The following is a 72089-nucleotide window of genomic DNA, read 5'->3' as shown; positions in this document are numbered from 1 at the left end:
GGGAGAAGTGGTGATCTGTAATGATAGGGGATTTGTTAGTTAGGGAAAATGAAAGGAAGTTCTGTGGACAAGAACGAGATTCCTGAATGGTATGTTGCCTCCCGGGTGCCAAGGTCTGGGACATCTCAGATAGAGTCCTCAGCATTCTTAAGTGGGATGGTGAACAGCCAGAGGTTGTGGTCTATGTGGGAACCAATGACATAGACAGGAAGAGGGAATTAAGTGCTAAGTTAAAGGGGCAGAAACTCCAAAGTTGTGATCTCAGGATTGTTACCTATGCCACGTACTAGTGAAGCCAGAAATAGGAAGATTATACAGTTTAACATGTGGCTAAGGCATTGGTGTAGCAGAGAGAGCATAAAATTTTTGGATCATTGTGCTCTATTACAGGAATGGTGGGACTTGTACAGAAGAGACAGTTTGTACGTGAACAGGAGGAGGACTAATATCCTAGTGGGAAGGTTTGCTAATACTGCACTAGTCTTGCAGGGGGTTGGGAACCTGAGTGCCAGAGGTAGGAGATAGGTTTTGTTCAGACCACAGAGAAATTCAGGATCCAAAAGGTTGAGAGTGGTGCAACTAATGCCCTGAGCGCATATACTTCAATGCAAGAAGTATTGTAAGAAAGGTAGATGAGCATCTGGAATTATGATATTATAGCCATTAATGAGACTTGTTTGCAGGAGGGGCAGGACTGCAGCTCAGTATTGCAGGGTTCCATTGTTTTAGACTTTCCAATCCAGGAGGGATTAAATGAGGAGGAGTGGTATTAGTAGTCAGGGAAAATGTCATAGCTATGCTCACTCAGGACAGTCTGGAGAACTTGTCTAGTGAGGCATTATGGGTGGAACTGAGAAATAAGAAAGATGTGATCACATTAATGGACTATATTACAGACCACCTTACAGTCTTGAGGGACTTAGAGGGACAAATTTGCAGCAAGATTGCAGACGGTTGCGTGAAACACAAAGTTGTTACAGCACGTGGTTTTAGCTTTCCTCAATTTGATTGGGACTCCCATACTGCTAAAGGACTAGATTGGATAGAGTTTGTCAAATGTATTCAGAAAAGTTCCCTTTATTGGTACATAGCAGTCACAATGAGAGAGTGTGTAATACTTTATCTGCTATTAGGGAATAAGACAGGGCAGGTGACTGGAGTTTATGTATGGGAACTCCCTTCCATCTAGTGATAGGTCTCTAACAAAAAGGATTTTGCAAAAACATATGTCTAGTCCACAGGGTGAGATACTAAATTGGAGAAAGGCCGATTTTGATGACATCAGAAAGATTTGACAAATGTCGAATGGGTAAGGCAGTTTTCTGGCAAAATGTACTTTGTAAGTGGAAGGCTTTCAAAAATGAAATATTAGAAGTATAAAGTTTGTATGCGCCTTTCAGAATAAAAGGTAAAGATAAGAATTGTAGGGAACCTTGGTTTTCATGCGATAGTGAGACCCTGGTTAAGAAAAAAAATGAGCATAGGAGGTATAGACAAGTAGGAACAACTGAGGTCTTTATGGAGTATAAGAAATGCAAGAGAACACTTAAGAAAGGAATTGGGGGGCTAAAAGTAGACAAGAGGTTTCCCGAACAGACAAGGTGAAGGAGAATCCTAAAGGATTCTATAAATATGTTAAGAGCAGAAGGATTGCAAGGGACAAAATTGATCAGAATGGTAATCCATGTGTGGAACCAAAAGAGATCTTAAATAATTTTTTTTTGTATCTGCATTTACGAAGGAAATGGACACAAAATCTATAGAAGTGAGGCAAAGCAACATCAACTTCAGAGAAGGAAATGCTTGTTGTCCTGGGGCAAATGAGGGTAGATAAATCTCCAGGGGTGTTCCCTTGGACTCTGTGGGAGGCAAGCACAGAAATTGCCAGGGCCCCAACAGAGATGCTTAAATCATCCTTAGCAACAGGCAAGGCACCAGAGGATAGTCAATGTTATTCCACTGTTCAAGAAAGGCTCTAAAAATAAACCAGGAAATCATATGCTGGTGAGCCTGACATCAATAATGGGAAAGTTATTGGAAGGATTTCTGAGGGATTCGATAGTTAGCTTGGCTTCGTTCATGGTAGGTCATGACTAACCAACCTTATAGAGTCTTTTGAGGAAGTTACTTGGAAAGCTGATAAAGGCAATGCAGTGGATGTTGCCTACATGTACTTTAGTAAAGCACTTGACAAGTCTCGCATGTGAGGTTGGTCAAGAAAATCCAGTCGTTCGGCATTCACGATGAGGTGGTAAATCGGATTAGACATTGGCTTTGTGGGAGAAAAGAGAGAGTTGTAGTAGATGGTTGCCTCTCTGATTGGAGGTCTATGACTAGTGGAGTGCCACAGGGATCGGTGCTGGGTTCATTGTTGTGTGTCATCTCTATCAACAATATGGATGCTAATGTGGTAAACTGGATGTCACCAAGATTAAGGGTGTAGTGGTTGTCAAGGAAGGCTATCATGGCTTGCAGTGGCATCTGGACCAGCTGGAAAAATGACAAATGGAATTTAATGCAGAAAAGTGTGAAGTGTTGCACTTCAGTAGGACCACATAGGGTAAGCCCTACACAGTGAATGGTAGGGCACTGAAGAGTTTGGTAGAACAAATGGATCTGGGAATACACGCCTACAGTTCGTTGAAAGTGGCATCACAGGTAGATAGTCATAAAGAAAGTTTTTGGCGCATTGGCCTTCATAAACCAAAGCATTGAGTACAGGAGATGTGATGTTATGTTGAATAACATAAGATATCGGTGAAGCCTAATTTGGGGTATTGTGTGCAGTTTTGGTCACCTACCTACAGGAAAGATGTAAATAAGGTTGAAAGAGTACAGAGAAAATTGACAAGGATGTTGCTGGGTCTGGAGTACAGTACCTGAGTTAAAAAGAAAAATTAAATAGATTAGCACTTTATTCCTTGGAACGTAAAAGATTGAGAGGAGACTTAATAGAGGCATACAAAGTTATGAGGGATATAGATAGGGTAAATGCAAGCAGGCTTTTTCCACCAAGGTTGAGCAGGACTGCAACCAAATGTCATGGGTAAAGTATGAAAGGTGAATACAGAGCAAAATGTGAAAGGAATGACATGAAGTTCTACAGAAATAAGTGAAAAAGTGACACCTTCCTCGTTAAGAAGTGGATAAACAGCACTGGTGCAGGTACCTATGAGAAGACTGGAACCCACAGGACCTGTGGAAAGGTTAAATCTGTAAATAATGCAAATACCTGAACCATTCCTTCCTTTCAAATTGGGAAGAGCAACATTGATAAGTAAATCTATGTTCTCTCTCTCTCTCTCTCTCTCTCTCTCTCTCTCTTTCTCTTTATCTCTCTCTTTGTTGTTGCTCATGATCAAAGTATAGATCATACTAATATATACTAAAGTTTACAGTTTCATCTAGATGATGTCCAAAATTGAGTGTAAGGCATTGAGATAGGGGAAAGTGGTGAAATTCAAGTATTGTTCCTATCATCTGTTGATGTTCGACAAATGTCCTTAATTTTACTTTCTAGAAGGTTTGTTGAAAACAATAGGTGATTCAATCTGAAATATCAATTCTCTTTCTCTCTCCATAGATGTTCTCTGGTCTGTTAAATAACTTCAGCATTTTCTCCTCTGTTAAGTGGTTCATTAATTGTCTGAATAAGTCTCATTTAGATAAATTCAGAAAAGGATGAACCATTCTCAAAAACAAAATTAGGACATCCAATAGTACAGCAGACCTGTTGGTTCACAATATTGTGCCAAACTAAATAAACTAATAATGAAATATTTCAACTTCAAAGTTCAAAGTAAATTTAATATCATAGTAAATATATGTCACCATATACAACCCATTTTTTGTGGGCATCCACAGTAAATAAAAAAATCACAATAGAATTAATGAAAAATGACCCCAAGAGGCCAGACAACAACCAATGTGCAAAAAGTAAAGTCTTTTAACATCTTTGGACTATTTTTACCGTGCCCATGGTCTGTTTTTTTTAATCAATTATGGTATTGTTTGCACTGTTGTAACTATATGTTGTAGCTATGTGGTCTTGTAGCTTTAGTTTTTGGTCTTGTTTTGTCTGGTAGATTTGGTGCTCCTTTCTGGGGGACGTGCTAAGACGGTAGCGCAATATTAATACGCAGCAGCCTCTCTGGACTCTGGATTGGGGATTGCCAAACATTATGTAGATTTTCTGGTGTAGTCTGTTTTGTCATGTGCTATTGTGATATCATTCTGGAGGAACGTTGTCTTATTTTTTTTAACTGCATTGCATTTGTGGTTTTTAAATGACAATAAACTGAATCTGAATCTGAATCTGAACAAACTGTGCAAATACAAAAAGAAAGAAAAAAAGAAATAATAATAGCAAATATTGAGAATATGAGCTGAAGGGGCCTTGAAAGTGACTCCATAAGTTGTGGAACACTTCAGTGTGAAGTTATCCCCTCTGGTTCAAGCGTCTGATAGTTGAGAGCTAATAACTGCTCCTGAAGCTAGTGATGTCGGTCCTAAGGCTCCCGTGCCTTCTTCGTGCCCAACTAAATTAATCCCTTCTGCCTACTCAATGTCTATATCTTTGCATTTCCAGCACATTCATGTACCTATCTAAGAGTTTCTTGAGTACCCCTAATGAATTTGCTCCATTACCACCCCAGACATTGCATTCCAGGCTCCTGCCACTTTCTGTGTAAAGATCTTGCCCTGCATATCTCCTTTGAATGTACCCTCTCCCAGCTTAAATTCATGCCCTCTGGTATTAGACATTTCAAAACTGGGAAAAAGATACTTCCTCATAATATTATAAACTTCTATCTGATCTTCCTTCATACTCCAATACTACAGATAAAACAACCCTATTTATCGGACCTCTCCTTGTAGCACATGCCTTCTAATCTGGGAAGAACTCTGGTAAACTTCTTCTGCACCCTTTCTGAAGTTTCCACATCCTTCCCATAATGGGCTGACCAGAACTGAATGCAATACTCCAGATTCAGCCTAACCAGAGTTTAATAAAATGGCAACATATCTTATTTACTTGTGAATGCAGTTTCTTGATTAATAAAGACAAGTATGCTATACACCTTCTTTACCACTCTATCAACTTGTGTGGCCACTTTTCAGAGAGCTGTGGACTTAATCCTTCTGCAAATCAGGACTGAAAATTTTTGCCAAAAAACAATATATTGTCTGTTTACATTTCATCTCCCAAAGCGCAACATTTCACATTTGTAATTTCTCCGCTGATATCTTCAACTGATCTATATCACACTGTCCCATTTATCAGTCTTCCACACTATCCACAATACCACCAATATTCATATTGGATGCCAACTTACTAACCCACCCATCTACAATTTCATCCAAGTCATTTATATATCACGAATAGTAGAAATCCATACTTGCTGGAATTCAGAAGGATGAGGGCGGATCTCATTAAAACCTTTCAAATGTTGAAAGGCCTAGACAGAGTAGATGTGGAAAGGATGTTCCCCATAGTGGGAGAGTCTAGGACAAGAGGACACAACCTCAGGATAGAAGAGTGCCCTTTCAAAACAGAGATGCAGAGAAATTTCTTTAGCCAAAGGGTGGTGAATTTGTGGAATTTGTTGCCACATGCTAGGTCGTTGGGTGAATTTAAGGCAGAGATTGATAGGTTCTTGATAAGACAGGACATCAAAGGTTACAGGGAGAAGGGTGGAAACTGGGATTGAGGAGGAGAGGGAGAAAACAGTCAGCCATGATTGAATGATGGAGCAGACTCTGTGGGCCAGATGGCCTAATTCTGCTCCTATGTCTTATTTTCTTATGGCTTTATGATCCCGGTATGGAGCTCTGCAGAACACCATTTTTCATGGACGTCCAGCTAGAATAAGTCCCATCAACCACTACACTTGATCTTCTATGGGAAATCCAATTCTGGATGCAAATGGCTAATTCACACCTTAATCTTCTGGATAAGACTGCTATAAGGGATCTTGTCCATTTAAATTAAATCCACAGACTTACCTTCACCAAGCACTTTCATCAACTTCTCAAAACACTCAATCAAGTTAGCAGATCATGATTCACCCCACACAAAGCCTTGCTGACTGTCCATAATTAGGCCATGGTATTCTACATTCTTATAAATTCCATCCCTAAGAATCTTCCACAGTAACTTGCCTACCACCAATGTAAGATTCACTGATCTATAGTTTCTCTACTTGAATAATAGAACAAGATGAGCTGACCAGCAGTCCTCCAGGACTTTAGAGATGGTTAGAGAGGACAAAGATATGTTTGGTCAAAAGCCCAGCATTCTCATCTCTTGCCTCTGTCAATAACTTGGCCTATATCCCATCAGGCCCTAGGGACTTACCCATCTTAATGATTTTTGACAAACAAAACTCTACTTCCTTCTTTATCTCAAAATGGTCTAGTATGCTCCCCACTGATCTGCCTATCATCCATGTCCTTCTCCTTAGATAAATACTCCTGCAAAGTACCCATTTAGGAGCTCAAACACATCTTTCACCTCCAAGAACATGTTCCCATTTTATCCTTGAGTGGTGCTACTCACACCCTAGATCCTCATGCTCTTAATGTATTTTCAGAATGCCTGAGATTCTCATTAATCCTACTTGCCTGAGACTTTTCATTGCCCCTCCTGGCATTCCTAATTTCATTCTTGAGTTCTTTTCTCACATCTTTATAATCATCAAGGGCTCTGTTCGATTTTAACTTCCTAAACCTGACATATGTTTCCTTTTACTTCAAGATGAGAGTTTTAATATTTATAGAAACCCATTGTCATTTAGTGCAAAGAGAACTAAGTGATATTCTCTCATCATCCTCTACATTAAGTGATAATAACAGACTGTATGGTTGCATTACTTGTTCTAATGTCTGCAGGAAAGGAATGATGTGAAGGTAAACATTGTGAGTTAAAATAACATTGCAATAATAATATAAATGTTTTCTTTCACTTCCTGCCCAGAATGTTAATGGGCTGTCAAAATACAGGAATGAAATCTCAATAGTGGGAAGCTGGATTAGAGATACTTAAGAATGATTTGCAGTAATCCGAATGGAAGTGCAAACTGCAGGTTAGACTTTATGTGATGATTTTTAGCAATTATAGTGCAGGCTGCAAATCACGGATGGTGGGTTCTGTATATTTATTATTTCAGTAATATTTGAGTAAGATTGTAAATATATTGAATTCTTTATTTGTTTAAATAACTAATTTTGGGTTATATATAAAATATATGATTGGATCTGTTATGATGCTCCTACATGATGTGTGCCCCTCATTTAAATTAAAAAAATGAACTAAGACTCGCATCTCTTGGCTGCCTTGGTTTCCTTTCAATTCATTTTTATGTTTTGGAATTACAAAACATAACAGTGGTGATGACATTTTTTAAACAAATCCAAGACAAATACAATCTGTTGAAGGGCAGCGAGACAGTCGAGTTAAAAAAAAATGTAACAAGATGTTTGAGTTTAAAAAAAGCGCAGTGATAAATGGTCAAGTTAAAAAATGTGCAGCAAGTACTCTTGAGAAAAGGAAACAGACACTGAAAACTTTTTTAAAAAAGGAAAGGAATTCTTGATTACATCGGAAACATTGGTCAGATAAATTTGAGTTTAATCTATTTATTTTTTGTGGTGTAATATATAATTGATGTAAAAAAATTGTATTGTACTAATCTAAGTCGGACATTTATTGTATTTGTCATACTATCAAGACATAGTCTTGACCAATTTTTTCATCAATTTTAATATTCAAATCAGTTTCCCATTTCTGTCTTGACATGAAATATATAGCTGCATTCCACTTGAAAAAATTACTTATAATTTAAGAAATGAATAAGATATATTGAAAATTTGTCACCCTTATTTACAAAAGATAGGATTAAATATATAGGTCCTTTGAAGATAAAATTATTAGTTATTTGGGGGAAAAAATAAAGATAAATACTTAAGTTATTTTGAACTCCATGGAGCATGTGGGGATTCTCTGATATCCAAGCAATCTTTCTTTCTTTCTTCTTTCTTTCTTTTTTTTTCTTTTTTCTTTTTTTTTGGACAGGGATATTAAGGGGGGAAGGGTTATGGGGAGGGGAGGGGAGGGAATATTAATTTTCATTACTCTATTATTCTGTTCATTCTATGTAATTCTCTTAAAAATTCAATTATATATATATAAGGAAAGGAACAGAAGAATTCCTAAGTTCATAAGAAATGAGTACTTGGTGATACTAATCATAAAAAAGAGCAGAAATGACTGGTGACATTGGAAAGATTGATGTATTCGATTACACAGCAGATAACTGGATATTGAGCATGGAGCAAATTGAGCAGCATTTTAAAGTAAATAAAATAGCTGATGAGAAGCAAATTTTGCTGAGTGCATTGGATTTAAAGGCATACAGATTGCTTAGAAATTAGACTGCTCTAACCAAACCAGCCAAAATGAGCTTTGCTGACTTTGTGAAAGTCATACAGTAACATTTAGAACAAAAACTATGGTTGATTGCAGAACACTTTAGGTTTCATAAGTGCAATGAAAATGAAGAGGATAGAGGATATCTTTGCAAACCTTTCTTCAGAAAAATAATTCAGCAAAGGGGACTTAACTGGATGACGTTTCCACATATATGGCTGAATTGAAGAGATTGTCTGAGAATTGTCAGTTCAGTAGTGGGCTTAATGATGCACTGAGAGATTGTTTAATTTGTGGAATCTTACAAGAAAGTAATCAAATACAGCTTCCAACTGAGTAGTTGAAATAACTGTGTCAATGGAAACAGCAGATGGAGACACAGTTGAGCTACAGTCATGAATGAAAGTGAGTTTGAACAAAACTGAAAAGTCTATGCAGAAACCCTTCTGGCCAAACAAACTGGGTTACTGTTGTGTCAGGAGGTCGCATACACCAGACAAATGCAGATTTAAAGATGAGGCTTGCAGAAAATGCAACAAGTTAGGACACATACGAAGAACCTATTGGGCAGACAAAAATAAATGGACTGTACTGGGAAGAGATAAAGGTAAAAAACAAATTACCATTGCAAAAAGAGCATTAATCTGCATGCTATTGATCAAAAATCTGATAACAATGACAATGGTACAGAACTGAGTAGCCTTGAGATTTAAAATATGAAAACTAACAATAGACAAGCAATTTGGCTTATACCAGAAGTGAGCAGCAAATTAATTAGAATGGAATTGAACACTGGCTTGGTTGCTTCAGTCATTCCACAAAATGAGTTTGAACGGCATTTCAAAGGTACCAAACTGAAAGGATTCTTTTCAAGACTGAGTGTAGCTCATGGGCAATGCCAGTGGTCTCAGTAGCCAAGAAGAATAGGTCCGTCAGGGTCTGTGGTGAATTTAAGGTCAATGCCCTCTTCCCAGGATAGAGGATATCTTTGCAAACCTTTCTGCAGAAAAACAATTTAGCAAAGCGGACTTAGCTGAAGCCTACCTGCAGATGGAGATGGGAAAAGAGCCCAAAGTGTTTCTCACCATAAACACTCACAAGGGGCTTTATCATTATATTAGGCTTATTGCTGCAAAAGCATCCTCCCCCGCACTCTGGCGGAAAGCTGTGGGCCAGATGCTGCAAGGCTGCCCACAAGCTCACAGTTAACTGGATGACATCTTTGTTATCAGTAAGGCTGACAAGGAATATCTCCAAAATCTCAAGACAGTGTTTAAAAGATAAGAAGATTATGGGCTCAGAGAAAGACACGTGTGAATTCTTTAAACCAAGAATCACCTATTGTGGTCACACTATTGATGCACAAGATTTATAAAAGTCTGCTGAGAAAATTCAAGCAATGTGGAATGCCCCAAAGCCAATGGATGAGTCCCAAGTGCAGTCCTTTTCAGAATTTGTCATTATAACATATTATAACAGATTTCTGCCAAGCCTGGCGACTGTGCTCTATCCCTTGAACTCATTGCTACCAATCAGGGAGAAATGGCAACAGTGTGAGGTGGCTTTCCAAAGCAAAGAAAATGGTGACATCAGACACTGTATTCACAGATCCAGAAGAAAGGTCCCCAAATCCACTTCCTGCAGTTCCAGAGTCCACTTCTACAACCACCACAGAGAAGGCCCCAGAACATGAGATTGTTTCACAGCTACAAGACTCTCATGCCAAGCAGAGCAACCACCACATCCCACCCTCAACCTTTAGGAAAGACATTATCCCATAAGAGTAAGAAATCCTCCACAGCAATCAAATCAGCAACAACCTTGTACTCAATGTCTCTAAGACAAAAGAGCTGATTGCGGACTTCAGGAAGAATAAAACAAAGGAACACAAACCCTAATAGAGGGATTAGAAGTGGAGAGTGTGAGCAATTCCAAGATTCCAAGCTGCTGAGTGTCTGAGGATTTAACCTGGTACCAACGTATCGATGCAGCTATAAAGAAAGAAAGACAGCAGCTATATTTTTTATGAGTTTGAAGAAGTTCTGTTTGTCACCTAAAACACTCGAAAACTTCTATAGATGTACCATGAGAGGATTCTGACAGAGTGCATCACTGTCTGGGATGGAGGGCTAGTGCATAGGACTGAAAGAAGCTACAGAAAGTTGAAAATTAGTCAGCTTCATCTTGGGTCATAGCCTTCATAATATCCAAGACATTTTCAAGGAGCAGTGCCTCAGAAAGGCGGCATCCATTATTGGGGACCCCAGCACTCAGGACATGCCCTCTTCTCATTATTACCATCAGGAAGAAAGTACAGAAGCCTGAAGCCACACAGTCAGTGGTTCAGTAACAGCTTCATCTCCTCTGCCATCTGATTCTTAAATGGACATTGAACCCTAAAAATAGTGCAAAGAAATAATATTACAAAAGGTGAGGTACTGCTATATAGAGAGGAGGCCATAGATAGACATATGGGGATGGGAAATGGAAATAAAGTGGGTGGCCACTGGGGGATCCGCTTTTTTTGGTGGATGGAGCATAGACATTCGGTGAAGCAGTCTCCCAATCTACATCGGATCTCACCGATTTACAGGAGTCCAAATGGAACACCGGGCATTGTATATGGCCCCAACAGACTCACAGGTGAAACCTCACCTGGAAAGACTGTTTGGGGCCCTGAATGGTAGTGAGGGAGGAGCTGTATGGTGCTGGTGTAGCACTTGCTCTGCAAGGATAAGTATCAGAAAGGAGATCATTGAGGAGGGGCGAATGGACAAGGGAGTTGTGAAGGGAGCAATCCCTGCAGAAAACAGAAAGTGGGGGTGAGGGAGGGAAAGATGTGTTTGGTGGTGGGATCCGGCTAGAGATGGTGGAAGTTGTGGAGAATTATGTGCTGGATATGGAGGCTGGTGGGTGGTAGGTGAGGACAAGAGGAACTCTATCCCTGGTAGGATGGTGGGAGAATGGGTTGAGAGCAGATGCACATGAAATGGAAAAGATGCAGTTGAGGGCAACATTGATGGTGGAGGAAGGGAAGCCCCTTTCTTTGAAGAAGGAAGGCATCTGCTTCATTCTGGAATGAAAAGCCTCATCCTGAGAGAAGATGCAGTGGAGATGAAGGAATTCAAAGAAGAGAATGGCATTTTTACACCATGAAGGGGAGACCGCTTCGCCAAGCACCTATGCTCCATCCGCCAGATAAAGCGGGATATACCAGTGGCCACCCATTTTAGTTACACTTCCCATTCCTTTTCAGACATGTCTTTCCATGGCCTCCTCTACTGTTGTGATGAGGCCACACTTAGGTTGGAGGAACAATATCTTATATTCCATTTGTGTAGCCTCCAACCTGATGGCATGAACATCGATTTCTCAAACTCCTAGTAATGCCCGCCCCCGGCCCCCAACCTTTCCCCATCCCCTTTTACCTCTCTCACCTTATTTCCTTGCCCACCTATCACCTCCTTCTAGTACTCCTCCCCTCTTTTCTTTCTTCCATGGCCTTCTGTCCTCTTCCATGAGACTCCCCCTTCTCCATCCCCAGATCTCTTTCACCAACAACTTCCCTGTTCTTTACTTCATCCCTCCCCCTTTATCTTGTGTTTCTCTCTCCCTTCCCCCTGCCCCCCCCCCAGTTTTTAAATCAGCTTCTCAGCTTTTTTTCTGCAGTCCTGCCAAAGGATTTTAGCCCAAAACATCGACTCTACTTTTTTCCATCCATACTGCCTGGCCTGCTGAGGTTCTTCAGCATTTTGTGTGTGTTGCTTGGACTTCCAGCATATGGTGATTTTTTTCTAGTTAGTGATTGGATTAACATCAAGAGCCAGAGAACCCAGCATATAAAAGTGACTACCTCCTCAACATGGCATGATCAGTGTTGGATTTGATTTAAATTCTGGAAGGAACGAATTAGCAGTGTGATCAGGCCTGGATCTACCAGCTGTCACCAGTAAATTAGTCTCATGTTTGACAATATTATTGATAGTTTCCTAATTTTTCAATAATAGAATTTTCCAATCTCTGAGCCAAGGAGTTTTCCAAAAGGAACCATCATTGCAAAGTGATCAGAAATACAATACAATATTTGTTCATTGTTGCTCATAACATGAAACATTGGAAACTATAGTTATTCCACCCATGAAGAAAAAATTCTTCAGTTAATTGTTTTCTTTTTCACCTATTGAAGAAAAGCAGCAGTGCTCCCAGTTTTATCCTTACTGTATTTTATAACTGTTTCATTATTCAATTATATTTTACATCAGTTTTTGCTAATACTTATTCTCAATTAGATGTAATCATTTTTAACCAGGCTTATGAAAATCTATCGTTCTTAAATATTTAAATAGCAACCCCTTTAACAGCTGAATGTGTCTCTTAATTAGTGAATTGTGCAACATGGGTTTTTAAAGTATTGCAGCTGTTCCAAACCATAATGGCTTTCTGCAGAGAAAAATGAGTTGCCATGGGAACATGACAATTTCCTAACTTTTCAGTTTGTGCTGACTTGCAGATTTTGTAAAGAGCTTGAGGCAAAATAATATGTAAACAGTGGAGAGTTCTTGCTTCTCTGTTTCTTACCATGGCCCCCTCTCTGAGTGTTAGTGGGACATTAAAATTAAATCCAAGGAGCAAAGATAGTCAGGAAGCAAATATACAAAGCAAGCAATTTCAATTTGTTATTTAGGTCATACCTTTATTACTTCATGAGATTTTATGATTTGGTCCCATCATATACATTCTTTGTATAATACTGATAGCCTGCACAACTGCAAAAGACTGACAGCTTCAGAAGGCTGACACATTCACAAAAACATCTTAGCGTGTTGAAAACAAAGTAAATCAGTAAAATGGATGTAATTTAAGGACCAGGTATCAAGGCAGCTGAATAAGTTGAACTCCTTTTCACTACAGTGGAGTTCAGGAATTTTACTTGTGTTGCCAGAATGCATGCTATAATTCAGTTGGCTTTTTAGTGAAACTTTAAATCCAATTGCCTTGGGTAAAATCAAGTAGTTATAAAGGAAGTGCAGTGAGAAATTAATACGGTTTGTCTTAAGACCACATCTTCATCTAATATTCTATCTTTTGCATTTTAACTAAAAACATACTTAAGTCCACAAAATATTTTTTTTGCAATGTGGCTTGAGATATACGTGATGAACTAGCAGTTCTTTCATTCTTTTTCAATCTTTTTATTAATATTAACATGATAAGATTAATACAGTTATTGTGATTACAAAATTAAAATGAACATAAAAGGATACACAAGCAATAAGTACAATATAGTTAAGTCTTCCCAAATCCTGAATGATACAACTATCATACAAATGAAACAACAACAAAAAACTAGGTATATCATGTTGAGAAAATAAAAAGAAAAGAGAAAAAGAGAAAAAAAATTATTGCCCCAAGAAAAACTAATCTAACAAACTAACCACTAACTAATAAAGAGAAAAAAAGGAAAAAAGTGAATAATAAATAAATAAATAATGGGCTGTTTATAGTATCTATAAAAAGACAAAGAATCATCAGTGTCCCCAACTCTGATCCTCTCAACATACATATAATCAAAACCAGAAAAACAAATAGGATTGGAACAGAGTTGAATTACATCATGTGAAAATATTGAATAAATGGCCTCCAAGTCTTTTCAAATTTAATAGAAGGGTCATATATGACACTTCTAAAATTTTCCACATTTAGACATAACATAGTTTGAGAAAATCAATGAAATATGGTAGTGGGATTAATTTCGTTCCAATTCAACAAAATAGATCTTCTAGCCAATAATGTAAGGAATGCAATCATCTGACAAGCAGAAGAAGATAAATGAATTGACTCTATCATTGGTAAACCAAAGATTACAGTAATAGGATGAGTTGTAAATCAATGTTCAATACCGTGGAAATAATATCAAAAATGTCTTTCCAATATTTTTTTCAAAAGCGGACATGACCAAAACATATGAGTTAAAGAAGCTATCTCTGAATGACATCTGTCACATATAGGATTTATGTGGGAATAAAAACGAGCTAATTTATCCTTGGACATATGAGCCCTGTGCACTACTTACTGTACCCTGTATCAATGAATGTTTAGAGGATAAATATAGAGGATAAATTAACTAATTGAGGAATTTTATCCCAATTCTCAATAGGGATAGTAAGGTTAAGATCTCTTTCCCAATCATTTTTAATCTTATAAAAGGCCCCTGAACTTATTTTCATAATTATATTGTAAACATTCGATATTACACCTTTCTGAAAAGGATTTAGTTCTAACAATTTCTCCAAAATACCCAAAGAAACAAGATTTGGAAAGGTAGGAAGTACCATGTTTAAAAAATTCCTAACCCGTAAATATCTAAAAAAAATAAGATCTAAGCAAATTATATTTATTAGATAATTGTTTAAAAGACATAAAACAATTATCCAAAAATAAATCAGAAAATCGTAGTATACCTTTAGTCTTTCAAGTTGAATAAGCTTGGTCCATAATAGAGGGATGTAAAAAGAAATTGGATACAATAGGAATTGCTAAAACAAACTGATTCAACCCAAAAAATTTCAGAAATTGAAACCATATACGTAAAGTGTACTTAACTACCAGATTGTCAATTAATTTATGCAATTTAGAAAGAGCAAAAGGAAGAGAAGTCCCTAAAATAGAACCTAAAGAAAATCCTTAGTTTCCAGATTTACCCAATGAGGGCTAGGAGATAAATCCAGAACCCTTAACCAACAATTCAGATATTGAATATTAATTGCCCAATAATAAAATCTAAAATTAGGCAATGCCAATCCACCTTCCTTCTTTGACTTCTGTAAATATCTTCTACCCAATCTAGGATTTTTATTCTGCCATATATATGAGGAAATTTTTGAATCGTCAAAAAAGGATTTTGGAATAAAAATTGGTACCGCTTGAAATATATATAAGAACTTGGGTAAAATAATCATCTTAATAGCATTAATCTGACCTATCAGAGATAAAGACAATGGTGACCATTTAGTAAACAAACATTTAATCTGATCAATTAAGGGTAAAAATTAACCTTGAATAACTCCTTATGATTTTTTTGTAATTTTAATCCCTAAGTATATAAAAAAGTCATTAACTAATTTAAAAGGTAAATTTCTATCAACTGGAACCTGTCTATTTAAGGGGAACAATTCACTCTCAATTAGATTCAATTTATACCTGGAAAAATTACTAAACTGAGCCAATAATAATATAACTTCAGGAATGGATTTCTCAGGATCAGAAATGTGTAATAACAGATCATCCGCATATAATGATAACTTATGTATATCTATCCCTTGAGTAATGCCAAAAACATTAGGTGATTCTCTAATAGCAATTGCCAAAGGTTCCAGAGCAATATCAAATAATAATGGACTAAGAGGACAGCCTTGCCTGGTACCCCAAAATAAACAAAAAAGGGAGATCTTTGATTATTTGTAAAAACTGAGGCTAGTATGATATATCAATTTAATCCAGGATGTAAATGCCAGACTAAAATTAAACTTCTCAAGAACAGTAAGTAAATATGGCCATTTAACTCTATCAAATACTTTCTCCGCATCTAATGAAATGACACATTCTGAGGTACTGCGTGAAGGAGTATAAACAATATTCAATAATCTCTTAATATTGAAAAAAGAATAATGATTTTTAATAAAACTAGTTTGATCCTCTGAGATAATTTGAGGTAATACCTTCTCCAGCCTGGTTGCCAATAACTTGGAAAAGATCTTGGAATCTACATTCAATAGAGGTATTGGTCTATATGATGCACAGTCAGTAGGGTCTTTATCTTTTTTCAATATTAAAGAAATGGAAGCTCTATAAAAAGATTGTGGTAGTTTACCTCATCTAATTGCTTCTTCAAAAACCCTGTATAACCAAGGAGAAAGAGTAAAGGAAAAAAACTTTAAAAATTCCACTGCATACCCACCTGGAGCTGGTGCTTTCCCGGAATTCATAGAGGAAATAACACCTTTAATTTCTGCATCTGTAATAGGAGTTTCTAATATTAAAAGTTCTTCAGATGATAATTTTGGAAAATTCAATTTCCCTAAAAAATCATGCATGGTATTATGATCATGAGAAAATTCAGAATGATACAGGGAGGTATAAAAATCTTGAAAAGATTTATTTATCTCATCATGATTAACTATCAGTTCACCATTCTGTTGGCGAATCTTAATAATTTGACATGTAACCGAAGCATTCTTCAATTGGTAAACTAACCGGTTACCCAATTTATCACAATGTATATAAAAATCACTTCTGGTTTTCATTAATTGAGTTTCAATCGAAGATGTGAGTAACAAACTGTGTTCCATTTGAAGCTCAACCCTTTGATTGTAAAGCTCCTTACTAGGAGCAATCGAATATTTCTTGTCAATTTCTTTAATCTTAACAACCAATACAAGAGTTTTCTTCTTAATACGTTTTCTCAAACCAACAGAATAGGAGATAATCTGTCCACGTATATATGCTTTAAAAGTGTCCCAAAGTGTTCCGCAGGAGATTTCATTCATGGAATTAGTTGAAAAGAAGAAATCAATCTGTTCCTTTCTAAATTTAATGAAATCCAGATCTTATAGTAAGGTAGAATCAAATCGCCATTGCTTAGTACTAGGAGATGTGTCCATTAATTTAATAGAAAGTTTCATTGGAGCATGATCAGAGATAGCTATAACGTCATAATTACAACCAATTACAGATGGAATAAAACAAGAGTCAATGAAAAAATAGTCAATTCTCGAGTAAGAATGATAGACATGTGAGAAAAATGAAAACTGTTTGTCCTTAGGATGTAGAAATCAAATATTGAAAATTCCAGTATCAGTCAAAAAAGAATTGATATAAGTGGCCAACTTATTTGGTAAAGTCTGAATGGATATAGATCTATCCAGCAAAGGATTTAATCAACAATTGAAGTCACCACCCATTATTAACATATATTCATTTAGATTAGGTAGAGAAGTAAATAAAGTCATAAAGAAATCAGGATAATCCACGTTTAGAGCATAAACATTAACCATAGCAACCTTCTTATTAAAAAGTAACCCAGTAATTAACAAAAATCTACCATTCAGATCCGAAATAATATCGTGTTGAACAAATGTAATACAGGAGTCAATAAAAATTGAAACTCCTTTTACTTAGGCATTCGAATTTGAATGGTACTGTTGACCCCTCCAAAACCTAAAAAAATGTTGATTGTCCTCTTTCCTTACATGAGTTTCTTGTGCAAAAATAATATGCGCTCTCAGTCTTTGGAATACTTTAAAAATCTTTTTCCATTTAATCAGATGGTTTAAGCCATTAGTATTCCAAGAGACAAAATTAATGGTCTGAGCCATATTTCTAAAATCAATCCTTTGGTATATAAAGAGTTAACCAATGTATGAACTCATGCACCCGGAAGAGGAACAAAAATAAGTGGAGGAACCGGAAATGACGACACATCGGACATTTTAGTAGTTTGAAATCAGCCCAAATGAAAAAACTAGAAAAACTAATAAAAAGACCAATAAAATTAGAAAGAAACCCCCCACCCACAATAAAGAGACCCTCCTGAGCCTAAAGGAGGCCAGGAAAAAAAGTGTGACACTAAATCTACCCGCATGTCTCCAGAAGGTGACTCCAAATATATAAAGGAGAAAAAAAAATCCACCCAAAATCCTAAAAAGTAATTAACACTATACTAAAACAGGCTTCTTAATATAATTGCTAGTAAAAAGAAAACAAAAAGAATATGAACACTGGTAACTTATAAATCGGGTTAAAACCCAAACAAATAAAAGTTAGGATGTGATAAGAAAGGCATAATAGGAAGAAGACAAAAAAAGGCGAAATCAAAAAAGCATTTTAAAAAAGAAACCGCCATCTTAGTTACACAAAAAATGAAAAAAAGATATATATCAAAATGTAAAAAAAATTCACCTTCAGAGAATTAATAATAATGACCAAAAAATAAAATACAATGTTTAAAGTAAGTAAATTAAAAAGATTAGTACGTCGATAAAGAAAAGCTTTAATAGGAATATAAAATGTAAAATAAATCTACACCAGTAACCAGAAACAAAATCTGGTTTTGGAAACAAAAATTATCTTGTAACGATCAAAACCAAACATTTATTAGAGACAAGAAACTGAAGCAGTAGGATAATTCTCATCCAGAAAGCTTAGAGCATCAGGTGTGGAGAGAAAAACATGTCGTGGTGCATTCGAAGGCGAGATTCTAAGTTTCTCAGGGTATAAAAGCGCTGGTTTTAGGTTTTTCTTATAACATTCAGACATCAAAGGTTTAAAAGCGAGCCGCGCCTTCACAACTTCTGGGCTAAAATCCTCCACAAGCCGGAATTGGAATTCTCACAATTTAACCATCCCTAAACGACAAGCCAAACGAATAAGGTGCTCTTTAACATGCACATAGTAAAAGCGAATTATTACAACAGGTGGTTTAGATGAATTCTGTGGGCACGATCAAGTAACGGATGACTATCTGGGAAAACAGAAGGGAACACATCCTTTAAAAGTTAAGTGAAATACTTTGAGGGGTCTCCTTGTTCGATACCTTCGGGGAGACCAAGTATGTGTAAGTTCTGTCTTCGAGATCGATTTTCAAAATCGAGACTCTTGGCTTTAAGTATTTCCAACTGTTTAATTGCCAAAGATAATTTCTGCTCCAGATTCTCGATTTTCAAGTCTTGCTTCTGAGCGTCCTCTTGCAGAGTTGTGATTAAAGTTTGATGCTGTTTAATTTCATGACCAATCTTATCCAGAGAATCCTGGAAAGCCTTTAAATCTTCTTTGAAAGTTTGTCGTTGTTCTTCAAATTTTTCATTTAAGAGCTCCAATAATGTATCATAAGTCAATTCAGTATGTTTAGGATCAGTCTTTTTCTTTCTTTCCATTGCCATTAGAATCTTCCCCAGGGTCTCGCCCTTTAGATCTTAAAGCCATTTCTGTACTCTTTTCTTCAAAATTCACAGTACACCCTTAAAGATAAGTCCAAGAAAGTAACAAGAATCTTCTGGTGTAGGTAAAAATAAGTTAAATAAGGGTGATCATAGGTTAAAAAAGTAAGGGTTATAGAATGAATCTAAAATAGTGCTCACTCCATGAGCGTCTCCTGGTGATCTTGAGCTAGCAGTTCTAATGGAGTAATTGATATCCTGTGGAGATATGATATTTCGTTCATGCTTGATGCTGCTCCTTCTCCATTAAAATGTCTTTTATTTATATTGATATGCTTTTATATTTTTTCTCCCTCTGGGTGACACCCAACCAACAAAAAATAAGTTCAGAGAAAATTTAAAGTATCATGTATTAACATGAAGTGACAGGGGTTAACGTTAATAACTGGGCATTCTAGGGTGTGTTATAAAATGTTACGTGTGGTATGTGATTGCATTTCTGAGATAAACTTAAGCTAAATGAAGACAAAGAGAGTCTGCAGGTCCTGGAAATCTGAAGCGACACATACAAAATGTTGGAGGAACAGCGGGCAGGTCAGGCAGCATCTATGAAGGAAAGTGAACAGCCAATGCTTCAGGCCTGTTCTAATTAAGGGTCTTGACCCAAAAGGTTGACAGTTCATTTCCCTCCATAGAAGCTGCTTGCTGAGATCCTCCAGAATTGTGCTTTTGTCAAATGAAACCAGGATCTCACCGACAGATTGAGGAGTCTACCGTTCACCTACATGTGCCTGATGAGCTAATGCCCATAGGCTCTCATCTTTAAGTCAACTTTCACAACGTTTTTCAGGCATGTTTTCCAAATAAGTTGAAGGGGACTCACTACAGCAGGTTACAGCCTCCAAAGCCTGACACTGAAAAGAGGTGTACTTTAAAAACCTACTGCTCACAAAGATTATACTCACTCTCCACCCCTCCATGTCACTAAAACTGATTCCAACCTCTATCGCCCTCTCACCATCTGATTTTAACTGCTGGCACAAACTTTCATTTCCGCAGCCCAACCCTAGACATACTGTTCCTCGGCACCAGCTCTGGCTAATGCACTGGGCTTCCTTCTCCTACCACAGGCCTTTGTTCCCCAAAGAACATCCCACTCTGCACACCTTGACCAGCAAATCAGACCCATGACAGACACTCAGATTCTTCCTCCTTCGCTTGCAATGGCCCTGAGTACATCATGTGGATAAGGCTCATTAACCACCCATGATAACCCGGGCCTCATACAATGAAATGTTTCAGTGATGGCCTTCAAAACAAACATTCTATTGCCTAGGCGGGACTGTCTGTTTGACGCTCCTTTCTCAACAACACAAGATTTCTTGTTTATATTGTTGCTCTTTGCTGATAATCTGAAAGGAAACAGAAATAAATAGAAATGGCAACATGTCTAACTTTAAATGTGCACAGAGCAACCTATGTAATTACCTATTCAACCTAAGTAACCTTGAGGTTTATAACTGTTCTTCTCACACTGCTTACTACATTAGCTTGGGATATGTGGAGCAATTCCAATAATAACTTGAAAGGTATAGAGATAAAACAAGTGTAGAAATTAGGGGAAGAATTGGAGGGAGTAGATAAACCAGTATGTCCTTTGAGAGAACTGACCCAGACTTAATGGGCCGAATGGCTTCTTTCTTCATTATGATTATGAAGGAGCAACTATGCCAGTTTGTAACTCTAAAGAAAAGGTCTTTTATCTTACCTTGTATTTCTTTTCACTTCAAGTACTGAAAGACTTGTTTTAAAAGCCATGACTGAATATGCTTCCACCATGCTTCCAGACTGGAGAATCAAATCTTAGCTAAACACTTTGTGAAGAAGCTTTTCCTCTGGTAACTAGTGATCCTTTTGCCAATCACCCGAACTCTTTGCCCTCTCGTTCTTGACCCTTCCACCAAAGAAAGGGTTTATTTTTATTTATTTTCTCAGCCCTTTATGATTTTGAATGCTTCTATCAAATCTCCTTTAAATCTTTGGTTTAAGGAGAACAATGCTAGATTCTTCCAGTTGACTGAAGTCTCCCTTTTCTGAAACCGTTCTAGTAAATCATTTCTGCACCCTTCAATGCCTCACCATTTAAAGAGTGGTGTCTAGATTTGAACACAATATACCTGTTGTGCTAAAGCAGTGTTAATGCATTTCAACACAACACCCTTGTTTTAGTGATCTGTGCCTCTAGTTATAGTGCTTGGGTTTTGTTTTACATGTATTTCTCAACTTCTTCATTCACTTGTGCACAAGCATATCCATTCTCTCAGTGTCAGCATCACTTTAAATTTATATCTTTTAGGGTTTTGTCCTTAAAACATAGGACTTTGAATTCCTTAGCATCAATTTTCATGTAATTTCCTGTTTCACCAACCTATGTCACCTTGAGGTTTATAACTGTTCTTCTCACACTGCTTACCACATTTGCAAGTTTCGTTTTGTTGTGTTCCTTTGAGCATGAAAATGGCATTTTCCTGGTATCCATGCCTATGTTCACATTATGATTAAGCTGGACAGCAGGATCCTGGAATGTGTGTATTTTATAACAACTTAATAATGTCACAGACAGTCTGGAACATTCAGTCTATCAACTTAAAGTCTCAACATTTCTTAACAGTACCTTGATGCTGTACACAGCATCTGTGATTTTTTACAATGGTGCTCTGTGAACTAGTCTTCACAGCTACTCTACTACTTCCTGTCCCTACACCAATTTTACATCTATAGTGCACTGGCCCTTTTATTTGCTGGCCTTGCTTTCACTTACAAACATACAGTACTATGTGGCACATTATCAAGACCTCTCAGAATTTCCTGTCCAAACAAAAACTCTTACGATCATCAAGCCTTTTACCTCATCAGCAATAAACTATCAGGCTGGTTAGAAATTAATTCACGTTTTCCTTTATTGAACCGGGCTTAGCCAAGTGACTAATAGTTTTATCCCAATTTATCATTTCTTCTAAAAAATTTAGACAATCAGTATCCAGTTTCTGCATGTATCAATAAATTTGTCTTTGAAAAAGGACACAATATTTGCAATTTTCCTGTCTTCTGACTCTACCTCCATATCTACAAGGTTATGGAGATGATGACCCCTTTCTGCTTTCCATTCTTCTCTCAGCAGCTTAGAAAGCCTTCCATCTGCACCTCACCTGCTTTCGAAGCATCTTTAGCTTTGGTAAATGTAGATGCAAAGTACTTCATGCAGTTTAATCTGGACTAAGATGAGATAGTGCACTTTAGGAGGTCAAGTGAAGGAGAAAATACAGTTAACTGTAGACCCCTTAATAGCATTGAAGTACAGAGAAATATTGGAGTCCAAGTCCATAGTTTACTGAGAGTGGCTAAATGAGTGGTTAAGGTAGTAAAGAAGACCTACAGCATACATGGTTTCATTGGTAGGGGTGTTTGAATATAAAAGAAAGGAGGTCAATCAGCAGCTGTATAGAACATCTGTCAAACCACACTTGGTGTATTGAACCGGTCTGGACACCCATTGTCAGAAGGACGTGGAGGCTGTGGAAATGGTGCAGAAGATGTATACCAGGATGCTGCCTGCATTAGAGGATATGAGCTATAATGAAAAGTTGGGCAAACTTGAGTTGTTCTGCCTAGAGTATTGGGGGCTGGGGGAAGACCTGATAGAGGTTAATAAAATTACGAGAGGCATAAGGAGAATAGACAGGCAGAATCTTTACCCCAGTGTAAGTGTTAAACACCATGTGATGATTTTGGGTTCCCCTTCTGCAAAGCCCTAAACTTAAAAAAAAAGATTTTAAGCCCAATCTGAAACAGATATCTAGGGGTACTCTCATGAAGAGAAGTTGGACTCTATCTACCTACTTCTCGATGACTAGCTTACTTCCTTGTCAAGTCTCTTTCATGAATTTTAGATGCCAATATTCACTGCTTGATTGGTGGATCCCCCCTCCTTTCCAAGGAGGAGATACTTCCAAATAAGAAAGTACTTAAAACACAGTTTATTTTATTTTTAATGAGACACATTTAAATTAAGGCAAATGATCCTTAACATACATTTAACTCTCACTGATCTATAAAGATTTCTGAATTACAAATTATTTATAAGCTACAAGGTATTTTCAAATACAGGTACAATTTTTATGAACTAGAAGAACATAGCAACTAGATGCAGGTGAACAAGTAGCCCATTGAGGAATGAATTCTAGTTCTTCTTTCTGTAATCCCATCTTTCTTTTGTTCTTCTTGCCATTCCATACAATTTCCAATGCTTCGGATAGTTACACTATTTTCTATTATGTGATATGTGTGGTAAACTACGTGTGCCTGTCTGGACACGCCCCCTGCTGACTGCTCCTGTGGCTCCTCCCACAGGCCCCTGTATAAAGGCGATCAAGGCCTAATGCTCGGCCTCAGTCTCCAGGATGTAGTATGATGGTCACTCACTCCTGGTTCCTTCTTCCAGTCAATAAAAGCCGATATCTCGCCTTTACGTCTCAGAGTGAGTTATTGATGGTGCATCAATTTTATTGACTGGAAGTTTTAAAACATGGAAACCGTTTTACGTCCGGAAAGGTTGGATTTGGACCCTCAAGATCCTGAAGCAGCTCTTGCTTTTGAACTCTGGCTTGCATGCTTCCAATCATACTTGGAGGAAGTTCGTGCGACTGACCCTGCCGTTATGCACAGAATTCTCCTCTCGAGGGTCACCCCAAAAGTTTATTCCATTATCCTGGACCTGCCGACCTACAATGGGGCACTGGACACCCTCAAAAGACAGTACCTGCGGCTGGTGAACACCGTCTATGCAAGACGTCGTTTAGCTACCCGGTGACAGCGGCCTGGCGAATTGAGCGCCGAGTTTCTCCGAGCACTACAGACACTCATCCGAACTTGTGACTGCAAGACGCTCACGGCAGAACAGCATGCGGAGCTGCTAGTACGAGGCGCCTTTGTGACAGGACTGAGGTCAGTGTAAGTGCGCCAGCGGCTGCTGGAAAAAGCCGATCTTACCTTACGCTTGGCGATTGAGATGGCCGACATGCTGGAAGCTGCGCTGCACAACGCTGACGCTGTCCAGTCGCGCGATTCCCCGCCGGTTCCATGGACACCTCAGACCCCACCACCGCCGGCTCCCGGGAGCGAATTCACCAACGCCGCTGCCAGTCGCGATTCCACGAGCTCCCCGAACCCGACCACAGCTGCGGCCCATCAGAAGCCCGTGCTTTGTTACTTCTGTGGACTCAGAAAGCACCCCCAAAAATGCAGCTGGGCGCGAGAAGCGACCTGCTCCAGCTGTGGAAAGCGGGGCCATTTCGCCAAGGTCTGTAAGTCTAAACTACGAGCGGAGTGCAGTGCTGCAGGTGAGACATGGGGGCCGCCATCTTGCATGCCCAGATGTGGGCGGCCATCTTTGTCGGCGTCAGCATGCCCCACCCCCGACCCTCCGATGCTTACCTGGTACCCTGATGGCTCAACTCTGGCCACCGTAACCCTCGACCAAAGCGCCCCACACCAGCTCGCAAGGTCAATGATGGACATCCTGGTGGAAGGACACAGGACTAGCTGCCTGTTTGACACGGGCAGCACTGAGAGTTTTATTCACCTGGACACAGTGCAACGCTGTGGACTCGCAACACGGCCGGTAAGTCGGAGGATCAATTTGGCTTCTGGGTCGCATTCCGCAGACATCCGGGTGGGTCGTGTAGCAACATTGGTGGTGCAAGGCACAGAATATCGGAACTTTGCGCCACTGGTCATGCCTAAACTGTGCGCACCTGTGCTACTGGGGCTGGACTTCCAGAGTCATCTCGAAAGTGTGACTATGGTATATGATGGGCCCCTCCCACCACTCACTGTCAGGAATCCTCAGTTCTGTGGGACTTCATCACTACTGACCACACACACACACACGGGCCCACACGTCCCATCCAGCACCATGCCGACAGCTGCGCTACCGACACCACTTGCAGTCTCTCCACCCTCAAGGTCCAACCCCCACCGCTGTTCACCAACCTGACCCCCGACTGTAAATCTGTGGCAACTAAAAGCAGGAGGTACAGCGCGGGGTCAGGGCCTTCATTCAGTCAGAGGTGCAGCGGCTGCTCAGGGAGGGGATCATTGAGCCAAGCACAAGCCCTTGGAGGGCCCAGGTGGTTGTTGTTCGGACTGGGCAGAAAAATAGGATGGTGGTGGAGTATAGTCAAACCATCAATAGGTTCACGCAGCTTGACGCGTACCCCCTACCCCGCATCGCGGATATGGTCAACCAGATAGCTCAGTACAAGGTGTACTCGACAATAGATCTGAAATCTGCTTATCACCAGCTCCCCATCCACCCAGAGGACCGCCCCTACACCTCCTTCGAGGCAGGCGGCAGGCTCTATCACTTCCTGCGCGTCCCTTTCGGTGTCACGAATGGTGTCTCTGTCTTCCAGAAGGAAATGGACCGGATAATGGACCAGTACCAACTGCAGGCCACATTTCCCTATCTGGATAACATCACCGTCTGTGGTCACAACTGGCCAGATCACGATGCCAACCTCCAACGATTTCTCCAAGTGGCCGCAGCTCTGAACCTTACTTATAACAGGGACAAGTGTGTGTTCGGAACCACCCGCCTTGCTATCCTTGGGTATGTCATGGAAAACGGGGTCATTGGCCCTGATCCCGACCGTATGCGCCCCCTGTTAGAACTCCCTCTTCCCACCACTCTCAAAGCCCTCAGACGGTGCCTGGGTTTTTTTTCCTATTACGCCCAATGGGTCCCCCATTACGCAAACAAGGCCCGCCCCCTGGTCAAGTCTACCACTTTTCCCCTCTCTGCCGAGGCTTGCGCGGCCTTCAGCTGCATTAAAGGGGACATTGCCAAAGCAACGATGCATGCGGTGGACGAGACCATTCCCTTCCAAGTGGAGTGTGATGCCTCCGATTTCGCTCTGGCTGCTACCCTCAATCAGGAAGGCAGGCCAGTAGCATTCTTTTCTCGTACCCTCCAAGGCTCTGAAATTCGGCACTCTGTGGTGGAGAAAGAAGCCCAGGCCATAGTGGAGGCTGTTAGGCACTGGAGACACTATTTCGCCGGCAAAAGGTTCACCTTGCTGACCGACCAGCGCTCGGTTGCGTTCATGTTCAGCAACCAACAGCGGGGCAAAATCAAAAATGATAAGATTTTGCGGTGGAGAATAGAACTCTCCACCTACAACTATGACATCCTGTACCGGCCTTGCAGACTCAATGAGCCCCCTGATGCCCTATCCCGGGGTACGTGTGCTAGCGCACAGCTCGACCAGCTATACGCCCTTCATGCACAACTTTGCCATCCAGGGGTCACCCGATTTTACCATTTCGTGAAAGCCTGGAACCTGCCGTACTCCCTGGAGGACATCAGGACGATGACCAGGGACTGCCAAATTTGCGCTGAGTGCAAACCGCACTTCTACTGTCCTGACACGGCACAACTTATCAAGGGCACCCGCCCTTTTGAGCGACTGAGTGTTGACTTTAAGGGCCCCCTTCCCTCCACCGACTGCAATGTCTATTTTCTCAATGTTATCAACGAGTACTCACGGTTCCCCTTTGCCATTCCCTGCCCCGACACCACTACCACGTCTGTCATAAAAGCCCTGCGCCAGCTCTTCACTCTGTTCGGGTATCCCTGCTATATCCACAGTGATAGAGGGTCCTCCTTTATGAGTGACGAGCTGTGCCAGTACCTGCTAGCTAGGGGCATTGCTACTAGTTGGACCACGAGTTATAATCCCCGGGGTAATGGACAGGTGGAGCGGGAGAATGCCACGGTGTGGAAGGCCACACTTTTAGCCCTTAAGTCAAAAGGGTAGCCGGTCTCTCGATGGCAGGAGGTCCTCCCTGAGGCACTCCACTCTATCCGCTCTCTGTTATGTACATCCACCAATGCCACCCCTCACAAACGCCTATTCTCTTTTCCCAGGAAGTCTGCCACTGGGACCACCCTACCAGTTTGGCTGATGTCCCCGGGGCCAGTGCTGCTCCAGAAACATGTGAGGAGTAATAAATACTCCCCGCTGGTCGAGAGGGTTCACCTTCTACATGCGAACTCCCAGTATGCCTACGTGGTCTTACGTGATGGGCGGGAGGACACGGTCTCCATCCGCAACCTGGCACCCGTAGGTGCAGCAGACCACTACCCTGAACTCTCTCCGGTAACTATGAACCCTGTACCCGAGGTGACACCGCGCTCACCAGGCCCTACACAGACTCCTCACGACACTTATATACCGGGCGTTTCGTACGCATATATACCAGGCACCTTGCACATGCGTGAGGGATCACTGGCGCCTAGTGGGCTGGAACCAGCACAACCTCTGTCTCCTGTGCAATCACCAATGTCGCCGGCATCTGTGCAATCACAGCTGGTGCTACGTAGATCGCAGTGACAGATTCGACCACCTGATAGACTTGACCTGTAAGAAACTTCGCCACATGGGGACTCTTTTAAACAAAGGGGGGGTGAATGTGGTGAACTACGTGTGCCTGTCTGGACACGCCCCCTGCTGACTGCTCCTGTGGCTCCTCCCACAGGCCCCTGTATAAAGGCGATCGAGGCCTGATGCTCGGCCTCAGTCTCCAGGATGTAGTATGATGGTCACTCACTGCTGGTTCCTTCTTCCAGTCAATAAAAGCCGATATCTCGCCTTTACGTCTCAGAGTGAGTTATTGATGGTGCATCAATATGATTTGCATGTGATGTTTTCCAGATAACTTGGCTGGGACAAAGTAACTATAACAGATGGTCTTAAAAGATTCTAGCGTCAAAGATCCATAACATGCACTCTCAATGTTAGGAGAGCTGACCCTCTGAGCACACAAGCATCCCAATTTATAACCATGTTTGATGTACTAAATGATAAAACCCCATTGTCTTACATTTGGTTCTTGGTCACTTCACTTTACAAAGCTGTGCCTCCAACTTCAAACTGATTGCAGCTTGTAATTCACAATAAGACTGGGGACTGGTTCTCTTTCACAACAAAAATCTGAGCAAGGGACATTTGTTTAAAGTTTAACTTTATCACCAACAACTCAGACCCTTTGGAAAGATCATTTTGCTGTGCTAGAAAGCTGCGTTTAGCAATATGCCTCTTGGCCCTGGAAAGTGACTATCTCAACCAGATGACACACTTTTAAAGTTAGAGGGGGAAAGTTTAAGGGTAATGTGAGGGGCAAGTTTTTTATGCAGAGAGTGATATATGCATAGAATGGTTTACAGGGGTAGTTGTGGATGGCATTTTGGTGGGGTTTAAGAGGCTTTCAGATAGACACATCAATATGAAGGGAATGGAGAGATATGGATAATAAACAGGAGGAGGACATTTAGTATAAATTTGCATCAAGATTGGCACAACATTTAGAAATGAATAGCCTGTCTAGTGTCCTACTGTTCCGTGTTCTATGTTCTATCTATCTATCAGCTCTGCCGTACCTCTGCTTCCTTATATAATTCTCCTTTGTTTGTCTAATTAAGCCACTCACTTACAATTTAGATACTCTCACTTGTCTGCTACTTTCTTGTCACATACCACCTTTGCTTTCTAATATCCTCTTTTATTTCTCCAGTACTCTACTATATTTAGCCTTGTTCTCACATGTATTTTCACACTGACTCTGACAAGTGCTCACTTCTGCTTTATTTTTCTGGCTTTTCTCTTATATTACCAAGATGCCCTTACTTCGTAAGTTCACCTTCTCACCATGTAGAACTGTATGTGGAATGAATCAAGACCAGGCTTCTTCTTTTTAATGGATTAGCCAGCCAGTCTCTGACTCCAACTTGTGTTGCACAGATCTGTTTTCACTTCCATGCAGTTAACTCTCATTCATTTCAAGACCTTTTACCCTAGGTTTCTCCATGCCAATTGGTATAACTATCTAAACATTGATACTATCACTGGTCCTGAATTGTTTCATGTGGCCCATTCCATTGCCCACTTCCAACAATCAATTGTCCAGCAATTCTTCCTTTCTCTTTGGCTTGAAAGTGCTTTCTTTGATCAAGGAAGTGTTCTTGCAATAATTTTTTCTCTGTTCTTTTCTATTTAGACCAACACTATCCTGGAGATCATGCACAGGACCATATGTTTTATTGAAAGGGTGTGACATTTATCAACTGAAATTTCTTCGCTATTGAAACTGTAACACTTTGGCACAATTGTAATATTAACAAACCCCCTACAGTGTGTGAGCCATGCATAATCTTTTATTGGAGAATTAAATTCATCTGTTTCTTCCTTCTCCAAGGCAGGATGTGATGCTACCAAGTTCCCAACTAATTTGTCAAGAACCACATTCAAAAGGCATTTTTGCAACTTCAGAATAAATGCTTCAAAGATAAGATATGTATCTTCTGACACTAAACTATGCAAAGGGATGACATAAAACTGTAATCTTGAGATATGTACTAATGATCCAAAGGCATGTGAATTTTCTGCATTTTGCAAACAGATGTTAAAATGTATGATTCACTGATAAAAGATTTAATTTCTTTGGAGCCAAAACAGGAACATCGAGATTTCTTCACAAGCTAAGATAAATCTTTAACTACTTGATTTTAAACTGTGCTAAATAAAATGCTGATGTAAAGTGTTAATGGAATAAATATTACTGGTCTCCCATCAACTTCTTCACAATTATTGGCTCCTTGGAGAATGGTGATTATGACACCTCCACTGTCAATTAAGCCACAATCGCAACATGTTTCAGGCCACCTTTATCAGGATGAACAAATTGGATTGACTGGACATTGATTAAGTTTGAGGCAAAATAGCTCTGGGCAGCTGTGCTTAGAAATGGGGAACATTATACAAGCAGCACAATCAGAGGTTAAAGTATTTGTGTTGTGATGCAAATGAGTAAGCAGAAATACCCAAAGTTTCCACAACATGATGATGGAGCTCAGCAGGTCAGCAGCATCTATGGAAATGAATAAACAGTAGACGTTTCAGGCAGAGACTTTTCTTCAGGACCCTCCTAAAGAAGGGTCTCAGCCTGAAATGTCAGCTGTTTATTCATTTCTATAGATGCTGCCTGACCTGCTCAGTTCCTCCAAAATTTTGTGTTTTGCCTTGGATATCCAGCATCTACAGATTTTCTCATGTTTTCAACCATAATTCCCCATAGTTTCAAAAGACAAAGCAGCTGTAAAATGGTTGGGGAGTCAGCCTAGGGCACTGGGCTTGTAGAGGTCAGAGATCACTCGAAAATCAGAATCAGAATCAGATAAAATTAATACAAATCTCAATAAAAAGAAATAATACGACAGTGTTCATGGATTCACAGACTGCTCAAAAACCAGATGATGAAGGGCAAAAAGCTCATTATGATTTTTGCACGTGGTCTTCAGGGTCCTGTACCTTATTGTTCTACATAATCCCATTAAATTCCATGATATTAACAGAAATTATGGCCTTGGTATTTCTCAAGACCATTTTTTTTGCAATTAAAACAAAGTGTGTATACTATCTTTAGTGCTTGTGAATAAAAGAACTTCCGTTTCAGGTTCCACAGAGCAGTGCAGAGAGGTTTCCCTACATGATACTGTTTTGAAAATGACATTCACAATAAAATTCCCTATTGATATGCTGCATGGTCCCATAATCCTCATTTTGTAGCAGAACAACGCAATCTTTTCAGCCATTTCTTAAAGGTACATAACACAATATATACATCACTATTCCAGCTGCTAGGGAGAATTGTTATTGAATGAGTAGCTTCTGTAATGATGGAGGAGGTGGAGGGTTGGGGAGGTGAGTGATGTTATGATGGGGTGAGAGGGCTTTGATAAGCATGTGAAGAACAGTTCTTGTAGGAGACATGCTTTTGGTACAAAGTCCACAGAGACCCTTCAGGCATAGGCCAAGTGCTCCTGCCATGTAACGTTGAATAATACTACAGCACAAATTTGAATTTTTGCTATTTGAGGAGGGCACTATAGTGGACATTCTCTTCTTCAAAATGAGTTCTTTTTTGCATAACTTGTATAATTTATGTATGGTTTATGTTTATCTTGTGGATGTTTTGCATCAGATGCTATGTGCAAGTAAGTTTTTCATTGCACCTCTGCATACTGTACTTGTACTTGTGCATATGGCAATAAACTTGACTTGTACTTAGGAGCTGCAGCGAGAAACAAAGAGTTCAAATAAATCTTCTACCCCTTAGTCATGGGTATCCTCCTGAACGCAGCAGTAAGCAGCAAACTGAGATGTGGCAGGAACAAGGAGGCACCTGAAATACTCCCGACGCTATGAAATTGAGAGTGACAATGATCTTTGGCAAAACACTGGATGCACATGTACGAGGTTGTAGGTACTCATGGATCTCAATGAGGACAAAGGGTGTCGGCTCTTTAGATGGCACAGTTTCAGTGCAAAGAGGTCTCGTGCTACTTCACCGCTCTATGAATAAGTAAGAAGCATTACTTTCAGACCAGTGAGATTAGCATGAGAATTCTATGTTTGTATCATTTGGGGGATTCTTTTTCACTGTTAAAGAAGATGCTGGAGTGAATAAAAATCCACTTAAATTAGAAGATTTTCTGACGGGTGCTAAATCACTAGTAAAATATGGAAAATCATTTGTTAAGCAAATTTTAAATAGGAAAGCACTCTGCTGTTCCTTTGAAGATATCTAAGTGAATTATGTCTCTATTGTGTCAAACCTGATCAATTTTCATGCATATAACCAACCGTTCAAACCTTCTCTTCAAGTCCAAGATGTAACAGAAACCTTAAGAAAGCAGAGGGGCCTATTATGTTAAATGATATGTCCCAGCTGTAACAATAGTACCAGAGAACAATCCATTTGCAACTTTTATCACAGTGTTTATACCTTGTGATATGTTTTTAACAAACTAAATCCGGTCATTCAAAATCTGAGAGAAATTTGTGTTTGAAAATTTTATATTTAACAAAAGGAATAAAATGTAAAATGTAATGGAAGACATTGTAGTGGGACAAGAGATGGACATTTTTATGGAAAATTAAGGCTCTAAACAACAACACTGGAGGCTTTCATTGCATTTGTTAGAGCCTTAGAAAACCCTGAACTGTAGCCTTTTTGTGTTCAATCTGCAGACAGGCGCACTTTGTCAGCTTCACGTTTTATCATTGTAAAGCTTTCAAGGGGGTTTGCAATGTTGGAAGCATTGATACTTTAAATGCAAGTTTACTTCTTCAGCAGTGGAAAAGCAAAGGTCAAGCAATGCTTCAGGCTTTCCCAATTTAACATCTTGCCTTTTGTAAGCATTTCAGCTTCCTGAGCGCATCCAGGACCGTTGCATGGAACAATCAAAATGAAAATCACAAAAAAAAATGTTGCAAAGAAGTTAAAAGTAAATGTTAATTTGGTCAAAGTTGGACTGCATGTAGTAAATTTCTGAGCAGTATAATCTGAAGGGAAAAAATTGCACAGACTTGTAAAAATTGATTAGATTTCGAAGAAATGAAAATCAGATGGATTATGATAAGGATGTTTGATCTATCTCACAAAGTGGCAAAGACAATAATTTTCCCTATGTTTTGAGATGATCTAATTATTCAGAGCAATAAGTATTATGATTCTGTTATTTTTTTACTAGATGCTTTCTATGAAAAAAATTGTATGTGCGTGTTTTAAAAGCTGAAGAATGTGCATTCTTTTATTCATATCAAATTGCACAGCACTCAATCCCGATCAGAATGAATTGCTTATCTGTGAATAAGTTCTAGTTAGTTAGTTACTGTAGTTATGCCCATCATGCCTACTGGGATATGGGCTGCTGATAGTAGCTCGTTGGTCCTCTGTCCTGGTCCAGTCTTTCAAGACTGTCCCCAGGTGTAGCCCATTTCCTTGGTGATCCTCTCACAGGCAAGAGGCCTTTAGAGATTCTGTTGGTATTTCTGTAGATCTGGGTTTTTTATGGGATGGGGTTGCTGGCCCCATGTCCATCCCTCCTCCTTATGCAGAAGGCTTGGGACCATCCATGGCAGAGTTGAATAAGTTCTGACTGCTGTCAAAGTCAGTGAAATGTAACATCAAGAAAAAAATCACCATTTTGGAGAGGCTGAATATATTAGCCAGACATATTACATAGTGGAATTACTGTTAAAAGATTAAACATTATTGTTGTTTCAGAAGTGGCTAAACCATTTTTTGGACATTTCATTGGGATTTCCCAATATGCTACCATGATTTTGGCAGAGATCAATGGAAAATTGGTGAAGCAGGAGAAACTTCAAATAATTGTCATTAATCACAGCTCACTCAGACTTATATAAAATTTCCCATTATGGTATGTGTTTCTTAGAATGCAAGCTGGTTTAAGTATTCAGATTTCAGTTTATTCATCCACAAGGCAAAGATATGATATCCCTTTCTGGACCTTCAGGCTAATTAAATTAAAACAAGGAAACCAAGCAAATAGGAAAAAATTGATACAATTTAAACTGATTCGCTCTTCCTGGAGGGTTAACACAGCCCACATGCTACGATGTGCAGCCTGAGATCTCAAATGGTTAATTTACCCTTTTTGAGCGTTGCTCAGTTTATGGTTACAAATGAGTGATACATTAAATACTGTTTCAGAATCTGTTATGTCTCCATAAATTGAAATGTTGCATTTCCACAAAACATAAAGCCTCTTTTACTCTCGGTCAGATGCAACAGCATTTCAGGACAGACATCTTAGGAACAGATATTATACATAGAATGTATAAAATGCTCATTCAATGTCTCAATAGACGGCAAAATTATTTCATTGGTGTAGTTGATCATTGAGATCTGAGATGCATTTGGATTTCATCCCATTGTTTAATCCAAAACTGAACACGGGTGGTTTTTTTATATTAAGATGTGTTGCATGATAACACAGCCATGTCTGATCTGCATTAGTCTGTGTTGACCATTGGTAGAAAAGAAAGCTTGTACACAATCACGTAGCTGATGTACAACGGAGGTGGACATTGAATAGCAATCATATTTGAAAAGAATTCTCTGCACCTGCTCTCAATAGACTAAAACAGTCTTTAGAAAGGAAATAAAGGACACATAATGTCTTGCTGTTATTTGCATTTCTCGGGTATTTGTTGCATGGTTAAGATGATGTATGTTGCATTTCTAGGTGAATGGACTACACAAGGAGCTACTCATTGGTCACAAGGGGGAGATGGTCCAGAAGGACGCTTGTAATGTCCTTCCTTATGTCAGGAATGTCTCTGTGGTAGGGGTTACTACAATTGGATTTATCTGCAATCTTGAAAATGGTTGCAATGGCAGCTTGTCTGAGGCACCCTTGTATGTTGTCTTCTTCTGACTTGTAGGGAAAGGTTATGAGTATGTGCCTGAGGTGTCTGTTTCACTGTCAGATCTTTTGGAATTTCAGCAAGGGAACTGTCTGCTCCAATATTTATATATCAATTTTTCACTGAAGGAATCTAGGAATTTAAACACTAAAAGGCAACAGAAGCTACAACCAGGAGTGAACAATGGCATGATGAATCTGAAGGGATGCCTTATCTGTGGTGCATTCTCCCATCCTCTCCAATTAATAAGTTAATAACAAGGATTGATTCAGAAGCTCCCTGTTTTTGATTTCCAGTGATATTCATTGGGAGCCTGAAGCTAGAAAATAAAAGTGCAAAAAGATAAAGCAGATGCAGATAACTGATGCACATACAGAATGTTAAAATCTTTCTGGTGGGTGAATAGAGTCACCCAGTTTAGATTATAGAAAATCAAATGGCACTGTGTTTTCTTCACAGTTAAAACAACAAGGGTATGCTTGGCTCATTTTGATGTAATTTCCTGGCTCAATCGCCTGAAGATAGAATTGTGATGTTATGCAAATTTATAACACTAAAGGAGACCTTTTTTGACCATCAAATCCTGTCATGTGATAACCAGGATGGTACACAGTACTCAAGATGTAACTTAACTTGCATTTTATTGAGTTCCAGCATAATTCTCCACTCCTATCTTCCATGCTTTGTTCATCAAGTAATCCATATGCTTTTTTAAATATGGTATTTATGTGTACAGTTACCTGTAGGGATGGTTAATACTACACTTTTCCATACCCAACCATTTATTGTTTATTCTCATGTCTTGTTTGCATTTAACAATTAAGCTACATTATACTTGTTAGAATTTCATTTGCCTCTGTTTTGCCTTTTTGACTGGTACAGAGAGGAGAGCACCAGGGAAGAGATGTCTGGAGGATTTTATCTGAAGGGGAAACCCTAATGCAAGGAGTGATTAGCGAGATGAAAGATGAAAGAAGGGAGGTTTTACCTGTGGTTGGTGGTGAGAATTCAGCTGATGAGTGAAGTCATACACCTGAATACTCCAGAAATGAGCCCCAACATTTATGTGCACGTTGGACTAGTTTAATTGTAAACAGCAAAGTTATTCACTATTTTCTTTTTTTTTTTGTTAACTGTTTGAAAATTGATAAATATACTTTCTTTATAATTTTATGCTGGTGTATGATCTGTTATTTCTTGATGACCATTAATTGTGTATTGGCAGTATTTACACAGCATTCACTCTAATCAATGTTCCTTATGCAGAACATCCCAACTTTCCTCTTTGGTTGAACTCCAGATCAGACTGAACCTAGATGTATATTGTCTATGAAAGGTGGCCTTCTGAGTCAAATTGCAGTGATAGCTAGTGAGCCAAACTTGTATATGAGCCTGGTGAGGAGGTTACACTTGGATCCCATGGGTTTTTACTTTTATGATGAATGTACCATATAAGAACTTTGTCAAATATCTTGGTAACTTACGATTCCATCATGTCTACATGAGGCACAAATAAACTATCCTGCACTGGCTTAAGGCATGGCTATGAAATATACAGATGAATGATTTAATTGTTATTTTCAAGGACCTGTCCATTTAAGTTTTGAAAAGCTGGTGCCATCTATTCCCAAGGCTTGCATTTCAGGTTCTCCATTTTTCACCAACAAAAAAGATATCTAATTATAATCTATTTTGTTCATATTAAGTGTAAATTCAAAAATCTAATTTTTTTTCTGTGACATGAGAACATCAGAAATAGTCATCAGATTTGACCTGAAGACCTCTTTCAGCCCATTTGATAGATCATAGCTCAACTCTCACATCTTTGTGTGTGGTCTTGCAATTCCAGCAAGACTTTCTCTTTCTTAAATTTCAGGATGCATAGAGTTCAAACTGCATGCTGTGGCTGCATCATTTTGCCAGTTTACCAGGGTTAGCAACTCTAGATGACAGTTTGATCACATCACATCTGGAAATGTTAAGCATTTAGCTGATAGATTTGGGACCCTCAGCCCCTGTAACTAAATACATTTTCTGTTTTTACTGTGCAGTTTTTGTGTGAGCAAGTTTTATAAATGGGAGATCAACTCCAGAGAAGGAAACTTTGCACAGAATAAAATCAAGCTCATAAGTGGGAACTTGAGACAGAATATGCTTCAATTATATGTGAGAGTATCTGATTATAGCTCTGAAATTGCTTTGATAGTTCATGGTTATGTGTCAGGAAATGTAGAGAGATCTTGACCCAAGAGCCAAGATGGAGTTGATTTAGAGGTGAATGAGAACGTCAGTAATAAACTGCAAATTAATGAGCCATGAGGGCCACAAAGCAAGAGAGAACAGGTACTAACACCACAGGCAACATAGTAACTTAAGGCTAGGAGCAACTGATTGAGGCTGGCTGGTTCATAGGAGTGAAAAGTAATTATAAATGAGAGCAGTGTTTAAATAGGCTGAGTTGGAAATGAATAGCAGATACTCATGTTAGATGGGTGGAGACTGGGAGGTGCCTGCCTATGCAGGCCTGACAGGACCCCACCCCTTATGGCTAGCCTTGACAGCCCAGGATGAACCAGATAGGTCCGGTGGGACTCCTTGATGAGCAATCGATCCAAGATGTAACTGGACAGCACCAAAGACATCTCCACCAGGCCAATTGACCAGGTACTGCATACACTATCCACAATGTCATGAATCCATCAACCTGTAAAAGTTGTACACTAGACCACCTTCCACTATCATTGGCTATGGAGGTGCAGGCCCAGGTGGGATAAGTGGTCCATGGACAGTGGTCTTGAGACAGGATGCATGGAAAGTAGCTGTGATCCTGAGGGATGATGACAGCTGGAGACAGTAGTAACTAGTTGGTTGAAATACATGATCTTAAAGGTACCAATGAACTGAGATGAGAGCTTGCAGGAGTTGGTATGCAGGGCAGATCTCGGATGTGCAGCCAGACCCAATTCACCAGGCCAGAGAGTTCTGGCTGGGCACAGATGGCAGCTGGTCTGGTGTCAGAATCAGAATCAGAATCAGGTTTATTATTACTGGCATGTGTCATGAAATGTATTTAACTTAGCAGCAACAGTTCAATGCAATACATAACCTTTTCATTTTTAAAATCTTTTTATTGGTACATAATCTTCTGCAGCTATAGAATAATACAAAACTTCAAAAAATTAATATGTGTACAATTAATAGAGCTGAAGAAAAAAAAGCTGATCATAATATATAAAAATGGAAAAAAATTATATATAGGAAAAAGAAGGAAACAAAAAGAACCCCATCTAACTAAGAAAAAAGAACACACTAACTACAAAAAAAAAGGAATAAAAACCCATTAGGAATCAACCATTAGGAAGTAATATGTTTAACCATCATCTAAGTATATAAAGAAAAAGAGTCATAAACTGCCAATTCATGTTTTTTTAATTAAATAAAATTGGAAGGAAAACATATAGAATAATTCAAATTAAATGGTAATATTTAGCAAAAGAACCCCATCTTCTCTCAAAATCAAATCAGGGTTCAAAAGTTCTACTTCCAATTTTTTCCAAACTGAGTCATAACATTACTTGAGAAAACCATTCAATTGACGTAGGGGAAGAGATACCTTTCCATTTTAATAGAATAGCCTTTCTTGCCAGTAGTGTAATAAATGCAATTACATGTTGATCTGAAGATGAAATACCCTGAATATGATGTGGAACTGTTCCAAATAGAACAGTCAATCTGTTAGGTTGTAAATTAATTTTCAGAGCTTTAGAAATTGTAGAAAATAAAGATTTCCAAAACAATTTTAATGAAGAACATGACCAGAACATATGTGACAAAGTAGCTACTTCAGTTTTACATCTATCACAGTAGTTGTCTGTACTAGGAAATTTTTCAAAATTTGAAGCCATTAACAAAGGTCATATTAAGTTCTCTCTCCCAATCTTAACAAAAATAAATTATAAATTCTGCTAATGGAACTTCTCACTAAAGGATTCAACTTCAAAATGGTATCTAACAAATCAGATTCTTGTAAATATGGAAACTTAGGTAAATATTGTTGTAAAAAATGTCTAACCTGAAAATACTTCAAAAAAATGTGTATGAGCGAGAGAGTATTTGTTAATTAATTCTTCAAAAGTCATCAATCGACCATCACAAAATAAATCTGTAAAAGAACGGATCCCTTTATTTCTCCATAGGAGAAAAATGGGGTCAGTTATTGAAGATTTAAATGAAAAGTTTTGATATAAAAAACTAGCCAACTTAAATTGTTTAAAATTTTAAAAACTCCGAAACTGCATCCAAATCCATAGAGATTGTTTAATAACCGAGTAGAGATTTAAATCTAGAAGAAAAAAACAAAATAAATAAAATAAATAATAATAATAAATAAATAAGTAAACCAATTACAGTATACATATATTGAATAGATTAAAAATCTTGCAAAAAAACTGAAATAATGTATAATTAAAAAGTGAGGTAGTGTCCAAAGTTTCAATGTTCATTTAGGAATTGGATGGCAGAGGAGAAGAAGCTGTTCCTCTGTCACTGAGAGTGTACCTTCAGGCTGCTGTACCTCCTACCTGATGGTAACAGTGACAAAAGGGTATGCCCTAGATGCTGGAGGTTCTTAATAATGGACGCGGCCTTTCTGAGACACCGCACCCCGAAGATGTCCTGGGTATTTGGTAGGCTAGTACCCAAGATGGAGCTGACTAGATTTACAACCCTCTGCAGCTTCTTTCGGTCCCCCCTCCCAATACCAGACGGTGATGCGGCCTGTCAGAATGACCTCCATGATGTTGGCAGCTAGGATGTCCCTCCATGTCCACTTCCAAGATTTTTTGGCAGTGGTGATATAGGGCCATGGTGAACCAAACTTCTTCTATTAGCTTCTTCATGGGGAACAATAGGGTTTGGTATTGATGAAGCACTTTGAAGGTGAAATGTCTGTGGCAGGGGAGGTGTGTACTTTGCTCATCCCAGAGGAGGTACTTCTTCCCTTTCAAAGGGTTAGAGGTAGTGAAGCATTACCGAAGTATGCTCTGCTGGGGCAATCATTGATTCACTCATCCTATCAATAAATTGACCCAAAAGCAGAGCAGTGGAGATGATTCAGTGGTGAGGATAAGTTTATTAATAAACTGCAAAATTATAAGCCACAAGGGGCCATGAAACAAGTACCAACCACCTTAGGTAACAGGTTGAGGCTGTCTAGTTCATATGAGTGAACAAGGATTATGGATGAGAGCTGGGTTTAAATAGGCTGCAGGTGATGAGTTGAAAATGAGAGGCAACTGTCTCCTGTTAGTTGGGTGGAGACTGGGAGATTCCTGCCTGTTCAAGCCTGACGTTATGTTGCATATAATTGCCTTGCTTTCATAGGTTGCAATGTCCATATAGTGACAGGTGTATACCATCTAACTAGAAATAATCTACATCTTCGAAGTCAAAGTCAAGTTGATTGTCATAGCACAAGTACACAGGTGCAATGAAAAGCTTACCTGCAGCAGCATTACAGACACATAGCGTCATATAAGCAGTATTCACAAAAGAGCTACCAACACAACTATTATAAGAAAAAAGAAAATTATTTTGGCACAAAGTGTTCAAAGTGATCAAATTGTTGGTGAGCTGTAGTGATTAGCATCCACTCTTCTTACTGCCTCCCCACTAGGGATAGGGTTCCTCTTGTCCTTAGCTAACACTCCCCCCAGCCTCCACATCCAGCACATAATTCTCCGTAACTTCCCCCATCTCCAGTGGGATCCCACCACCCCACCACCAAGCAAATCTTTCCCTCCCCCCCCCCACTTTCTGCTTTCTGTAGGGATCACTCCCTACCAAACTCCCTTGTCCATTCATCCCTTGCCACTGATCTCCCTTCTGATACTTACCCTTGCAAGTGGAACAAGTTCTACACTTGCCCCTACACCTCCTCCCTCTCTACAATTCAGGGTCCCAAACAGTCCTTCCAGGGGAGGTGACACTTCACCTGTGAGTTTGTTGGGGTCATCTACTGTATCTGGTGCCCCTGGTGTTGCCTCCTGTATGTTGATGCGACCCAAAACAGATTGGGAAATCTCTTCACCTATGTTCTGTCCACCCAGAAAAGTAGGATCTCCCAGTGTCCATCCATTTTAATTCCACTTCCCATTCCTATATGTCATTCCATGGCCTCCTCTACTGTCCCAATGAGGCCACAGTCAGGTTGGAAGAGCAACACCTTATATTCCATCTGGGTAGCCTCCAACCTGATGGCATGAACATCAATCTCTCGAATTTCTGGTAATGCCCTTTTCCCTCCTTCCTTCACCATTCCCCATTCCCATTTCCCTCCCTCGCCTTCCCTGCCTATCAACTTCTTCTGGTGCTCCTCCCCCTTTTCTATCTTTCAGGGTAATCTATCCTGTCTATCCCCTTCTCCAGCCCTGTATTACTTTCACCAATCAGCTTCCCAGCTCTTTACTTCACCCATCCCCCTCACAGTTTCACCCATCGCCTTGTGGTTCTTCCTCCACTCCCCCCCCCCACCCCACTTTCTTACTCTGACTCCCATCTTGTTTTTCCAGTCTTGATGAAGGGTTTCAACCCCAATTCTTGACTGTACTTCTGTCCACAGATGCTGCCTGGCCTGCTGACTTCCTCCAGCATATTGTGAATGTTGCTTGGATTTCCAGCATCTTGTCTTGTTTGTGATTAGCTTTGTGATGGCAGGTTTAAAAACTGAAAGTAACTGTTCTTGAACCTAATGGTGCAGAATTTCAGGCATCTACACCTGATGGTAGCTGTGAAAATATGGCTTTGCCTGGATGATGATGAACCTTGATGATAGATGTTGCCTCCTTGCAGCAGCACCACATATGGATCCTATAAACGTGGTGAGGAATGTGCCCAGGATATACTACATAGAGTCGACTGTGCTCTGCAACTTCTTCTATTCCTGCTCTGAAATGCAGTGTTTCCTACAGGCAGGTTCAAGCTCCTGAGCTATTCCAATATTTAAAGGGCTGTAGTGCAGAATTTAAATCACTTGCCATGTGTAATATATTGATGTCTCAAATAAATGGGAGCATAAAATTGCATGCAAAATGTGATCAAAACTTTATAGTCTTCATAGCAAGTTTCTCAACCTTAGATTAATTTTTCTCCTTGGATGTGGCTCAGCTACGCTTAGAACAAGTAACGTGCACATGAGTTATATCAGAGCAGATCTATTACTCAAATGGCTGCTTCTCCAGGTATCCGAATCACAGAACCATAATTAGCCTTCAATACAGATTTACAGCGGATCTTAAGAAGTGAAATGAATATGCCATAAGATATTTAAAGGGATAATCAGTCACATGCAGGTTTGGTTGGGAAGCTTTTCGCACGTGAGCAGATTTCATTTCATGGGCCAGGAAAATGCTCATGGAGCCTATGAGACAAACCTAGATGAGTACTGCGATCCGTGAGCTGTCGGACTTCAGCAATGCTTGAAGAGGGAGCCCCATCAATCCACAGCATGACCAGAGCAGGAGAAGGTTGGAAAGCAAGAATAGCTAATTACGAGGCAAAATTATCTGCATTAGAGTGCATGGTGCCCTGTTTCTAAATCTAACCAAACAGCCATTGAAGGAGGAAAAGTTATTCTAAAGACAGGAATTGAAAAGGACAGCTCCAAGCTTGTATCAGTGTGAACATCTCTTGTCAGTATAAATGCCTGATTTAGACCAAATTTCACAGACTGTTGTGTGTGGGATGTCATGGATGCTTCCCATTAAGGAGACAAGAATTCAATTCCTTTTTCTAGGAAAAGCAGAATGGATCTAATAAACTGAAAGTACAGGATTATACCCCAATCACAAGGCATTCCATACTCCACAGCTGAACCCTGAGCTATTTATGGGCAGCAAAGACAGTCACTCCCTTACTGTACGAAGAATAGTGATCAGCAATCACATATTCTAGAAGAAGGCATGATGTTTTATTGTGCAGGTCATCAATTTTGCCTTCTAAATAATGGTCACCTTGGAAGCGCCACAGTAATGTAGCCGGGCATTCTGCAATTCGAAGTTCAGTTCCATCATCGTTCTGTGAGGAGTTTTGTACGTTCTCCCTGTGGAACGCATGGATTTTCCCTGGGTGCTCTTCTTTCCTCCCACAGTCCAAAGACGTACTGGGTAGGTTAATTTGTCATTGTAAATAGTCCTGTGACTAACTTTGAGTTAACAGGGGTTGTGGGGTTACTCGGACGACATGGGGAAAGGGCCAGAAAGGTCTACTCTGCACAGCATCGCTAAATAAACAAACAAATGGACAAACAAATAAATAAATAAGACACAGAAATAAATGCAATCCCTTCTTTACCCTGCTCCTCACTCCAAATCGGCCTCTTCTTACCCTAACTTCCAGCTCCAACTCCTCAAGTGGGTAAAAAGGACGTCATTAATAATCTCAATTTTTTCATAGAGAAGGATTGCAGGCAGCTTCATAAAATCACAGAATGCTAATCACTTGACCTGTCCAGGCTGTATCAGTTACATGTGAGAGCAATGTTATCCACCTAGACTTTCACTCAAGTTCTTTCAGGTATTCATTGAACTCTCTTTTGTGTGATACAATTGACATGGCTACCCCTAGCATACTGTTTCAAATCCCAACTGATGAGGTGACAAGTAAACCAATTTTTATCACATTTTCTCTGATCGTCTATATTATCTACAAAATATAGGAGATATGGGTTAGAGTTTGTGGGAACTGGCACCAGTACTGGGGAAGGAGAGAACTGTTTTGATATGACACCAAACTGTATCAGTGTCTGCCATTCCTCCGGATTCATCAGCCGTGTGGAGAAGGGGAGTCTGCTACGTGAGCCACAGCTTGCTCTCCGCACCATGCTGCCCTACCTTGTGTATCACTTAGAGAGCTGGGACACATTATCCATGGTTCACCCCTGACCAATGGAGGGCCTCAAGGATAGGTCTTTAAACTAAGTACCAGGGTAGGGAGGTACAACGTCTTAGAAAAGTTATTGTTAGAAATGAAATCAAATCCTTAAAAAGAAGTCACATAGGGTCAGAAGTTGTAGAATCCTTTCCAGGGTAGAGTTAAAAAAATGCAAGGGTAAAAAGACACTGATTGGCATTATAAACAAACATCCAAACAGTTGTGAGGATATGGGTAAATATTTAAAAAAATGCAAGGGTAAAAAGACATTGATTGGCATTATAAACAAACATCCAAACAGTTGTGAGGATATGGGTAAATATTTAAACTGAAGATATAAAAGGCATGTAAAAAGGGTAGTTATGATAGTCATGGGATGATTTCAATATGCAGGTAGATTAGGAAAATCAGGTAGATGCTGGATACCAAGAGGAAGTATTTATAGAATAATTATGATATAGCATTTAGAGTAGCTTGTGGTTTAAACCAACTAGGGAAAAAAGACAATTCCAGTTTGAGTATTGTGTAATGAACCAGATTTAATTGGAGAGCTTGGAAACCTTAGGAGACAGTGATTATAATATGACTGAATTCACTCAACAATTTGAGAAGGAGAAGCTAACATCAGACATATCAGTACTACTGTTGAGTAAGGGGAATTACAGAGGCATGCGAGAGGAGATGGCCAATGCTCCTTGGAAGGGGACGCTAGCAGGGATGATGGAAGAACAGCAATGGCTGCAGTTTATGGGAGTATTTTGGAAGGTGAATTGTCAAAGACAGCCTCAGAATAGAAAGATGTCCCTTTAGATCAGAGATAACGAGAAATTTCTTTAGCCACGAGGTGGTGAATCTATGGAATTCATTGCCAAAGATGGCTGTGGAGGCCAAGTTATCGGGTATATTTAAAGCAGAGGTTGATTTTTTCCTGATTAGCAAGTGTGCAAAGATTATGGGGAGAAGGCAGGAAAATGGGGTTGTGAGGGATAATGAATTATGAAATTATAAAATGAGCCATAATAAAATATCTTCTAGTTTAAGTTAATGCTGCTGAAAATGTGTATCAGTTTACTGGTAGTTCAGAATGCAAAAAATACAACTAAAACATCACTAGTAACTCTTTTTCTGAAGAAAATCGTGATCATCTATCACCACAAACAATGAAGAAGCAAGTGGAGGTGAAGCTGATTCAAAGGACGAGCCATGTTGGTGTATCGCAAAATTGAAGCGCAATGTGTTCAAACAGGGTTGCAGACAGAGTTGGTATTGCAATCACTGCAGGAGTGAACGATTTGAAGAGGGTGTCGATGTGGAAGTGTTTCGATGCCTGTCCACCTGACTCAGTTGTGAGGATGGATTGATGCAGGTGCTGAGCCAGGCTTTGGGCTGTGGGGTCCAGGTGAGTCACTGTGCCAGGATCCAGGTTCCAGAGTAAGGCACCACCCAGTGCTTGGACAATTCAAACGTCGGTCCAGATAGACTGAAAAGCCTGAGTGTCAGGACTGGAGGTGAGGGTCAGGCTGATGTTGCGCACTCTCTCATGATGTTTATTCCTTTCTCCATGCCGCCAAAGCAGTGAACTGCTTTGGCAGCTGTGGTCTCTGTGAGTTTCATGGTGTTTTTGCCGAGCTGATATGATGAACTGAGATCGAGGCTTGGGCCTACTCTGGCTGTCCAGGGGAGCAAACCTAAGGACTCAGTTTGATTCGGAATGCTATCGTTTGCTCTTGTTGTTTGCATGATGTGTGTGGGTGTTTTTTTTTCTTTCTCAGTACTGCGGTTATGGTCATTGCTTTTTTAAATTAGATTAATCAGGTTTCTTGCTTTGAGGCTGCCTGCAAGCAAACAAATCTTAAGGTCTATAATTTACACATTATTTGATAATAAATGTACTTAGAATCTCTGAATTAGTCATGATCGAATGATGGATCAGACTCCATAGGCCAAATGGCCTAATTCTGCTTCAATACTTTATGGCCTTATGGCTATCATATATTCTTCAAGTAATTTGTAATTTGTCAATCTGAGCTGCCACCTTCAAAGAAATGTGTGCATTTATTACCAGATTTCTCCAACCTTGTACTCCTTTTAGAATGGTCTCCTCTTATTTACTGCCTTTTTTCTCATACTTTTTCTAAAATTTATATTTCACATTTCTTAGAAATGAATTGCATCTGCAATATTTCCATCCATTTGACTAATAAATCTGTATATGCTTGATGTCTAGTAATATCATCTTCACAGTTCACTGTCTATCTACAAATCTGAGCAAGTTTCCTGCGCATCATTAATGTACATTAGAAAAACAAATGGTTCTATTAGCAACTCCAGGAGAATTCTGCTGTATGCTTTGCTGCAGTCAATAGAAAAATCTTTCACTTTTAATGTCTGCTTACAGTTATTTATCCAATTTTCTATCCATGCTGCTACAGAACCTTTTCTAAAATGTCTGTGAATCATGATGACAAACCTTTTTAAATCATACCATATCAGAGGGCTTTGGGAAGTCCATACATAGCTTCATTACTGAATTTCCTTTATCGATGAATTCTGTTATTTGAAGAAAGGGGAAAAGAACTTATCATGTAAGGCAAAGCAAAGAATAGAGACGGGTAACCCCTATTGACATCAATGGATCTGGGGTTGAGAGGTAAACAGCTTTAAGTTCCTCGGCATCCACATCACCAAGGACTTCATGTGGTCTGTGCACAACAGCGCCTCTTTCACCTCAGATGGTTCAGGAAGTTTGGTATGGGCCCCAGATTCTATGAATTTTCTATAGGGGCACAATTGAGAGCATCCTGACTAGCTGCACTACTATCTGGTATGAGAACTGTACCTCTCTTCTGCAGGATTCTGCAGAAGAGATGTGCGGACAGCCCTACGCATCTGTAGTTGTGAACTTCCCATGATTCATGACATTCACAAAGACAGGTATGAGAAAGGGGCCTGAAGGATCATTGGGGACCTGAGTCACCCCAACCACAATCTATTCCAGCTGTTACCATCCGGGAGACGGTACCGCAGTATAAAAGCCAGGACCAACAGGCTCTGGGACAGCTTCTTCCTTCAGGCCATCAGATCTGATTATCTTATGCTGATTTGAGTGCATTTCTATGTTACATTGACCATTCTATTTATTATAAATTACCATGATTGCACATTACACATTTAGACTCGGACGTAACGTAATGATTTTTACTCCTCATGTATGTGAAGGATGTAAGAAATAAAGTCAATTCAATTCAATTTAATTCAAAGATTTGCCTTTTGACATATGTAGTCTATGGATGCCCAGCCCCATTAAGAAGGCCTTAAAATTCTCTGTTTAATTTCCTTAAAGCTCTTTCTAGACAACAGACCTAACTAGTTCCCCTCCACCACCATCTTCTTCCTTCTGGTGGAACTGGTCCTAACACTCAACAATTTCTCAGTCAGCTCCTATCATTTTCTCCAACTCCAAGGTGTCGCCATGGGCACTCTCATGGGCTGCAGCTATGCCTGCCTTTTCATCAGCTACATGAAACAATCCATGTTTCAAGCCTACACTAGTAATGCCCCCCATCTTTTTTCTGCACTACATTAATGACTGCAATGGAGCTGCTTCTGCATCCTTGCTCAGTTTATAAATTTCATCAGCTTTGCCTCCAACTTCCATCCTGCCCTTAAATTTATTTCATTCATCTGTGACAACTCTCTTCCCTGTCTTGATCTACAGATGCTTTTTATAAACCTGCTGATTCTCACAGCTATCTGGACTACACCTCTTTCCCAACCTGTCACTTGTAAAAATATTATTCCCTTTTCTTAGTTCCTCCATGTCTGCTGCATCTGTTCAAAATGAGGCTTTCCATCCCAGAAAATTTAAAATGTTCTGCTTCCTAAAAAAAAATGGTTTCCGTTCCTCTACCTTTGATACTGCCCTCACCCACGTATCCTCCATTTTCTGGATACCCACCCTCACCTCATCTTCCTGTCACCATAACAGAGATAAAGTTCACCTTCTCCTTACCTACTACCCATGAGCCTATGCACATTACTCTCTGCAACTTCCACCATTTTCAAAGGGAGCTTACCACTAAGCACATCTTTTCTGCCCTTCCCTACCAATCTCCATTTTCCAGAGGAATCCCTGTCTCTGTGACCTCCCTGTCCACTTATCCCTCCCCAGTTATCTCCCTCCTAGCCCTTTTCCCTGCATGAAAGACAGATGTTGCACCTGCCCCTTTACCTCTTCCTTCACCATTATTTGGGGCGTCAAACAGATGAGGCAGCACTTCACCCGTGTCTGTCAGTGTTGTCTACTCTACCCTGGTGTGGTCTACTCTATGTTGGTAAGACATGACATAGATAGTGGGACCATCTCAATGAGCATCCTCACTCCATCTGCCACAACAGGCGTAATTTCCCCATGGACTCTCATTATAATTCTACCTTGCATTCCCATGCCGGCATGTCTGTCCATGGCTTCCTCTACTGCCTCAATGAGGCTGCTTTCAGGTTGGAAGAGCAACACCTCATGTTCTATCTGCACAGCCTCCAACCTGAGAACGAGACCATTGATTTCTCCAACTTCCAGTAATTTCAAGCCTCTCCTCTTTACTCTGTTTCAATTCCCCATTCTGGTTCCCTTCTCATCCCTTCCCTTTTCCTCACCTGCTCATCAGTTCCAGCTGGTACCCTTCCTCCTTCCCCTTCTCCCATTATTGACTCTCCAGTCCCATCAGATGCCCTTTTCTACAGTTTATGATCTCTTCCAGCTATCACCACCCCCTTCTCATTTCATCTCCTGCCCCCTTCCCTTTCACCTGGTTTCACCTCTCAACTATGAGCTTATCCTCCTTCCCCTCCCCCGACCTTCTTATCTGGCTTCTTCCCTCTTCCTTTCCAGTCCTGATAATGTCTCACCCCAAAATGACATTGCTTATTCTGCTCCACCTGCTGAGGTCCTCCAGTATTTTCCATGTGTTGCACTGGATTTCCAGCATCTGCAGAATCCCTTATGTTTAACCAATGTTTGCTGGCTTTCTCTAATAACTCCACATTTATCTAGATGTTTTCAATGTATACACCTCTTCATTATTTCTAGAACTTCAAAGTGGCTGTTCTGTGCTCTTGAGTTAATCCTGACACCAAAGATTTTTGTACAAGTGTGTAATATTTTCATTTTTCCATTTATAAGGCATCACTTAGAATCTTTAGGTATTTGGAAGATGAGGCCAGGATTTCTACAATATTTAGCCTATTTCTCATCATCTGCTCTGGACTAGGAGATTATTCAGTGAAGCTGGTCTTTTCAGTTTTTCCATTTTATCTGTTATTAATCTGTGGTTCATCTTTTGTCAGCTTCATGCGCTGCGCTTTCAGCAACGTCTTCTCTCTTGTGCAGACCAAGGTAGTGCTCCTCTACTATGTCAGCCTTGCCCTCTCCCTCTGTAAATAAATCAGCTGTTTGCTCTCTGACCACCTCCGCCTGTCTTCTTACAAACTCTTCCATAAAGCAGAAAATGCTGAAAACATTCAGCAGGACAGGCAACATCTGCAGAACAAGAAATAAAGTTAAAGTTTCAGGTCCAGGATCCTTTATCAGGTCTGAATGTTAATGTTGGTTTCCCTTACTCTAGATGCTGCCTGGCTTGCTGAGTGTTTGCAGCATTTTCTTTTTTTAAAATTTCAGATTTCCAGCATCAGTGTTTTTTAAATTTCCTTTTACTATTCACATATTTATGGAATATTTTAGAGTGCCCTATTTTTGTTTGCTTCTGGTCTTATTTCATGCACTCTTTTTCTCTTAATTCACCTTTAACTTCCCATCTGAAATTTAATCAGAATGGCCCTCACATATTAATTAATTTATTTAAGAGATACAGCATGGAATAGGCCCTTCTGCTACATTGAGCCACACCACCCAGCAGCCTTAGCCCAACCACGGGACAATTTACAGTGACCAAATAACCTACTAACTTGTGCATCTTTGGACTGTGGGAGGAAACTGGAGCATCCAGAAAAAATAACTCACCTGTTCCACAAGGAGGGCATTCAAACTCTTTATATTATAACATCATGATTAACATTTCCTGGATTCCCCCCTCTCCCCCCATTGATACTTGCACTGGTTAGTCTAGTTCTTTTGCAGAGCCATTTCCAGCAATGTTACCTTTCTAGCTGGACCAGAAATACTAATCAATAAAGATTTACTCAACTCACCAGAATTATCTTCCCTTTATTTTAATCTATGTTTGTGCAATTGAAGTCCATCATTATTAGTAATAATCTTCTGCACATTTCTGCAGTTCCCTTGTAAATATACTCCTTAATATTCCTCTCACTATTTGGCATCAGACACCGGTTTGATTATACCTCTTCCAAATTCTAACTTGACTGATCTTATTCTAGATTGTTCTAGGATATCTTCTCTCCCAGATGCTGCAATTTATCATTATTACAATGCCTCTCCTTTCCTTCCTTTCCTACACTTCCTTGAAAACTTTTTACCCAGGAGCATTCAGAATCCATTCCTGTTATTGTTTCCATCAGATATGTAATTCGCTTGACAGCAAACACTCTCAGGTCAATTACAACCTGCCTACACATTTTCTGTGGAATTAAAGAAAACTACCAAGACATCTCTTGCACTGAGAAAAGATCACTGCAAGAAGCAACAATGGAAAAGATATCTTGCAGGCTTTCATCATCTCTCATCTTTTTCATAGAACAGTACATAGAATGTAGAATAGTACAGTGTAGTATGTACCCTTCAGCCCACAATATTGTGCCTGCATATATCAATGTACGAGGGGTGATTGATAAGTTTGTGGTCTAAGGTAGGAGGAGTCAATTTTAGAAAACCTAGCACATTTATTCTTCAGCATAGTCCCCTCCTACATTTACACACCTAGTCCAGCAGTCGTGGAGCATATGGATCCCTTCTTTGTAGAAGTCGGCATCTTGGACCTCCAGAAAGTGGACCACAGCAGGGGTGATTAATAAGTTCGTGGCCTAAGGTAGAAGGAGATGAGTTATACAGCTCTCGTTACATGCACATGCAGTTCAACTCTTTGAGTGATTGTGCAGAAAGTTTGAAGTTAATAACTTTTGTGATATTTCTGTTTCAGATCATTGAAGATTGCAGGTAAGCACTGTCTGAGAAAATGGACAACATCGGCCTTCGTGCAGTCATCCACTACCTCGGTCTCAAGGGCTTATCACCCAAGGAGGTCCACGAAGACATGGTGGCAACACTGGGGGAGGGTGAAAAATAAATGTGCTAGGTTTTCTAAAACTGACTCCTAAGGAGCTGGTGGTGGACCTGAGGAGGGCTAAGGTACCAGTGACCCCTGTTTCCATCCAAGAGGTCAGTGTGGACATGGTGGAGGATTACAAATACCTGGGGGTACGAAGTGACAATAAACTGGACTGGTCAAAGAACACTGAGGCTGTCTACAAGAAGGGTCAGAGCCTTCTCTACTTCCTGATGAAACTGAGGTCCTTTAACATCTGCCGGACGATGCTGAGGATGTTCTACGAGTCTGTGGTGGCCAGTGCTATCATGTTTGCTGTTGTGTGCTGGGGCAGCAGGCTGAGGGTAGCAGACACCTACTGAATCAACAAATTCATTTGTAAGGCCAGTGATGTTGTGGGGGTGGAATTGGACTCTCTGACGGTGGTGTCTGAAAAGAGGATGCTGTCCAAGTTGCATGCCATCTTGGACAATGTCCCATCCACTCCATAATGCACTGGTTAGGCACAGGAGTACGTTCAGCCAGAGACTCATTCCATCGAGATACAACACTGAGCGTCATAGGAAGTCATTCCTGCCTGTGGCCATCAAACTTTACAACACCTCCCTTGGGGTGTCAGACACCCTGAGTCAATAGGCTGGTCCTGGACTAATTTCCACTTGGCATTATTTACCTACTATTATTTAATTATTTATGGTTTTAGATTGCTATATTTCTACACTATTCTTGTTTGGTGCACTGTAACGAAACCCAATTTCCCTCGGGATCAATAAAGTCTGTCTGTACCTTAGGCCATGAACTTATCAATCACCCCTCATACTCCATGATCAACCTAACCTTTCCTCTTTATAATTCCACATGAATTGTGTTAAAAATTTGAGCATTTTCAATTGCTGCACTTTTCTTTGCGTTCTCATCATTGTGAAAAGGTAAAGCTGCTCTCTCCCTTTCACTTAACATGTTAAAGACATGGACATATTGCTGTATCTCCAAGAAGAGGGCTTGCTTCGCTGAAGAACCATTTAACTTATTTTCATTCTTGTGCCAGAGAAATGCAAAACTGGAGACCCAGAGTTTCATCGTCACTTATTATCTACATCCAAGGTAAAGGTTTTGGTATCACTGAGAGGCCACATCTTGTCCTCTCTCAGGATAATAGCAAACTGGGGCCACACAGTTGGCGAAATCAGATTGCAGATTAACACTGAAATGCTGCAGTCTGCAGCTGTTTCTTTGGAGTTACTGCTGTTCAAAACCCTCCATCATGGCCTTCTGTGTTCCACACAGTAGTTTACTCAACTTTGCCCAAACTGTGGTGTTAAGGAAAAGCCCTCTTGCCATATTTAGTTTGTTAATAAAGTCCACAAACTAAGGGCTCGTACAATGATGGCCCATAATTAGTAGTAACTATTAGATACATGCATATCCAGATAAAATTGATTCTTGTTCAGTATTTTGCATTAGCTGTTATTTTAGTAGTGATAGAGGTCAGGACCTGCAATATGATTTGAAGGATTGTGATTGGTCGTAAAGGACTGTGAAATTGTTGGTTGATTGAGGAACAGGAAATGGTTCAGGCATGGCTTTACTTTCATAGATCTCCGATACACAAAAGCAGCAGTGATTGATACCATTCTACCCGTCCCTCCTCTTCACTTTCCTCCTCCTCTTTGTGCTGCACTATATGCTGTTGTATTGGTCTCTCACAATGCCAACATTTTTGGAGCAACTATCTGATAGCCACAGATGTAAATACCTGTTGAAAAGTTATTTGACTCGTTGCGATCATTCAGCCAGCAAAAGAGGGTGTTTATGAGCTGTGATATTTCCCTTGTTATGGGCTACTGCTACAGCTGGGCTCAGCTTCAGGACTGAATTCATGAGCCAACGTCTGAAAGGGGTAGCCTTTGTTGCACGTAATGTGAGAGCCTGGTTAAAAATAAAAGCAATAAAAAAGATTAGCAAAGAATGAAAAGTTCATTCCACCTGTCAGGAAACCAAGCATAGACCTGTCAATTGGCATGCTGCCTGTGGCGATCCATTGAATTTGACAGAGATGCCAGGACGGTGCTGGAGCATTCAGAGCTCTGTGGTTGTCTGTAATGCAAACAAGTCTTGGTATTCACTTAGCCTTCTATTCTCTCTGTACGAGATAGTAATGGTGTTCACTCTGGTTTAAAAATCTTCAGTGGACCTTCATGATACATTTATATTCTACAAAATATACTGTACACCAATGTTGTGATCTGCTACAGACAGTAAAGAGCCTTTGTTATCAAAGATAAGGACTGTGATACTGGGATATTTACAAAAGGCTCGCTTTGTGAAGCAAGGGCACTCAGACATCGCTGCATTGAAAAGCTAAGGTAGGAAGAGCAATCTCAGGAAACCCCTGAAGAAATCATCATCTTCGCCCTCTCCCTCCATTACATGACTGCCTTCATGGCATGTGGCAGACTTACAGACCACTGTGATTGCAATGCCACTGTTCGGAGGAAGCTGACCACACTGAAACTCCTGGCACCACCACTTGCTCAGCAGTCAGAATTAAATACATATAACAAGAAATCAAGTCAAAAATGCACTGGTACCCACATAAGAGATGGCTAAATAACCAGTCGGGTTCGGCAGCATAGCCAGGAGAAGGAGGACTTTACTCAAAGTGACTGTTGCCTTGCCATAAAAGACCAATGGAGATGGAAGAGAAGTGTGCTAGGCAGGACTGTTAATCCTATAGGAATTGACTAAGGACCCAATCCAGCACTATCATCCAGGATCCAGTTACTAACATTCTGAAAGAATGTTGTCACTCTGTTTTGATACTCACTTTGAGCAAAGCTCCAGCCTGGTATGATTGGACTGCTTTCTGTGCAGATGAAGGTCAAAGTGGCCTCCATAAATTTCTGAGCTCCTGACATTCCATGTACTTTATAGCTCAGATGGATACCTGGGAGAACAAAACTACACCTTGCAAATCCCTGCAGCATCTGGTCACCCGGTAATCTCTGTCCTGGAGGCCAGCTTCAGGACATATTTCAAAGGTTGAACCCATGCAAGGCATCAAGCCCTGATAGTATACCTATAGGGCACTGAAAACCTGTGCCAACCAACTGACAGGAGTGTTCAAGGATATCTTCAATTGCTCACTGCTGCACTCCAAAGTTTCCATCTGTTTCAAAAGGGTGACAATAATACCAGTACACAAGAAAGAGTTGAATGAGATGACTCAATGATTATCACCCAGTTGCACTCACATCTATTGTGATGAATTGCTTTGAGAGGTTGGTCATGGCCAGAATCAATTCCTGCTTAAGCAAGTACTAGGACCCACTGCAAATTGCCTATCACCACAATAGGCCTACAGTGGATGCAATCTCACTGGCTCTCCACTTGGCCTTGGATCATCTGGACAATAACAATCTCTACATCAGGCTGTTGTTTATTGAATTCAGCTCAGCATTCAACACCATTATACCCTCAGTATCAATCGACAATCTTCAAAACTTGGGCCTCTCTACCTCTGGCTGCAACTGGATCCTTGATTTCCTCATTGGGAGACCACAACCAGTGTAGTTCAGAAATTACATCTTCTCCTTGCTGACAGTCAACACTGGTTCACCCCAAGGATGCGTGCTTAGCCCACTGCTCTACTTTCTTTACACCCATGGCTGTGTGGCTAAGCACAGCTTAAACACCATCTATAAATTTGACGATAACACAACTATTGTTAGCTGAAATTCAGATCATGATGAGGTGTAGAGGAGTGAAATAGATCAGCTGGTTGAGTGGTGTTGAAACAATAGCCTTGCACTCAGTGTCAACAAAAGCAAGGAATTCATTGCATATTTTTGGAAGCGGAAGTTAAGAGAACACATACCAGTCCTCATCGAGGGATCAACATTTTCAAGTTCTGAAAATTTTTCTGGGCCCAACATATTAATGCAATTACAAAGAAGATAGGACAGTGGCTATATTTCATTAGGAATTTGAAGATGCTTGATATGTCACCAAAGTCTCTTTGCAACTTGTTACATCTCTCATTGGTACAAGGGGGCCTTTGCACAGGATTGTAAAAGGTTGCAGAAATTTGCAAATTCAGCAGCTCTTCAGCATCAAAGACATCTTCAAAAGGCAATACCTCAAAAAAGTGGCATCTGTCATAAGGAGTTCCATCACCTCAGATATGCCTTCTTCTCATTGCTACCATCAACGAGGAGGAACAGGAGCCTGAAGCCAGCAAACCAACATTTCAGGAACAGCTTTTTCCCACCACCATCCGATTTCGGAATGGACAATGAACCCATGTACACTACTTCACTGTCTTTTAAAATGATTTGTTCCCTTTTTGCACTACTTATTTAATTATGTTTAATATCTATTTTATTGTAATTTATAGTTTTTACTATGTATTACAATGTACTGCTACCATGGAATGACATATTTCATGACTTATGCCAGATATTAAACCAGATTCTGGTTCTGATTCTGATTTGCAATGCAACCTCTCTTTTAAGATATTTATTCATGCCTTTAATCAACACAAATAATTTGTAGCTTCTGAAATTATAAGCAAAATTTATGTGTGAGTCACACTAGTGAATCTAATGAGTCCAACACCAGTGAGTTTCTGCCTCATGACCTTTTAATTACTTTTAAGGCAGGTTTTCAAATACAAGAACAGAATACATAAGTACTATTCCTTTTCTTGTCTATATTTTGCAATAATACTTCACTTCAATGTTTTAAACTTGAAATAGCATTCTAGGATGAGTTGATGTATTTTTCATTTATTGAAGATGAAAGAGATTCTTAGAGAGAATAAACGCAACAGTTTAAAAGAATCTACAAGGATCCATTTCCTGTTTCAAACACCTCAGCAATAAACAACATACTTACCTAGGAACTGGGCTCTCAGATGGACAGTTAAGAGTGTAAGGGGTTGGAATGTTGTTATTAGATATGAAAACCAGAATAGCCCCAGTAAAGAAGGGTGCAGAACCTCCAAAAATCAAACAGTAACTTTTAAAAGGGTTTTCACTATGTTTTCTTCTTCATAAGCAAAATACTTTGTCCATTGATGGAAAATTTAACCAAAATGAGCATTTGTACCCTTGTGTATTCCAAATGTTTAATATCCAATAGGTGTCCATATTGTATTCTCTGGTGTGTTGGCACATGGCCAAGTGGTTAAGGTGTTCGTCTAGAGATTTGAAGGTCACTAGTTCGAGCCTTGGCTGAGGCGGTGTGTGTGTCCTTGAGCAAGGCACTTAACAACACATTGCTCTGCAACAACACCGGTGCCAAGCTGTATGGGTCCTAGTGCCCTTCTCTTGGACAACATCGGTGGCGTGGAGAGGGGAAACTTGCAGCTTGGGCAACTGCCGGTTGTCCATACAACCTTGCCCAGGCTTGCACCCTCGAAACTTTCCAAGGCGCACTACATACATACATACATTCTCTGGGGAAAAATGAAGCTGTGTTTTCCATTGAATATGCATGAATTAAGCAATGTCAGGTCAATGCTTGGACTCTTTGTTTTTTAAATAATAATGATAAAATCATATTATTTTATAAGTACAATAACATTGCAAGAATTAAAGCTGGTGAGGAAGAGGTTTAGATGCACAATTCCTTTCTTCTTAGATCAGGGGTTCTCAACCTGGGGTCCACAGACCCCTTGTTTAATGCTGTTGGTCCATGGCCCCTGTCTTGGAGTGATTTCTTTTTACACTGACGCAAACCATCCAACTCAAGGAGATCACCTCTGGCTTTATTTAACGTGCATGCAGTTCACTTTTGGAAAAAGAATGGTGTGAAATACTATATATAAATATGATTCAACAGGAATACAATGGCAGGAATTGTCAAATTGTGATGTTTCAATTAAGTTACTCAGAAATCTATATTATATTGCTTAGCAGGTAAATTCAATCTAATAGAAAAAGGCAATGAATGTTACAGCTTATTACATGCACCAAAAGGAAAGGGCAAATCCATTTGACTCACTCTGTCCTCTCCATGACCTTGCATTGTAGTTTCCATCTGGCCTTATTTTCTAGGTAATTTAAACATGTGCACAATAATAGCTATAAAGATAGCTTGAAGATGAAGTCGATCTTAGATGGTCGTACGTGTAGATAAAAAAAATCTGATTCAATTCTTAATTTACTTTCTGGGCAGTCAATTTTGTACGAGCTGCAAAATTGTTATCATCTGTAGTGTGCTGTTAATTTTCTGGCAATAGACCACTGAACAAAGGACAATTTAGGTACTGTGGTTCATACAATACACAATCAGGTTCTGTCCTGCGAGCAGCTTTGTTGGCCTTTCACCTACATTATACTGCTCTTAATGCACCTATTAAATTCTACTGAATCAAAACAAACTAAATTTACTGCGCAAGCTATCTCTGAGTCATAACGAATCATTGGCAGTGAGTGAACATCAGGAGATTGCTGATATTCATAAACAATTTTCAATCTCTCCCAACTGTTTATAATACAATTATGAACAGCTGAGGTAAATGACCTCACAACACACCCTCCTCCTCTGTTCCGAACTGTGTCTTTGATATGAGATTTAAATGTCTTTAGTAAACATGGGAAAAGAGAGAAAAGAAAAGGTTTTTAAATGTTGATTGAAAGCTGAGATCTTGAATTAACTTTAAAGCAACAATTCCTAGAAATTGAATTACCCTTATCATTGGTGTGATAAAGCATTGCTGTTTGTAATGCTAATGTCAAATCCTGGCAAAAGAAATTGCAAAATTGATGAACAGAATGTATATAGCTTAGGCCAGTCATGGGTAAAGCTCTCCCCACTAATGAGCACATCTACAAAGAGCGTTGTCACTGGAAGCCTACCATCCAGGCCATTCTCTCTTCTTGCTGCTGCTATCAGGTACAGAAGCTTCAGATCCCACACTATCAGGTTCAGGAACAGTTATTACCCCTCAACATCAGGCTCTTGCACCAAAGGGTATAACTTCACTCAGCTGCACTCCCCCCAACACTGAACTGATTGCAGAACTTATGAACTCACTCTCAAGGACTCTATAATCTCATGTTCTCAATATTTATTGCTTATTTGTTTATTACTATTTTTTCTTTTTTGTTTTTGCACATTGGTTGTTTGTCCATCCTTCTTGTGACTGTCTTTTCATTGATTCTATTGTATTTCTTTATCTCTAGTGTGAATGCCCACAAGAAAATGAATCTCTGGTGGTATACTGTGACATGTATGTACTTTGATTATAAATTTACTTTGAACATTGAAATCGTTTTAGGGTAATTGATACCTGGAACAGACATTAAACGGATCTTGTGTGGTTCCTGATAGGATTTCACCCAGTTTCATACATTTCCCAACAAATTGCAATACAGCAATAAGAGAAAGGTGCCATCCCTTAAAGGCAAACCCTTCCTGGTAAACACATGTTGCCAGGCATAGTGCCTGTAATGTACACAAGTAAAAACATCTCATCTTCATCTCCAATTGCATTTTTCCACTAGTGTACAGGTATGTGTAACTTTTGCTGTATCTGTGCTGAGCAGCTGTGGTTGATGACTGGAATGAGGAAGATAGTGGGTAGGCTTCGGGATCTAACCAAAGAGACAATGCTGTCCACTGAAAATATCCATTTGAGATAATGCAAACTCCATTAGGATAAAAGAGTAATTTGTGTGACTTCAGGTGTTATCTGTGTGCAGTTTGCAGATTCTCTCTGTGACGGTGTGGGTGATCTGTACTGATGACACAATAATCTATTGTTTGCCACAATGATGTGTATGGATGATATGTTGATCTGTATGATGACACTATGGTCATATTGAAGACACAATCATCTGTATGGGTGACACAATTATCTGAACTGAACCTCCCGAAGAAGATTGGGCTTTTAGGCTAACTGTGGTCAAATGACTCATTCCTTTTGAATGCAACTGAGTGGTAGAATCTGAAGGAGTTGATGACAATGTAGATAGGATATTTCAAAAAATCAGAATTAATTATGAGGCTGTTACTATGATTGAGGCCCTGAGCTTTGGCCAACCTGAGTCTTTATTCCTTGGAATGTAGAATCGTTGATCTTGGATGCCATCTAGATGTTCCAGATTTGAGTGAAGAGCCAAAGAAGTGGCATCTGCTGTTGACCTATTGTGACCATAGGCAAATTGGTGTTAAACCAAGTCACTTTCTAGGCAGGAGTTGAAATGTTTCATCACCAACTTCTCAAAGGGCTTCATCACTGTGGGTGTAACTGCTACAGGATGATAGTCATTGAGACACTTTACCACTTTTTTCTTAGGCTCTGGTATGATTAAAGCCTTCTTGAAGCAGGTTGGTAACACATACTGCAGAAGCAAGAGGTTAAAAATGTTGGTGAACACTCCAGCCACTTGATCAACACAGGTCTTTAGTACTCAGCTACTTACCCCATCTAGGTCTGATGCTTTTGATGGCTGGTCTCAGAGACTTAAATCATAGGGACTTTGGGGGCCATGGGAGTTCGTGAAGGTGCTTGCATACTTTGATGGTCAAAGAGACCATAAAAGGCATTGAGCTCATCTGAGAGTGAAGCCTTATTGTCACTTGATATCACTTTGTGGGAGATGATAGCATTCAAGCCTTGCTACAGCTGTCGAAAATTCATCAGAGAGTCAACTTTGGTCCAGAATTGCCACTTCACATGTGAGATGGCTTTCCAGAGATTGTACCTGGACCTCTTGTGTTTAACTTGGTTGTCAGACCCGAATGCCACTGATCTAGCCCTCAGCAGATTGCAGATATCATGGTTCATCCAGGGCTTCAGGTTAGGGAAGACTCTGAATTATTTTGTGGGTACGCACTCATCTATGACTGTTTTTACAAAGTCTGTGACAACTGTGGTGCAATCATTCAGATCTTATGATAAGACCTTGAACACGGCCAGTCCACTGACTTGAAGCAATCCTGTAGCCACTGATCTTCCTCCCATCACCACCTCTTTGTTGTCCTTATCTCTAGAGCTTTGCTCTTTAGCCTCTGCCTGTATGCAGCCTCTGTCCTAGTAGGAGGACAGCTAAGTGATCAGATATCCCGAAATGCAGTTCTAGGCATGGAACGCCAGGCATTTTTAATAGCAGTATAGCAGTGGTCAAGTTTGTTGGGACCCCTGGTGCTGAAGATGACATGCTGATGATAATTGGGTAGCTATTTCTTCAAGCAAGCCTGATGGAGTCCTTAACAATGCATTGGAGTAGGATGTTTCTTATTTGCTGATCAATACATTGAGTGCCTGCTTAACATCAGCCTTAGGTGGTATATAACCCATGGTCAGGATCTCAGAGGAGAACTCTCATGGTTAGTAGACTAGTTGCATTTAATCATTAGATTTTCCAGTTCAGGGGACAAAGAGTGTGACAAGACCAATATGTTTGAGCACGCAAAGAGCTTATCATGAAACACCTTTTGCCTTCTCCAAATCAGCAATCCAGTCCATCTGGTGAATTAAGAAGCCCTCAGGTTTTACCAATGTATCCATTGTGTCCAGAGTGAGCTATGTCTCTGTGGAACACAGAACATAGCAAGTCCTCATTTTCCTCCAATACAATAATCTTTCCCTCAAGTAGTCAGAACTGTTCTCCAGCAATTGTACATTTGCTAACAAGATGTTGGGTGAGGAAGATACATTCCCCAGCACTTCAGTCTGGCTTGGAGTCCTCCCCTCCTCCCTCTCTTTTGGCCATGGTGATGTTCCTTAGTCTGCTTAAAGGTGCCATACCTGCATGATTGATAGTTAAATCTGCTCAGCACTTCAGAAGGTCGTGAAATTGCTAGTTCATTAAGTTGGTTCAAAATTATGTTGCTTAAAGGGAAATTACAGACACAAATCATAGTGAGAGTAGTGCAGAAGTATATTTCAAATTTTGTAAGCTGTCTGCAATACATTGTCATGTTTCACCAGTACCATCATGTCAAATCCAGTAATCCTATTTCCAAATTACTTTGAATGCTGCTATTAGATCAACTCACCAAACTTAGGGATTTCATGGTCAAATCTTGATTGACTTATGTGCTTTTGGACCCTACCCAGGGAATGATGATTAAGCCACCTCACCAAAAGCATTCATCAAAATTTGGAAAAAAAGGAATAATCTCCACCTATACTGACCAAACTCACCACCATTCTCGAAAACCTTTCTGATCATCCGGTGTAGTTGCTGCACTCAAAAGGTCCTTCATACAGAAGATATGAGAGCATATATACCCAGCTAGTTATGGTAGTGTTAGAGGAGCTGATAGAATAAATCTCTGCCCTAATATATGAGGGGTGATTGATAAGTTTATAGCTCAAGGTAGAAGGAGTCAATTTTAGAAGACCTAGCACATTTATTTTTCAACATAGTCCCCTCCTACATTTATACACTTAGTCCAGCGGTCATGGAGCATACAGATCTTGGACCTCCAGAAAGTGTCCACAGATGGGTGATTGATAAGTTTGTGGCCTAAGGTAGAAGGAGGTGAGTTACACAGCTCTAGTTACATGCATGTTGGCACATGGCCAAGTGGTTAAGGCATTTGTCTAGTGATCTGAAGGTCACTAGTTCGAGCCTTGGCTTAGGCTGTGTGTGTGTACTTGAGCAAGGCACTTAACCACACATTGCTCTGCAATGACACCCTTCCCTTGGACAACATCGGTGGCGTGGAGAGGGGAGATTTGCAGCTTGAGCAACTGCTGGTTTTCCATTAAAAAAAACCCTTCCCAGGCTTGTGCCCTGGAAACTTTCCAAGGTGCAAATCAGTGGTCTATTGAGACTAACAGAGGCCTACACATACTACACATGCAGGTCAACTCTTTGAGTTCTTATACAGAAAGTTTGAAGTTAATAACACATCTCCTTCTACCTTAGACCACGAACCTATCAATCACCCCTGCAGTGGACACTTTCTGAAGGTCCAAGATCTGTATGCTCCACGAACACTGGACTGTATAAATGTAGGAGGGGACTATGTTGAAAAATAAATGTGCTAGGTTTTCTAAAATTGACTCCTTCTACCTTAGGCCACAATCTTATGTATCACCCCTTGTACGGAGGCACATCCTGAGAGCAGAAACAATAACAACATCTGCACTTTGATCCCTCTGAGTTCTCAGTCATGGAAAATTCAAAACCAATATTGAAAATGGAAACCAGCAGGGTAGGACATAATGAACATAATTGCAAACAACATTAGAAAGGACTAAGTGCATTGATTTTAATATTAATGTTACTGTGGCAATTAGCTTAGAAGATCATTAATGGATGAAAAAGAAATGTAAGCCAATTCTGAGGAAGAAAATATCTGAACATCAAGGTTTATGAAACAAATCCCATAAACTCACTTCAAGGCACAGATAATTTCCACTCTGTAAAAGGAATAACCCTGAAGGTGGATGTATTATATTCTTGTTACATTGTACTGTCACCCTGAGATTTTTAATGGTTTCTCCATAATGTACTAATGGTTCCTTTATTGAATAAGGGAAGCCCCCCTCATCTATTTTCAATCTCCTTTGCTTCAGTTCTTTCACTGAAATCAGATCATCACGGATCGGGGAGAGAGCTGAAGAAGAAACCCCCCACACGTAACTCTTACTATAATACTTTGACTTTCTCAGCAGTCAGTAGAAGCCATCAATTTTGACAGCCATAGCCAGATCTTGCCTCTCTAACTTTCTGCTTGGTGCAGAAGAGCACAAACTCATCTGGGGAACATGGAAGGTGTATGGAGTCTATGCACCACCTGGGCCATGTGAATAATGCAAATGTGTTGGCTCTCTTGCTTTGTCCCTTAGTTTCTGAATCTTCCATCAGTGGCAACAGTTCTCTCTACACACTTTCTCTAAAATTCATGCTTTTAAATAACTCTATCATATCCTCAAGCAAAGGGAATAACTGTAGCTTCATCAATCTAATTAGGTAACTGAAGTCCGGGATCCATTGTGGTAAGTTTTTTTTTACACTCTATCCAAAACCTTCTCCAATTTCATAAGGCTGGGTAACCACTACTGGTCATACTATTCCAATTGAGGTCAAGCTAGTATTTTTATAAAGGTTCATTAAGTTATTTGCTTTTGCACTCTGAAATCCTGTTTATAAAGCTCAGTACACCATCCAGATAGGAAATTCCACTTGTGTCACTGAATTTTCCAATTTCACGTAACTACACCACTTGTGTTTATTCCCCCACAAACTCACCCGTCCACTTAGTGTTCCTCTCAGTTCCTTCATCTCTACCACATCTGTTGTCAGGATGAGGCTCTCCGTTCCAGAACATCAGAGATATCATTCTTCTTCAAAGAGCATGGTTTCTCTTCTTCCACCATAATTGTCACCCTCACCCACATATCTTCCATTTCCCTTACATCTGCCCTCACCCCATCTGTTGCCACCTTAACAGGGATAGAGTTCCTCTTCTTCTCACTTCCCGTGCTATCAGCCTACGGATCCAACGCATTGCTCTCCGTAACTTCTGTCATGTTCAACAGGATCCTACCATTTTTACCTCTCCCTCACTCTCCAGTTTCCAGAAGGATTTCTCCCTCAGTAATTCCCTTGTCCATTCATCCTTCCCTACTAATCTCTCACCCGGCACGTATCCCCGTAAGGAGACAAAGTGTTACACCTGCCCATTCACCTCCTCCCTCACCTCCATTCAGGGCCCCAAACAGTCCTTTCAGGTGAGGCAACACTTCACCTGTGAATCTGTTGGGGTTGTCTCCTTTATACAGTGCTCCTGATCCGGCCTTCACGACACTGGTGAAACCCAATGTAGATTTGGTGACCACTTTGTCAAGCACCTTTGCTCCAACAAGCAGGATTTCCTGGTGGCCAACTATTTTAACTGCAGTCCCTACCCCCATTCTGACATGTTGATCCATGACCTCTTCAGCTGCCCAGTAAGGCCACTATCAGAATGAAGGAGCAACACCTCATATTCCGTTTGGCTAGCCTCTGGTCTGATGGTATGAACATCGATTTCTCAAATTTCTGGTCATTTATCCTCCTCCCCCTTCCATTTCTCACTCTGGTGCCCTTCTTCCTTCCCTTTCCCCCGTCATCCTCTCTCCTCTACTTTGAGATTCCTTCCTCTTCAGCCCTTTGCCTTTTCCACCTATTACTTCTCAATTTCTCACTTCATCCACCCTCCCACACCCCCCTGGCTTCATCAATCAACTTTTAACTTGTACTCCTCCCCCCCCCCTCCACCACATTCTTCCTCTTTCTTTTCCAGTTCTGCTGAAGGGTCTCAGCTCAAAACTTAGACTGTTTATTCATTTCTATAGATGCTACCTGACCTGCTCAGTTCCTCCAGTATTTTGTATGTGTAACTCTGAATTTCCATTCATCTGCAGGTTCTCTTGTGCTTCTGATTACCATCTCTCTACTTAACATAGAGTCATAATTTGATGATTTGTTATGAAGAGAGTGTACCGCCTGTATGTTTTCATTTATTATGCAAATACTAACACTTGCAACTCTCACAATATTGATATGCAAGCACACTGGCTTTATTGTGCATCTCTATTGCAGATAGTGGGCAGAAAGAACACAGGAGATGCAGCAACTTGCTGAAGAACATGACATGTACAGATTCTTCACCATAGACAACATCTATGGTCCAAATATTTCAGTGTTGTTTCACCATAGAAAGAGGATTTTGCAGAACTCCTCAATTATCACTCTGTCTTTGATTTGAATGTCTTTGACACAATCCCACAAGAAAATATTCATTTCAGCCTTGCCACTACCTCAGAATAACATGAAGCTGGAAAGATCATAAGTCAACCATGAAAAAGTAAGATCTTCGAAGCAAATCAGATCATTGTTGTTCTTAAGTTTAGCCAGAGGGACTTCAGATAAAAAATTACACCCTCCTTTCCGTATTTGGGAAGAGGAGTGCAAACTAAGAAACATCAAAGGCATCAACAGTGTATTCCAGAAAGGAAACAAATCTGATTGTGGTGACTCTTTACTTTTTGTAGAGGTAAATCCATCATTAGGGTTTTCATCAACTGCATTCTCCAGTGATTAAAGATGCTTCTTGAATTATAATGTGGAAGCTGTTCATTGGAAGAATAATGGATATCTATTAATTTATTTATTTTTATTTAATATACAGTGTGGAAAAGTCTGGCTCAATAAACCACACCACCCAGAAACCCATCTACTTAACTTTGGCCTAATCACAGGACATCTTGCAATAACCAATTAACCTACTAATTGGTACATCTTTGGACTGTGGGAGGAAACACATGTGGTCATGGGGAGAAAGAACAAAGTTCTTAGAAACAGTGTCGGAATTGAACTCTAAACTCCAATGCCCTGGGCTGTAATAGTGTTGAGATAACCACTATGCTACCATGGTGCCCTAAGGAACAACATTATAGGGACATTGTGGCCTTTCCAGACTCACATTTGAGAGTATAATACTTTTCACCATCAGAGAACCATCTAGTATAGTACATGAAGAATGACCTTTTCTTTTGGACTGAATATGCTGCAAACTAGGATATATTATCACCCCAAATTTATTTTTCAGTCTTTCTCACTGTTGTGTTACAACTCATCTCCAACAAGTTGCTAACTAGAGTGCAACTAAATTTGAGATCCAATGGGAAATTGCTCTACTCATCAGGCTGCTGTGGATACACATTTGGAGGCATACCTCCAAGTATTCATTAACTTGTTCACTGAAGTGTAAAAAATTGTGAAGCTAACACTGACCATTCATTGAACAAAGATCCTCTATCAATCTGCTTCCACATCACATTGTCATCTCCCAACAATGAAGGTCCTCAATGAAACCCTGGAAAAACAGAGTCATTTACATGATCACAAAGGTTATCTCTCAAACGGTTGTTGTGATGCATCTAGTGTGGTAGTGTAGTGGGTAGTGCTTGTCGCTCTCATTTTCACCTTCCATCACTGGCTAACAGTCTTGCAAAAAGGAGAATTGAATGTATAAATCTCTCCCTGCCAGTACATAGCCTCTCCAACAGCAAGCCTCATGTAGTGCTTCCTCACTGGTGACACATGGAAACGGAGCTCCTTTCAGACTCAGTCTGAACTACAGAGACGGGGAGATAGTCGGGCCCTTACACACGTAGCACACGGGCCCACTGGTAAGTGGACATGCCCTGGTGCTTGTGAATCAGATTCCCAGCTATGGGGTAAATAGCCCACTGCCTTGTTGGCAGCTTCAGGAGAGCTGATGGGTCCAGGAGCAAACCCAGACTGCAAATCCGGGGTGGAGCTTTGAAGGCAGCTGAAGGTTACTGAATATCCTTCCAGCTGCTCCTGCTGCCAAGTTGGTGCCAAACGTATTGCTTCACTTTCCTTTGGACTACACCAGTGAGACTGAGAAGGGGATCTTGATGACTGGGCATCCCAGAATCTCCATACCTTCCACCCAGGCTTGTACCCTGGAAAGGTCACTCCCCAGTGCCATAATCACTCCATTGTTCTTCAAGACAGATGGATGCTATCATTATCATCATGTCTCAGCAAAGACAGATGTCAATAATAAAATTCATCATCACCTTCAATATGCCAGCCCAGGCTTCTCTCATTTAAAAAATGAATATTGAAGATCAGGACTTCCAACCTGAGCAAAAATATTATAGTCTATCAGGCATCTTCCTGTACACTTCCAGGTCATGGTCTATCTAGACTTGCATCAAGCGCTTGAGAGGTTGCAAAAATGTCCGCAAAGCCCAAGAAATCTAATGGCAAGAAAAGCAAAGCAGGCTATATCATTAGATTCAAGTTGATCATGTTATTTTTGGTCATAAAATGTATGTCATTATACATTCTATTTACTTACACTGAAATGCAAAGGGAAAGAGGAATGGACAAGAAATAGACAGAAACATGAAGTCTGTTAAGTGCAACCCAAACTGCTATTAATTGGTTTATTTATTAGATAGTATTCCTCCAGCTTACATCACAATTACTTGCATGTGGTGAAAGAATATCTGAGGCACATTCTGTTGTGTCGTGACCAGGTTTCAATATCTTTACAGTATGTAAGCTTTCTCAGCACAGGAACCCTCCTCTTCTTGGTGATGTCACATCCTCTCACTCAATGTCAGCAAGACCAAGGAGCTGATTATTGACTTCAGGAGGAGCAAACTAGAGTTCTGTGAGCTGGACCTCAATGGGGGATCAGAGGTGGAGAGGGTCAGCAACTTTAAATTTCTCAGTGTTATCATTTCAGAGGATCTGTCATGGGTCCAGCATGTTAGTGCCATTATGAAGAAAACTTCTACTTCCTTTGAAGTTTGCAAAGGTTCAGCACGGCATCTAAATCTTTGACAAACTTCTATAAAGGTTTTGTGGAGATTACATTGACTGATTACATCAGGGCCTGGTATGGAAACACCAATGCCCTTGAACAGAAGACCCTACAATAATTAATGGATACAGCCCAGCCCATCTCAAGTAGAGCCCTCCCCAACATCAAGCACAACTACATGGATTACTGATGCAGGAAAGCAGCAACCATCATCAAAGACCGCTACCATCTAGGACATGCTCTCTCCTCATTGCTGCCATCAGGAAAAAGGTACGAGAACCTCAGGACACACATCACCAAGTTCAGGAACAGTTATTATCCTTCAACTATCAGGCTCCTGAATCAGTGAGGTTAACTTCTCTCAACATCACCTGACCCACAACTCTACTGTTTCCACATCCGATGGATGAACTTTCAAGGATTCTTCATCTCATATTCTTCATATTTATTGCTTATCTATCTATCTATTTACCTATTAATCTATGTGTCTATTTATTTATTTTTGTATTTATTATTTTCTCTTTCTTTTTGCATTTCAGAGATTGGTTGTCAGTTCTGTTGGGTGCAGTCTTTCATTAATTCTGATCTGTTTTTTGTATTTATTTTGATTGCTCACAAGAAAATTATCTCAGGGTTGTATAGTGACATATATGAACTTTGATAATAACTGTACTTTGAACTTTCAGGTGCAATGAGTTAAGTTGAAATTCCACTCTGAAAATGAATGGATTTTGCATTCTCACCTATTCCCAACAAATCTATTCTTGTAGTGAATTAACCAATCTCATAAGTTTTGTTATATTATCCAGATATGATATTCAGCCCTTTGTACACTTCTATCAATTTCTGTGTTTACTTTGAATAACTGGTTAAAAGTTGGATTGTGCTAGAATAAAGATGTGCAAATAAAGCACTCCAGTTTAACTCATTATTGGTTGTAGCTGAAATATGTGCTTTTATTTCCTTATAATGACTACAGTCTTCAACAGAATTACTACAATCATGCAAACTGTAATTTCAAGAGTCACAGGCACAAGTTGCAGCTGATTATCAATGTGGTCTTAAAGGAATGGTGCTCATTAAAGGTGAAGTCAAATATGATTTCTGTCCAAGAGGGACCAGTTTTGTTAAAGGGATTCATTTGCATTCCGTTCCAGAGGGATCCGTTTGTTTAAGTGGATTCTTTCAAGAGAAATGGTTTTTAGACATGACAGCCTCTATCATTCCTAATTGCCCATGAACCACAAAGACAATTAAGAATCAAGTATATTTGTGGGTCCAGAGCAACATAAAAGCCTGAAAGGGTAAGAATAGATTTTCTTTCATGAAGGGCACTCATGAATCAGATGGGTATTTACCACAATACAATAGTTCCATGGCTACAGTTACTGTGACTCGATTATTTCTTTGGATTTTCACATTTTAATTAACTAAACATAAGTTACCTTGCTGACATAAATTCATTTCCCTGGATTAGTGGTTCACATTTCTGGCTAAATCACTTTGCTACCTTACTTACAGGAAACAGTAGGCTGATGGGCATGTGGATACGTGTGGTATATCTGGCATTGAAGTGAATGAGGAAGGTGGCTTTTGTTTAAGTCCAACTTTGTTCAGGTGTTCATGTTGATTCCCCACTATAAGCAGCTGTGGAATATCTCATTCCTGTGCACTGTTCCAAATGTGTCACAATTGATATAGGGGGAAAAACAGTTTAATCATTGGTTTTGACTCTGCAACTTCTGCATTTGTGTTTAAGACCCAAAGAGGATTACAGTTATGTGAGAAGATGTCAACAGTTATGCAGGGAAATGCCGACAATGCCTCAAAATCCAGGCACTTTAGTTCTGAGGAAAAAATAAATAGATTAAGGGAGAAGAATAGCATATTAGAAAGAGATTAAGAAATACTTATAACATTCTGATGCTTCACAGGATTTTACCAAATTTATGCTTACAATGTCAATCAAGCAAAAGTATGCACAATTTGGCTGCCATGGAAAAGACAGAGGATGGATGAAATTTGAAGATTCAGTTCCCACTTTAAATGTACATTCCAAGCTCCAGTCAATATGTTGCCTCCCATACAGACCATTCAGTATTACGGACCGAGTTGGGAATTGGGGGTGGGGGGGGAGGGTGGAGCAAGAAAGACCCTGGCAGAAAGTGAATTAAATTTTCCCCAGGAACACCAATCTCCATAAAATGGAGAAATAGTGAAAGACATTTTATACATAGTTACCTGCACACCACTGTTTGCACTGGGAGAGTGGAAAACTAAAAGTGTGCTTCTATGCAAAGTGTGCTTTTTTGTACAGTCGTTCATTGGCAAAAATATATATGTTGTAGAAAACAACTTAAATACCCAAGTCCATGTGTGGCTTCTGATGGATCTGTATTCAAATGTTATTGTTAGAGGGCGCTCTTATGAGAACCCCTTAACTCCCTGGAGCTATTGTCAGGTCTACACAGGTAGATGCCTCCCAGCCCCCACCCAGCTAACAGGAATCACCTCCCACTCATTTCCAGCTCATCCCCTGCAGCCTATTTAAGCCTATCTCTCATCCACAGCCCTTGTTCACTCATTAGATCGAGTCCTCAACATAATTAAGTGGAAGGATGACCAGCCAGATGTCATGGTCCATGTAGATACCAATGACATAGGTAGGAATATTGACGAGGTTCTGCAAAGTGAGTTCAGGGAGTTAGGTGCTAAGCTAAAGGACAGGACCTCCAGGGTAGTGATCACAGATCTGCTACCAGTGCCGGGTGTTAGTGAGGCCAGAAATAGGAAGATCATACAGTTTAACACATGGCTAAGGAGTTGGTGTAGGAGGGATGATGTCACATTCTCGGATCATTGGGCTGTCTTCCAGGGGAACTGGGACCTGTATAGAAAAGATGGAGAGGGATTAAAACCCAGCAGAAGGTTTGCTAGTGTTACACAGGTGGGTTTAAACTAGAGTTGCAGGGGGAGGGGAACCAGAATACTGGATCAGGAAGTGGAAAGGTTGTGGAGACAGAAGTTGTTAATCCCTCAGGAATCAAAAAGTTGAGCACAGTGTGACTAGTGTCCTGAGCTCTGTATAATTCAATGCAGTAAGTATTGTATGAAAGGCAGATGAGCTCAGGGTATGAATCAACACCTGGAATTATGATCTTGTGGCCATTACTGAGACTGAATTGCAGGAGGGGCAGGACTGGCAGCTCTATATTCCGAAGTTCTGTTGTTTTAGATGCAACAGAGCAGGAGAGATTAAAGGAGGAGGAGTGGTGTTACAAGTCAGGGAAAATGTCACAGCAATGCTCAGTCAGGATAGACTGGAGAATTTGCCTGGTGATGTTTTATGGGTGGAACTGAGGAATAAGAAAGGAATGACCACATTAATAGGTCTACATTATAGATTTAATAGTCCATGGGATTTAGAGGAACAAACTTGTAGAGGGATCACAGAATGTTGTGAGAAACATAAGGTTATTATAGTAGGTGGTTTTAACTTTCCACGTCTTGACTGTGATTCCCATGCTGTAAAAGGACTAAAAAGCAGGAAGTTTTTTGATGGGAGTCATTGATTGGAGTACTGTGCAGGGCAACAGAAGCATTCCCGTGCAGGAAGTTTTTCACCAGGAGTCACTGATAGGAGTAATGTGCACATGCAACAAAGGAGATTCTTTTTTTTTAATCAACTCTTGAGAGAATAAGGGGTATGTCTGCAGAGCCATGCTTCTGTTCTGGGTGTCAGACATCCAGGAGACTACCAGCCTCTCCAATAGCCACATCTGCACTAGGTGCACCAAGATGCAGCTCCTTAGAGACTGTGTTAGGGCACTTGAGCGGCAGCTCAATGACCTTCAGTTTGTTAGGGAAAGTGAAGAAGTGATGGAGAGGAGCTATAGGAAAGTAGTCACCCCAAGGCTACAAGAGACATTAATGAGTGACTGTCAAGAGTAGGAAGGGAGAATGTCAAATAGTGGAAAGCACCCCTGTGGCTGTCCCCCTCAACAATAAGTACTCAATTTTGAGTACTATTGTGGGGGGGGGGGGGGTGTCAACCCACCTCGGGAAGCAACAATGTCCGTGCCTCTGACATATTCAGTCTGGCCCTGTAGCTCAGAAGGATAGGAAACTAAGAGGATGGCAGCAGTAATAGGGGTCTCTATAGTCAGGGGGAAAGATAGGCGATTCTGTGGATGAGAAAAGGAAACACAGATGGTAGTTTGTGTCCTAGGTGCCAGTGTTTGCTATGTTTCTGAATGCGTGCACGATATCCTAAAAGGGAGGGTGAGCAGCCAGAAGCAATGGTATATATTGGTACCAAGATACAGGTTGAAAAATGGAAGAGGTCCTGAAAACAGAATACAGGGAGTTAGGAAGGAAGTTGAGAAGCAGGACCTTAATCTCGGTATAGCTGCCTGAGCCACGTGACAATACGGATAGGAATGGAATGAGGTGATGGATTAATGTATAGCTGAAGAGTTGGAGCAGGGGCAGAGATTCAGATTTCTGGACCATTGGAACATCTTCTGCAGCAGGTATGTTCTTGAATCCGAGGGGGACTATTACCCTTGTGGGCAGGTTTGGTAGAGCTGTTCGGAGTGGTTAACTAATATAGCAGGGGTATGAGAATCAGGATGATAGAGCTGAAGATGAGCTAGCAGGTTTACAAGAGGATAATGGCTGCAACATAAATGTTAGGAAGGACAAGCCAGTGACTGGGTTCAAATGCAGACAGAGTAAAGAATGTAGTCATACCACAGAGCAAAACTCATAAGGGTGAAGAATGCAGGACTGAAGTGCTGTATTTGTTACCAGGTTTGGATATGTCCCAAGTGCAGAGTGAGTGACACTGAAGCAGGTCGACAGTTCACAGACTTTAATACAAACAGTG

The sequence above is a fragment of the Hypanus sabinus genome, chromosome 3 (assembly GCF_030144855.1).
Source record: "Hypanus sabinus isolate sHypSab1 chromosome 3, sHypSab1.hap1, whole genome shotgun sequence".
In the NCBI taxonomy this organism is placed as follows: Eukaryota; Metazoa; Chordata; class Chondrichthyes; order Myliobatiformes; family Dasyatidae; genus Hypanus; species Hypanus sabinus.
The sequence above is the reverse complement of the archived record's forward strand: the minus strand, read 5'-3'. Positions refer to the sequence as shown.